We start from the raw sequence: 72,089 nt of genomic DNA on the forward strand, positions 1-72,089 counted from the left end.
TACTATAGCAAGAGCCAGTGGGCCCTGTCAAAAAATAGCCATTTTCCTCTGCTTTACTGTACAAAGAGGAGGAGAAGGAGGAAAATGAGGAGGAGGAGGAGGAGTGGATCAATTATTCAGGTTGAGCTTCCTTCACCTGGTGGAGATTGGAAATTCTGAGAAATCCAGCCTTTATTCATTTTAATAAGCGTCAGCCTGTCAGCGCTGTCAGTCGACAGGCGTGTACGCTTATCGGTGATGATGCCACCAGCTGCACTGAAAACCCGCTCGGACAAGACGCTAGCGGCAGGGCAGGCAAGAACCTCCAAGGCGTACAGCGCCAGTTCGTGCCACATGTCCAGCTTTGAAACCCAGTAGTTGTAGGGAGCTGTGTGATCATTTAGGACGATGGTATGGTCAGCTACGTACTCCCTCACCATCTTTCTGTAAAGATCAGCCCTACTCTGCCGAGACTGGGGACAGGTGACAGTGTCTTGCTGGGGTGACATAAAGCTGGCAAAAGCCTTGTAAAGCGTACCCTTGCCAGTGCTGGACAAGCTGCCTGCTCGCCTACTCTCCCTCGCTACTTGTCCCGCAGAACTACGCACTCTGCCGCTAGCGCTGTCAGAAGGGAAATACTGTTTCAGCTTGTGCACCAGGGCCTGCTGGTATTCATGCATTCTCACACTCCTTTCCTCTCCAGGGATGAGAGTGGGAAGATTTTGCTTGTACCGTGGGTCCAGGAGAGTGAACACCCAGTAATCGGTGCTGGAATAAATTCTTTGAACGCGAGGGTCACGGGATAGGCAGCCTAGCATGAAATCTGCCATATGCGCCAGAGTACCAACGCGTAAGAATTCACTCCCCTCACTGGCCTGACTGTCCATTTCCTCCTCCTCCAACTCCTCCAACTCCTCTTCTTCTGCCCATACACGCTGAACAGTGAAGGACTCAACAATGGTCCCCTCTTGTGTCTCGCCAACATTCTCCTCCTCTTCCTCCTCATCCTCCTCCACCTCCACCTCCTCCGATATGCGCTGAGAAACAGACCTCAGGGTGCTTTGGCTATCAACAAGGGAATATTCTTCCCCCGTCTCTTGTGACGAGCGCAAAGCTTCCGACTTCATGCTGACCAGAGAGTTTTTCAACAGGCCAAGCAGCGGGATGGTGAGGCTGATGATGGCGGCATCGCCACTGACCATCTGTGTTGACTCCTCAAAGTTACTCAGCACCTGACAGATATCAGACATCCACGTCCACTCCTCATTGTAGACTTGAGGAAGCTGACTGACCTGACTACCAGTTCTGGTGGAAGTTGACATCTGGCAGTCTACAATCGCTCTGCGCTGCTGGTAAACTCTGGATAACATGGTCAGTGTTGAATTCCACCTCGTGGGCACGTCGCACAACAGTCGGTGAGCGGGCAGTTGGAGGCGGCGCTGCGCTGCCCTGAGAGTGGCAGCATCTGGGCTGGACTTCCTGAAATGCGCACAGATGCGGCGCACCTTCGTGAGCAAATCAGACAGATTGGGGTATGTCTTGAGGAAACGCTGCACTATCAGATTTAACACATGGGCCAGGCATGGCACATGTGTCAGTCTGCCGAGTTGCAGAGCCGCCACCAGGTTACGGCCGTTGTCACACACAACCATTCCCGGCTTGAGGTTCAGCGGTGCCAGCCACAGATCAGTCTGCGCCGTGATGCCCTGTAATAGCTCTTGGGCGGTGTGCCTTTTGTCGCCTAGGCTCAGCAGTTTGAGCACCGCCTGCTGTCGCTTAGCGACGGCACTGCTGCTGTGCCTAGAGCTACCGACTGATGGCGCCGTGCCCACGGATGGTAGTTCGGAGGAGGAGGTGGAGGAGGGGTGGGAGGAGGAGGAGGCATAGTAGGCCTGAAACACCTGGACCGAGGTAGGCCCCGCAATCCTCGGCGTCGGCAGTATATGAGCAGCCCCAGGGTCAGACTCGGTCCCAGCCTCCACCAAGTTAACCCAATGTGCCGTCAGCGATATATAGTGGCCCTGCCCGGCAGCACTCGTCCACGTGTCCGTGGTCAGGTGGACCTTGTCAGAAACGGCGTTGGTCAGGGCACGGATGATGTTGTCTGACACGTGCTGGTGCAGGGCTGGGACGGCACATCGGGAAAAGTAGTGGCGGCTGGGGACCGAATACCGAGGGGCGGCCGCCGCCATGAGGTTGCGAAAGGCCTCGGTCTCTACTAGCCTATAGGGCAGCATCTCCAGGCTAAGCAATCTGGAGATGTGCACATTAAGGGCTTGGGCGTGCGGGTGGGTTGCACTATATTTGCGTTTCCGCTCCAGCGTCTGGGGTATGGAGAGCTGAACGCTGGTGGATGCTGTGGAGGATCGTGGAGGCGACGATGGGGTTTTTGTGGCAGGGTCCTGGGCAGGGGGCTGACTAGCAGCTGACACAGGGGAAGGAGCAGTGGTGTGCACGGCCGGAGGTGAACGGGCTTGTTGCCACTGAGTGGGGTGCTTAGCATTCATATGCCTGCGCATACTGGTGGTAGTTAAGCTAGTAGTGGTGGAACCCCTGCTGAGCCTGGTTTGGCAAATGTTGCACACCACAGTCCGTCGGTCATCCGGTGTTTCCTTAAAGAACCTCCACACTTCTGAAGATCTAGCCCTCGCCGCAAGAGCCCTCACCACGGGAGCTTCACTAGTTGACAGTGGCGCTGATGCACCAGCTCTGGCCCTGCCTCTCCGTCTGGCCCCACCACTGCCTCTTCCAACCTGTTCAGGTCGAGGACTCTCCTCCGTCTCAGAAGCACTGTGTTCACCCGGCCTCTCAACCCAGCTTGGGTCTGTCACCTCATCATCCTCCGATCCCTCAGTCTGCTCCCCCCTCGGACTTCCTGCCCTGACAACAACTTCCCCACTGTCTGACAACCGTGTCTCCTCATCGTCGGACACCTCTTTACACACTTCCACTACGTCAAGAAGGTCATCATCACCCACAGACTGTGACTGGTGGAAAACCTGGGCATCGGAAAATTGCTCAGCAGCAACCGGACAAGTGGTTTGTGACTGTGGGAAGGGTCCAGAAAACAGTTCCTCAGAGTATGCCGGTTCAAATGCCAAATTTTCCTGGGAGGGGGCAGACTGGGGGGGAGGAGGCTGAGGTGCAGGAGCTGGAGGAGTGGCGATTTCGGTGACATGGGTGGACTGCGTGGAAGACTGACTGGTGGTGGACAAATTGCTCGAAGCATTGTCAGCAATCCACGACATCACCTGTTCGCACTGTTCTGGCCTCAACAGTGCTCTACCACGAGTCCCAGTAACTTCAGACATGAACCTAGGGAGTGTAGCTCTGCGGCGTTCCCCTGCTCCCTCATCAGCAGGTGGTGTCTCACCCCGCCCAGGACCACGGCCTCTGACCCCTGCAGTAGTTGGACGCCCACGTCCCCGCCCTCGTCCTCTACCCCTAGCCCTCGGGTTAAACATTTTTAAAATGAGAGTTATAACTTTATTTTTTTTTTTACTTTTTTTTGTTTTTTTTTGTGTTTTTTTTTTTTTTTTTGTGTTTTTTGTTTTTTTTTGAGTTTTTAAAACCAAACAATGCTATCCTATTGCTATGGCTATTTTCTAGCCAAGTATCAAAGGAAGCACAGTACTATGCCAGATGAGATGACACTGAGTTATTGCCTAATAGAAATCCAACCCCTACTGAATTTTGCCACTTCAGCCTTTGCTATGGATATGTGCGCCACTAAGCGCAGAACACAGCGGTCGCAAGTCCCACTACAAATTGCTCAGAATTGGCAAGTACATGCACTGCAGAAACTACAGTCACCAGCAGATCAACCAGAAATCAAATATATAGAACGCTACTGTAGGCTTCAAGAAGCTGTTTGTATTCTCCTATGGCTATTTTCTAGCCAAGTATCAAAGGAAGCACAGTACTATGCCAGATGAGATGACACTGAGTTATTGCCTAATAGAAATCCAACCCCTACTGAATTTTGCCACTTCGGCCTTTGCTATGGATATGTGCGCCACTAAGCGCAGAACACAGCGGTCGCAAGTCCCACTACAAATTGCTCAGAATTGGCAAGTACATGCACTGCAGAAACTACAGTCACCAGCAGATCAACCAGAAATCAAATATATAGAACGCTACTGTAGGCTTCAAGAAGCTGTTTGTATTCTCCTATGGCTATTTTCTAGCCAAGTATCAAAGGAAGCACAGTACTATGCCAGATGAGATGACACTGAGTTATTGCCTAATAGAAATCCAACCCCTACTGAATTTTGCCACTTCGGCCTTTGCTATGGATATGTGCGCCACTAAGCGCAGAACACAGCGGTCGCAAGTCCCACTACAAATTGCTCAGAATTGGCAAGTACATGCACTGCAGAAACTACAGTCACCAGCAGATCAACCAGAAATCAAATATATAGAACGCTACTGTAGGCTTCAAGAAGCTGTTTGTATTCTCCTATGGCTATTTTCTAGCCAAGTATCAAAGGAAGCACAGTACTATGCCAGATGAGATGACACTGAGTTATTGCCTAATAGAAATCCAACCCCTACTGAATTTTGCCACTTCAGCCTTTGCTATGGATATGTGCGCCACTAAGCGCAGAACACAGCGGTCGCAAGTCCCACTACAAATTGCTCAGAATTGGCAAGTACATGCACTGCAGAAACTACAGTCACCAGCAGATCAACCAGAAATCAAATATATAGAACGCTACTGTAGGCTTCAAGAAGCTGTTTGTATTCTCCTATGGCTATTTTCTAGCCAAGTATCAAAGGAAGCACAGTACTATGCCAGATGAGATGACACTGAGTTATTGCCTAATAGAAATCCAACCCCTACTGAATTTTGCCACTTCAGCCTTTGCTATGGATATGTGCGCCACTAAGCGCAGAACACAGCGGTCGCAAGTCCCACTACAAATTGCTCAGAATTGGCAAGTACATGCACTGCAGAAACTACAGTCACCAGCAGATCAACCAGAAATCAAATATATAGAACGCTACTGTAGGCTTCAAGAAGCTGTTTGTATTCTCCTATGGCTATTTTCTAGCCAAGTATCAAAGGAAGCACAGTACTATGCCAGATGAGATGACACTGAGTTATTGCCTAATAGAAATCCAACCCCTACTGAATTTTCCCACTTCGGTCTTTGCTATGGATATGTGTGCCACTAAGAGCTAAACACAACGGTAGCAAGTCCCCCTGCTAATTCCTCACAAAATGGTAAAAGATGCAAATTAAAATAAAAAAAGTAGAACGTTATTGTAGCCCTAAGAAGGGCTGTTGGGTTCTTTGAGAATCACTCCTGCCTAACAGTAAGCTAATAGAACACCCTAACGCTTTCCCTGAGCAGCAGCAGCTCTCTCCCTAGCGGCATCCAGAGACAGAATGATCCGAGCAGCGCGGCCAGCGGCTAGTCTATCCCAGGGTCACCTGATCTGGCCAGCCAACCACTGCTATCGACGTGTAAGGGTACCACGTCATGCTGGGTGGAGTGCAGAGTCTCCTGGCTTGTGATTGGCTCTGTTTCTGGCCGCCAAAAAGCAAAACGGCGGGAGCTGCCATTTTCTCGAGCGGGCGAAGTATTCGTCCGAGTAACGAGCAGTTTCGAGTACCCTAATGCTCGACCGAGCATCAAGCTCGGACGAGCATGTTCGCTCATCTCTAATTCTTATTTTTGTTAGTGTTGGTTTATTTGAATTCTTATATTATTGTCCAGGCAAATAGATACTTTGTAACTTTTTCCTTGAAAACTTTTAACGTTAGAATCTCCTACACTCTCTGTATAATGGGGCTCATTTACTAAGGGTCCGCGGACCGCACTATCGTTGGATATTCCGACGATTTCCGATGTGCGCCGCATTTTTTGCGCATGCGATCAGATTTTGGCGCATCGGTCCCTGCTTTCATGTGACACAAATGGGGGGGCGAGCCGTCGGACAATCCCACTGATTCGGACAGAGCGTGAGACTTAACATTTAAATTGTGTCAGTCCAAGCGCTTACATGCACCGGGAAGAAGAAGGTGAATTCCGGCAGACCTGCGCAGAGAAGCGACACATGCAGGATATCCGGCGCACGCTGGTAGTGAATCGCGGCAGCTGTGCATTCTCGTCGGGGAACGAACAGGGACGGGTAAGTAAATGTGCCCCAATATGTTATGTGTGTTGGGGATCAACCACTTGCATCATTAATAATAATTAAAGGACCTCATTGTATAACTTGGAGCGTGCTTCTCCAGTGTACTTATATGAGGAGTAACATTGTAATCTTAATTTTTTCGAAGCTCTTATCTTTGCAGTCTGTGTGAATCTGTAATCCTTTCTTTGCTGTAAGATGGACCCCTTATTGCTGTAACTCACTGGGGGACACATATTTTTTTCTGATAGTTTAATTCTCAGATTTTTGCGAAATGATGTTTTTGTGACTTTTCACTAAAACTTTTGCTGTTAATTTCGACCTTGGTCTGTACTTTATGCAGTATTGCCTTATGTATTTATTTTCCAGATGTTCTGTGCATTTTTTAATTATGTGTCACTTTTTTTACTTATTTATGCAACTTTTTAGGCGTAAATCTGCACCTGGTCCAGGACAGGGGCAAATGAAGGATTTTTTCATGGACCCTGTTTTAATATGTAAATTGGAATGATTTCACTCTTTAAATGTTTAAATTGTTCACATAAAGCTGTTGGCCATTGAAAGTTTGGCCTGTTTTTTTTTTTTATTCATCTATTTTGGAATTCACAATTTCTTGATATTTATTGGTTACTTCTAAGGGTGAGGTCACAGGTGGTGTTAACACATGTGTTTTCAAACACATCACAATAGCTGAGAAGAGGAGACCTGCCGAATTACATTGCTGTCAACATGGCGTTTACAAATTGCCTGTGTTAATGCAATGTTAACACAAATGTTAACACCATGTTAACATATGCAGGTGTTAACATGCAGGTGCATAAGCTGTCGGCTCTGATTACTCTTGTGATAATAACGACTTGTGCACCTGGCTGTCCATCACATAAACAGGGACAAATGTCTATCCACTGAAAGTAAACATAGAAACTTTCTACATTATGACAGCAAGCAGAGATCTATAAACCTATAGGGAACTGATGCAAAATGTATATTGGAAAATTGTCATGAAACAAAATATCAATTATTTGCTGAAAGTGAACAACCCCTTTAACTTGTTGCACAGATACTTATGTGGGCACAGTCAGATATTGTTTGATCTATCCCATGTGTCAGCCCAGTTTCACTGTGGACAACTGTCCTTCATTTTATGTGATTTTATTCTTTTTTGATCACAACAAAAGAGTCTTTTGGCATGAATTTTGTTATTCATTGTGCAATTTGGAGATTCAGTCAGGTAAATTGCAGTTACTTGTAGTTGAACTATATTACATATCCTTCTGTTGTACTAATATTGATCTAATATGAAAAAAGGAGAAGTTTTGCTCATTTATAAGGTGTCTGACATAAACTGAATCCATGATTTGATTTAAATTTGATTTTGAAGGGGAAACCTGTTCCACACATGTCATTCACAAAACTGCACCTAAAACCACCTCAAAGCTTGTCACTGGTGCTCCCGCGACCCATATCTCAGGTCGCGGGCTCACCCGTGCCCTGCAGTGTTCATTAGTGAGACGCCCGGGCTTCTTACCTTTTCCCCGCTCCTGCCCCTGGTCATTCGGCCGTGTGTGCGCGTCCCTGTCTCCTAAGGCGCGCGCCAGCTTCAGCAGGTTTCAAGGGCCAGCACATCTTTAATTGGCGCTCGCCATCTCCCAGAATTCTATATAAACCTCTCCCTGTACACCCTGCCGGATCTTTGTGCTTCCATGCCTGAGAGAAAGCTATAATCCAAGCCATTTGCAATTATCCTGATTTTCTGTTGTGACCTCAATATTGTTCCTGACTTCGCACCTGTGCCGCCTGTCCTCACCTACCGCTATGTCCCCGACATCGATCCTATGCATCCTTTCGCAACTTTTTGCCTGTCCCTGACCATGCTTTTTCCTCACGACTTTGTACTACGCCTTGGCCGCCACCGTGGACAAAGTCGCACCTGTAGAGTGACCTGGTGGTTCCACGTCGCAACAAGTCCAACCTGCTTTGTGGCGGTCTCAGGTGAAAATTGGGTGCCACTTAGACTCGGCTTACGCCATAGTCCGTGGTAGTACAGTGGGTCCACTACCCCTGGTGCCTGACAAAGCTGATTGAAATGCAGTTTTAATTGCATTGCGTGACTGTACCCTCAGGGCTTAGAAGCATTACACTAATGTAATGGCCATTTCCATGTTTTTTTACAACTCACTGCTCTTGGATCATCCTTTGAATCACTTTCCTAGTTTGAGATCTCTACATACAACATTTATTATGCCTCATAAATCTCTCACACTTACATTGGCAAAGCATTTACTGACCTAGACACCCAAGGTTAAGAATACATCAAACAAGAGAAATATATCCGGGTGGACACTTCTCATAAACATAAGTATATTTGTTACATTTGTAGCATGATGTAACACTTCAGAAATCGGTCGTCTCAGATCATCTGCATATCCACACCAGCCTCAAGCCGGTGTGCGGAGTTCTGTGCCAGAACAGCAGTTCAACCATAAAAATCAAAAAGATACAGCAACCATGTAAACAAGGGAAATTTGATTAAAACTGCTTAATTCCATTTTGTTAAAAATATAGATGATAGCACTATTTATACACACATCTAAAAATTCTTTGGGGCACATTTACTTACACGTTCGGAGGGGTTCATGAAGTATGAACTGTCCGACAATAATGCACTCTGGCGTGATTCACTAAGATATGTGCCCGATATCCTGCTTGTTTTGCTTCCCCGTTCAGGTCCCCCAGAGCTCACCTTCTTCTTCCCGGTGTATGTAATTGCTTGGTCTTGCGACACAAATTGAAAGTTAAATCACGCGCTCATTCCGAAACAGTTGGATAGTCCAATGGCACCCCCCCCCCCCCCCCGATTTCTGTCACATGAGAGCCACCACTTTGTTAGATAACACAGATTTTCCCTCATTCCAAAATCTCTTGACATGTCACATGACCAATGGGATAAAAGAAAAACAGAAAGCTGAACTATATCAGGTGTAGTGAGAGGGTGTGGTACAGAATGAACCAGGGATTCTCTCTTTGGTGTCCTATGAATCCATGTGTACTTACCTGCCCTTACTAATACTTAATAAATAAAGTGCATTTATATAAACAATCTGCCATCCTCGCCTCATATTTGGACTCCCAACAGATTTGGAAAGCAGGTGGTCCAGAAATTATAAATGTATTAAACATCTAATTTTAAAAATTAGGTCTACATTGGGAGGTACTTTGCACATGATGTCACTTTGCAAACGTGTTGTGGTGTTAAGTGCATGTGTATTGGGGGGATTTGGAAAGAGCAGATAAGGTATACATTTATGCCCCCTCCTTTTGCAGCATTCTTGTCAAGGACTCCTTGTAGGACAGGTGTTAGAAAATGCTGCAGCTTAAGCTGTTTGTGAGGCTGTGTGGGTTGGAGAGAATGACAGGCAGGGGGTATGAATAATGTTGATCATGCAGTTTTGCATCTGTTATCTAACTGCTGTGAAATGATATAATGATGATGAGGATTTAACCTTTTCATATGATTATCTACTTATTAAATATTCCAAAGCTTAAAGACTGTAGAACAGAAGAAGTTAAATGCACAATTTTGGTGGATTTGGCAGCAGGCCTCAGATCCAGATCTTTCACATCAGATGCCATTGGTAAGGCCAACATTTATATTAAAAATACACCAGGCAATACACTCTTCTCTCAGTATACTGCACTACACTTAAAAGGAATCTTCCAAGTACCAACATGTCTAGAGGTAAAATTGATGGCTCTTTATCAACTTAATATGACTATAAATTATATTTATAACTGGCATATTCAGATGGGAGGAGCAAGACCAACCAGAAGTGCCATGGTGGGAGATCCGCCTCTGTGTTTTTCATATGCACTTATAGCCCATGAAAGCGGCAACTTTCGTTTTGTGACATTAGCGAATTATAATGTCGGTGATTTGAATGGCAACCCAGGGACCTCACGTTCTGGGGGCCGATGGCCATCCGAATCCTCTAAAAGAAGTACGAACCTGACAAACACAGATATTAATAGTCAGAGAGCAGCTTAGCACAGGTGTATGTGCACTGTGTATGCTCTTCATAATATGGAGATATAGGGGCACGAGCGCCAGCGTATGATAGCCCCGCCGCTGCATGTTCGCAGCGGGATACATCAAGAGGCTTCCACCACATATGAAAAGGCGCCGGGACAGTGGTATCCAGAGATACTGGACCTCATGGCCTCATACCTGGTGCTCATTTTCAAATAGATAGGCAGTGGAGTTTCTTAAGAAAGAGATACCTAGGATATTTATCCTACAAGTCTAGAATTTTATTTTATATGTGACCCGGGTGCTGTCAGGTTCCATTTAAATTCTTACCCATATGGAATTGATTCAATGCAAACAAAACCAACACTGGTTTATGCCTTACGAAGAGGTTGACATGCTGTCCTACAAAACTTTATGAAGATCAAACCTGACATAGAAGGTAAGTGATATCTTATGTGGCACATTGGCACATTTGCTCCTTTACCCATCATTTCCCCACCTCCAACCTTCTTGGACACAAGCGGGCAGGACTCTCCTGCTTTGACTTGCTAATCTTATAGCGCAGCTGTTGTATGAAAGGTTTTGGGTCTGTCATTGAATTTTTAAATCTCTTGTGGCTATTTTAGAAGTCACTGTCAATTTCCATTCCCTCACCTCTGTACAGCTGAGCTTTTCCCCAGTCTGACACGAAACATTGACAGCAGCCTGTATGTAGTGTCCCAGGCTTTACATTAATTTCCTGTCTATCTATAGATCTATACCTCTGGCTTTTATTCTGATTTATAACTTTCCATGTAATTTTAAGTATTCAAAGTAAAATTAAACATAATAAAAATCAGGGCCGGATTAAAGTTGGTGGGGGCATGTGGGTGAAAAATCTGGTGGAGGCTCCCATTGAATGTAGTCCATACAGGAAACAGCAATCGCTATATACTGCTCAGCTGCAATAACTATATACAGCCTTCCCAGTAATCACTATATATAGTGCCAAGTATTCACTATATACAGCCCCCCAGAAATCACTATATACAGCCCAAAGTAATCACTATATACAGTTCCCCTAGCAACGACTATATACAGCCTCCCCAGTAATCACTATAAACAGCGCCCAGTATTCACTATATACAGCCCCCCATATATCCCAATATACAGTCCCCAAGTAATCACTGTATACAGCTCCCCCAGCAATAACTATATATAGCCCCCAGTAATCACTGTATACAGCCCCCTGTAATAACTGTATACAGCCCCCCCCAGCAATCACTATATACAGCTCCCCCAGCAATCACTATTACTGTCCCCCAGCAATCACTATAAACAGCCCCCAGTAATCACTATATACAACCCCCAGAAAACACTATATATAGCTCCCCCAGTAATCACTTTATACACCCCCCAAACAATCACTATATACAGCCCCCAGTAATCACCATATACAGCTCCAAGTAATGACTATATACAGCCCCGCCGCAACCACTATAAACAGCTCCCAGTAATCACTATATACAGCTTCCCCAGTAATCACTATATACAGCCCCCAGTATTCTCTATATACAGCTCCCACAGTAATCAATGTATACAGACCGCAGTAATAAATATATACAGCCCCCCAAGTAATCACTGTATAGAGTCCCCCAGCAATAACTATATACACCCCCTATAATAACTATATAAACCCCCCTATAACAACTATACAGCCTCCATATGTTAACTATATACAATCCCCCTATAACAATTATATATAGCTTCCTTCTAATATACTCCTATTACAGACTCCTTTTACAACTATATATACCCCTCCATATTAACTACCGTATATACAATTCCCCTATAATAACTATTTACAGTCCTAGGCAAAATAATAAAATTGTACTCACATGTTCCCCCAATGCGTACCGACCTTCTTCCCTTCCATTGTGGTGTTAGGATACTAGTGGATATCGGAGGTGTACCAAGATGGTGGTGCCCTGCTGCAGACTGCACCCTGACGTTGCAGCACTGCAACGTCACACGCTGCACCACCAGTGACAGGTCGCTGCCATCTTTCTTTGCCTCCGATTGTCTATGGCAGAACTCATTGTTCCCTCACTCTGCCATAGACTGAAGTTGGGGAACATTGGCTGAATATCGGCCCGGGTATATATTAAATGCACAATTATAGAGAAATTTATAGTCCCGACAAAAGCCAATAATTAATCAGAATAACAAGTAGATATGAAAACATGAACTTTATTTTAAATAGAAAATTTTATTTAACCCCTTAATGACCTGAGAAGGCTATAATGACTTTTAATGAGTTTTCGCATTTGGCGGTTTAAGGGCCATGACTTCTTTTTTTGTGTTTTTTTTTACTTTTTGGTTTTATTTATGGTTAAAAGTGGAATAAAGGCATTGTTTCATAATTTACAATAAATATATTTCAAAATTTTCAAATGAACTCAAAATGAAAATGATTAATGAGTTCCCTATTTTGATTCTGTCGTTTTGATATTTAATAAGTGCTAGTCTCCGGCAAATTGGGGAACACATAGGCCGCAGCTGCCACCTCCCAGGGGATTCACCACAAGCTGCTAGCAGGTAGCCAGGTAATGTGAAATAAACTATTATACTGAATGATTCAAAATACTTACAAAGGCATTTTTAAAATTAGCATAGCATAATGTCACCAGCTGAAAAAACCCATTCCTTATGATAGCTTCTCTTTAACAAAGGGGTATTCTCGTCTCATTTGGGCATTCACATCCAGATTCATTAATCTGCCATATATAAACATTTCTTCAATTAGATGTCATTAAAAAAAAATTACCTGTGTGAAGATAATTTCTCATAAATATAGTCTTATGGTCCCGTAGAAACAAGACTGTGCCCCTGGTTACGGCCACCACTGCTGGAGTAATTGCACACAGAAAGAAAAAGTTTTGTATATGAAATGTCCGGGAGTTACTGTATGTCCTACAGCCGCCCTGTGGTAATGATTGCTGAAGCCAGGTGGTCAGGTAGGACTTAATAGTGCATGTCTGGCCACCATTGCCTAATTGTGAGGTGGTCGTATCCAAGGAAGCCATCTCGTTTCTAAGGCACAAGATTTATGAGAAATTATCTTCACACAGGAACATTTTTTTAATAACATCCAATTGCAGAAATATTTACTTATGGCAAATGAATTAAATTAAATGTGAATGCCCAGATGGGAATACCCCTTTAATGTTTTAATGCAAAATCATGACAAAACTGCAAAAGAAATATGAAAACAAAGCTGCAGTGTCTCCCAATTGACCAAACTTCTAGACATACAGATTTACACTAACCACATGTATACGTCTAGGATAACAAAAGTCTACGTCAAACCCAATACTGCAGAAGAAGGTTATATGCTTTCAAACTAAAGTCCAAACAGGTGTGAATCAAGTGTAACTTCACTAGAGTACAGGAAACTCTGAGTATCTAGGAGAGATGTTCACTGATCGCAGCCAAGAAGACACTTTGTATAAATGGCTAATAAATAAACAAGCTGTCACCATAAAGATGACATGTCAATAAATCAAAGCAAATCACATTGTACCCAGTAAAAAGTTTCCTGAGAGGAAGATGCATTGCTCTCATAAAAACCAAGTTCATAAACCGCAACAAAGGGCAATGTATAAATAAGAAAGAACTAAATTGTAACAATTATAACAATTAAAACATTGATATCACAAATCTCTATTCCTACAAACACATGTATCAGATGTCCAGTTTCTCAGTTTTTGTAAGCTAAACTTATGGGGGTCATGTCGTTTTGTGCCATGTTACAATGTTGTGGACAATCTAAATTAGTTTTTTCTACATTTTATTAATTTTTGTGCAATAAATTATACTCTATGAATATAGTTACTTCTGTATGGATCTTGAAAACTCTATCTTTTTATCTTTTCTTTTTTATTTTTGTTATTTTATTTTTCATTACTTTATTTGGGAGGAGAGTATACAGAACAACCCAAAACACATAACACCAAGGTTATGGATCATGGGAACCAGGGGGGTGTTTAGAACATTTTGGTAAAACAAGATTTTCCCTTTTTGGTACACTTAAATTCGAAAACATTTTATGGGTTGCATAATGTTAAACGATTATTAACAGCCAAGGGTCATCATTAGAGATGAGTGAGCAGTAAAATGCTCGAGTGCTCGTTATTCGAGACAAACTTCTCCCGATGCTCAAGTGCTCGTCTCGAATAACGAGCCCCATTGAAGTCAATGGGAGACTCGAGCATTTTTCACTGAAGAACACATTGAAAGAAGAACACTGAAGAACACATTGCAGATGTTTGCAGATTTTTTCACTGAAAGAACACAGTGAAGAACACATTGCAGATGTTTGCACACATATGCTAACTTATCCGAAGACACGCGTGCTTTCATTGTATTCTTCACTGTCTTTTCTTAATTAAATGCTCAATCTCGAGAAGGGGAAATACTCGTCCGAACAAAGAGCCGTTCTGAGTATGCTAATACTTGAACGAGCATCAAGCTCGGATGAGTATACTCGCTCATCTCTAGTCATCATTAATAGCACATCCTTATATTAGGACACAGTAATCAATGAGGTGCTGCAGGGTCTGTATCACTCCCCCTTTTTAAAAAAAATGTTTTATTGTTGAACTAAATGGTTAACATAGCAGAATTTCAACATTTGCTACTCTGTAAAGTAATTAACATAGAGGAGGGCGGTCTCTCAAAAGCAATAAACACATAGGAAGATAATCTCTGTACTGTGACAGCACTGTGTGTACAGTACAGTAATATTTATTTACTGGGACATCACTGTGAGTATCCTGCCTGTTCTGTGACATCACTGTGTGCATTACATTTGTACTGTGACGTTGTGTTTTCTGCTTGTACTTTGACATTACTGTGCACCTCCATGCACTGTGGCATCACTGTGTACGTTATCCCTGTACTGTGACTTCATTGTGTGCATTACCTATTACTGTGACATTACTGTGCGTATTATCCATATACTGTGGCATATCTGTGTCTATTATCTCTATACTGAGACTTCACTGTACCATGACATCATCATGAGTTATGCCTATACTGTGGGTTAGCTCTGCACAGTGACATCATTTTGTGTATTATGCTAGCACTGTGACATTATTGTGTGTATTATCCATGTAGTGTGACATCACTGTGTCTGTCTCTGTACTGTGACATCCCTGTACTTTAACATCACCATGAGTTTTGCCTATACTGTGACATCACTGTGTGTATTATCCCTATACTGTGACATCACTGTGTGTATTATCCCTGTACTGTGACATCACTGTGTGTATTATTCCTGTACTGTGACATCGTTGCATGTACTTTCCCTGTACTGTGACATCACTGTGTTTATTGTCTATGCATTGTGATATCACGGTGTCTAGACCTTTTGAAATTTCCTCCTGAAAGTGTTTACATTTTTCTGTACTGTGATATTACTGTTTTTATTTTCTCTGTACTGTTAAATCACTGGGTTCCAGAAGGTTCTGGTTGCCTTTCCTGAAAGGAAAGTATCATTTTGTGTGAGCTAGATTCCTGAGAAGGAATGCTGATACCGAGATTTATTCTGGCTCCTATATTGGAGGTATTTGTTCCTCACTATTGGCTAATTGGCATTGTCATGTAGGTTGGACTTGATGGACCTTTGCCTTTATTCAACCCAATCAACTATGACATTATGTTGTAAAATACACATTAAATGTTAATGTCCCCTCTTGGCTTTATTGATGTCCCCTTGAAGTCTGCATACACTATCTGGGTGTCAGATATGGGACATTAGCTAAGCCACAATGGGTAAGGCCAACATGATTTTCTTTGCCTCCATGACTCCCTATGTCATTGTATGCAGCGTTCTTTGTCTAATACCTAAGTACATAGTGGTGATTTGTCCTACACAACTGGTTGGTGACCTAAATCACATAGCAGGTCCCCAGGTTTGCCTATAATATTTATAAATAAAGTTTGTAGAACTTTTACTTTATGCAATGTTTAGGCTTTATTTCTATAAAATCCATTAAGTGATGCATAAAAGCTCCAAAACAAGGTTCAAAGTGAAACGTACATTTCATATAACATAAGTGTTATAATTACATCTCCTAATAATCACCGTAATTGTAAATGATCAAATCCTATTCTGCAATGTTCCCAAACCTTAAATAGATTTGTATAAAACACTTGAGATTTGAGTGCGATAACCAGAAGTAAAGTCTTTTCAAATATCATCCTCTCTGCATATTCTGTCTTGATCTTTCACAATGGCCTCTTCCAAGTTCTACAGAGATTGCTACTAATTAGGGACCACAGAAAGAAACCCCCCAAATTGTACATTGATTTAAAAGCCACACAGTTGGAACAGAGAAGCAGGACGGACGCTGTCATCTTCAAAATTAAAATGTTATCTGGCATTATTATTTCCTGTATCTGTCTTATTCACACCCGCCTGTGAAAATGTCAAATATGCAATTAAGTTGCTACTTCCATGGACCTCTGAATTTTTTTTCCTCTTTCCACCGCTGTAAAACAAGTAAACAGTCAATTAGAGTGTTACCTGCCTCTGTATGTGCTTGCCGCTAATTATCTATGCTTTGCATGTTGCTTTCCTGGGAGGCAAGGAGCCATGGCGAGGTTATCTGGAGCTAATTAACTAGGTGAATGCCCTGTTGCTAGAAATACCCCAGATTTTGGCAGAAACATTAATAGAAAAACGTTGTCCACTCTCGTGCTGCAAAATGTAATAGAAAAGAAATTATGACTGTTGTAATTACTACTTATCATCAGGCGGTGGGTGGTACACTGTGTAATTTATTTTTTCATATCACCTGACATTAAAAAGGTCTTGAGACGGCTTGTCTTAAAAAAGAGATCAACAATGAAAGTGCAATTTTTTATACTATTGTTTTCTTCTCTACTGTAGTATATTTTTTTGTAATTTTTCTGGAGATCATGGAGTCCAGTGGAACCCAAATCCATGCCTTCTCCTGTGCTCCTGGTCAGAGCCGTGCCCACACAGGCAGGCACTCCCATCTGACTACTTCCTGCTTGCCTGATACAGCATTGAATGTAACAGACAGCGTGGTCCTGGTGGGTATTACAGTTCCCTCTCCCTGGCCGAATATTTAGTTTTCTTTAAAGCCCAGACATCGTAAGTTTTCTTAAATTATATGACATGTTTTACATGTTTGGCGGCAGGGACACAACTATAGATGGTCCTGAGGTTGAGGTTGAACTTGGCACTGAAGGTCTTCTCTGGTATTATAAATGGCACAAATTCTTTGCAGGTCCATGCACCACATTTGTAGCTCTTTACCCCTCTGACTTAAAGGAAACCTACCATTTATTTTTTATGCATTGTGAACCAAACATACCTTGAGAATGCTGTAGCGATACCAATGCAGAAACATATCTTGTTTAACCCCTGAACTGAGTGGTTTTGCTCAAAAAACAAGTATAACATTCAGGACCTTGGAAAAGCTGGGAGCAGCGTTAAGAAGTAGGGCTAAGAACAAAGATATTTACTATAGTTGTGCAGTAGCTAGAAAGGAAATTGTCGATTTCCGATGAAGGCTGTAAGAATCTCATAGGGATCTAGAAGGTGGTGATCGTAGGCAGTATCCTATGTAGGGATCAGTGGTCATACACAACATTGTGAAATATCATTCACGCTGTTGTTTGAAGCTAGCGCAGCACAGCTTTATATGCATACTGTAAATAATCATAACTGCACCCGGTCACTTAAATAAATACAATATTTGCCCACTGTGAAGGTTAACAGTGGATTAGGAAATTGTGAATAAAAATAAATTCAACCAGACTAGATCCCTTCAGCCTACAACGACCACTACTCTGGCTGTGTTTTTGAACGTTGTTTATTATATATAAACTGTTGCATTTTTTGGTGTACCCAATCACACCATTTTAATAATATTGAACAATAAAAGCTATATTTTAATCTTTGATGAATGGGATTTGCTATGCCTGTTGGCATTTTGTTCTTGAAGTCTATATATAAGAAAACCCAGTCAAAAACATAACTATGCCAACCAACAGAATAATTTATTATGGCAGGCGTACATAAACACATTACTTCACGTACACAGGAGCTGCCTGAACTGTCCAGTCAGGACTTATCAACCTGAGCTGGGTCACTCATACACAGCAACTGGGGGATGGTGCAGTGATTGATTACTTCTGCCTGTCAGTGATGACATATTCTCAGGTTATACTAGACGGGACAAGGCTGAAGCAGTGCATAAATAGGGTGAGGAGAAGTACCGAGGCAGCCACAGGAGCAACAGAGCCTCATTATCATAATTGTCTAATTGTGTTTTCTGCAAAACCACTCAGTTCAGGGATTAATCAAAATATGTTTCTGCATCAGTGTAGCTACAGCAAGGTATGTTTGGTTCATAATGCATAAAAGCAAATGGTAGATTTCCTTTAAAGTTTGCTTCCACTAAAAAAATGTGTCTGCTTCATCATGTGCCATATGACAAGTACAAAGCTACTTGGAGTAAGGAACAACTTATGAATTTTGCACAACCCTTTTAATTTAGACACATAAACTCCGAATCAGATTTCCCAGAATTATTTCAGACCGGATTCAAAATAAATTCAAGTTCATAGAAGAGATCACAAAATAATTTTGTGTCTGGTCCAAACCCCTACATTTACTTATTGCTTCTTGTTCTGATGTATCTTCAGCTACATGAGCTGCTGCACTGATAGAATCTGGAGATTAAGAGGGCTCAAACAGGGAGCGAAGAGCAGTGACTTAATGTAAGGTGATCTGTGGTTTTGTTTGGGATGCCAACACAAAGACAAACAGCGGCACTCTTTAATTTGTCCAGTGAAACATAGGTACTCTTTATTCACAGAAACATTTTCTCCTTGTAAAATTTCTTGGGGTTCTGGCAACAGGGACCAACAGCTGTGGGCACCCAGACTTCTTTGATCCATAAGATCCTATTGGGCGAACAAAGGGGACCCATCTCATCCCCCATACTTTGTTTGTAATTCCATCTTTCTGCGGTACTTTCTGCAATATGATGCGAAGGCTGCATTCAAATGACCGTATATGGGATATATATATGGCCACAAGCTTGCCGCCGTATATACATCCATACATATGGTAATAGGCGCACAGAGAGATGTACCACTCCATACACAGGACACATAGAACATGTCCTATCTTTCCCCGTTTGTGCCACCATGTGGTGAGCATTCTTATGATGAGGGGAGGGGCCACCCCGCCTTCTCTCCGGCGTGCCGGACGTATGCCCACCCATACATCCATGTGAATGTAGCATTTCTGTGCTGACCGGTGTGGTACAAGGATAAAGCTGAAGTTGGAGTCTGGTGCCAGATAGAGCCACTGCAACTAGACCCATTCAACAAAGCGGATAGGTTTAACAAGGTGTAGGTCACAGTTGGTGGTGTCTACAGTATACACATCAAGGCTTCTCAGTCACATGTAAGACACAATAAGGACTTCATAAGAAAGCTAAATTCTTCTGGTAATAAGAACGTATTCTGAAGAAAAAGGACACATAGTAAAAGAACATAATGCATCTTCCAGCAGAAGATTCATTTGTTTTGTCCGATGCTTTACACGAACATTATTTATTTTTGGTTTATGGTCTTTGTGTTAATAATAAATATTCCTCTATTGCTTCTTTCCATTTATCTCATCTACGAGAGCAGAATAATTCTTCTAGATAGCGGTCTAATTGTATGAGTAAGGAGCTGGTGCACTGTCTGGGTGAAACAACCCTTCCAGTTTACATGGAGACATTAATCTACTCTGGGCCAACTTTATTCGGAGCTCAGTTTACAAATAGGCTCCATATCTCAGTCCATGGCAGAGGGTCCACTTAAAATGCAATAACTGCAAGAAATGAATAGGTTTGTTTTATTTTAATACATTAATTTATTATTCCTTTTACGTTGTTATTATTTTATTTAATTTAGTCGTATCTGCTGGACCGCATTTCTGTGAAATTTGTTTTCAAAGAATTGTAAGAAGAAACCTAAGATGGCAAAACTTCTCTTATCTTAATATTATAACATTACATGAGTGATTCTATGGGGACAGCATCTACTACTATTCCTACTACTACTCCATAGGGAAACAATAACACATGCTGATCTTAAAGAGAATCTATCTGTTGCTTCGGTAGGAATCTGCTATGTTCCAGGCATTTGAGGAATTATGCCAATGGGGCCAAAACAGGGCTTTATACTATGCAGAGTCCACTTAGGGAGAATCAAGGGCAAGGTTAAAAAGGAGAGATTAAGGAAGGTGGCTTAAAGGGAACCTACCAACATATATCTACCTATAAAGGTAGATCGGGTGGTAGGTACATCTATAGGAGGTGAGGAGAGCCCTTTTAAGGGCTAATCCTCACGTCCCCACAATCTTTTGATAACTTTTATTTGGCTAATATGTAAATTTTCTAAAGCAGCTACTGGGGTGTGGAGTAGCCGAAGCTCTCTACCTCCCTGACTTTATACATCTAACTTCAAAGTTGATTTTCTGGATGATCCCACTAAGCTCGGTCATGAAAGAAACATGATCTAGAAGCTGTTTGACTGTCTGACAACACACTAGTAATGGTTTATTAGGCCATTTCCTGATGACAGGTTCCCTTTAAACAGTTAAGACCCATGGTTGGTGGCAGCAACAACTGCAGGTTTTACTTGTTGGGGTTTCGTATTCATGTTTGGCCCAATTTGGTCGAATACGAATTTTAACCGGTACACTCATTACCATTGGATGCCCTTTAAATGACAATGGGACAAGCAATGGGTCCTAAACTGGCCATAATTTAGGACAAAGTATTGTAGGTAACACCCGCCTATATGCAAAGATGACTAAAACTTCTCGAGACAGTACTTAATGCCTCTAGTACAGTGGTGGCAAACCTATGGCACAGGTTCCACAGGTGGCACTCAGAGCCCTTTCTGTGGGAACCCAGGGCCTCAGCATAGATAGAGTTCATTAGACAGGACCCATGGCCTCCTCCTGCAGTCCCAGGCCACACAGAACATTGTGCAGTCAGTACATCCTTGGCTGCCTAGGACTGCAGAAGGAGTAAGAAGATGTGGACAGAGCTGGATTATAATTTGAGCTCCTGCCATGGGCCCTGCAATTCTTCCTGTACAGGGACCCTAAGCAGTAAGCAATAAGTTATTGCTTAAATTGCCATGTTGGCACTTTGAAATAAATAAGTGGGTTTTTGTTGTAGTTTGGGCACTTGCTCTATAAAAGGTTTGCCACCACTGCTCTAGTACCTGTCTCCAGCATTCTCTTTCATCTGGTATCAGAACACTGTGCTAGACCCAGGAAATTATTTGTTTTCTTCCTATGTAATGATACATGTTTTTATCCCATGTCAGAATGTAAAAAACACAGTAACCTATCTACGGTAGCTATGTCCACATTGCTTCCCATCCTAAAGCCATCACTTTCTGGCCTATTAATTGCCCCTGTGATAGCTCTCGGCTTAGCTGAGACACTGACAGACAGCTACACAAAGCAAAGCGCTCTTGCTGTGGCCGCTACACATCCAAGTGATGAGAGCTGTCATTTAGAGGCAGGCGTGTGGACAGAGCGCACGGACTGGTGTGCAGGTCAATGATCCAGCGAAGAAAGTCACCCCTCCCCCTCACTACCTGTCACCTGCCCAGACATTACAACCTTGTCTTTGACAGATACGTCTCACCCGATTGGACCCCAAATCTCATCTAATCTACATTTCTTTTTGTCTGTTGTTATTTTACTAAAACTCCCAGCTTGTAGCAAAAGGGTTACAAGAGTCTGGAGACTTTGTTCTGCCATTTCTAGACACACCTCCTCTAATCTGTGCATTTATTCATTGCAGCAAGTGACAGGCAATGAATAATACCAGTGAAGCAAATACACATTTATATAGTTAATGCATGCAGCACTGGGCAGAAATTTTATTAGAGAAGTGTTCATGTTCTGAATTGTATTTGGAGCTGTACCTTTATAAATAGATCTGTTCTGTACTGTGTGGAGGGAATGGCTGCGGAAATCTAATTAAAAATCAGAGAAGGCACATGGCCGAACCTGTAGAACAAACCGTCTGATAGAGCGGGCAATATGTCACTGCTACATTTTGATAGTCCCATTAAACATGATAGAATGTTGATCCAGACAGTTACCTTTATGACCGATATGAAAACCATCATGATTTTCCTCCATGAATCAATCTTTGACCTTCTATGGAGGAGCACTTATGAGGATAAAAGGTTTACCTTATATTCAGAGGCATAACATGGCCCCCAGTGAAAAATCTGTAAGATAGCCACTAGAGATGAGCGAACATGCTCGTCCGAGCTTGATGCTCGGTCGAGCATTAGGGTACTCGAAACTGCTCGTTACTCGGACGAATACTTCGCCCGCTCGAGAAAATGGCAGCTCCCGCCGTTTTGCTTTTTGGCGGCCAGAAACAGAGCCAATCACAAGCCAGGAGACTCTGCACTCCACCCAGCATGACGTGGTACCCTTACACGTCGATAGCAGTGGTTGGCTGGCCAGATCAGGTGACCCTGGGATAGACTAGCCGCTGGCCGCGCTGCTCGGATCATTCTGTCTCTGGATGCCGCTAGGGAGAGAGCTGCTGCTGCTCAGGGAAAGCGTTAGGGTGTTCTATTAGCTTACTGTTAGGCAGGAGTGATTCTCAAAGAACCCAACAGCCCTTCTTAGGGCTACAATAACGTTCTACTTTTTTTATTTTAATTTGCATCTTTTACCATTTTGTGAGGAATTAGCAGGGGGACTTGCTACCGTTGTGTTTAGCTCTTAGTGGCACACATATCCATAGCAAAGACCGAAGTGGGAAAATTCAGTAGGGGTTGGATTTCTATTAGGCAATAACTCAGTGTCATCTCATCTGGCATAGTAGTGTGCTTCCTTTGATACTTGGCTAGAAAATAGCCATAGGAGAATACAAACAGCTTCTTGAAGCCTACAGTAGCGTTCTATATATTTGATTTCTGGTTGATCTGCTGGTGGCTGTAGTTTCTGCAGTGCATGTACTTGCCAATTCTGAGCAATTTGTAGTGAGACTTGCGACCGCTGTGTTCTGCGCTTAGTGGCGCACATATCCATAGCAAAGGCTGAAGTGGCAAAATTCAGTAGGGGTTGGATTTCTATTAGGCAATAACTCAGTGTCATCTCATCTGGCATAGTACTGTGCTTCCTTTGATACTTGGCTAGAAAATAGCCATAGGAGAATACAAACAGCTTCTTGAAGCCTACAGTAGCGTTCTATATATTTGATTTCTGGTTGATCTGCTGGTGGCTGTAGTTTCTGCAGTGCATGTACTTGCCAATTCTGAGCAATTTGTAGTGAGACTTGCGACCGCTGTGTTCTGCGCTTAGTGGCGCACATATCCATAGCAAAGGCTGAAGTGGCAAAATTAAGTAGGGGTTGGATTTCTATTAGGCAATAACTCAGTGTCATCTCATCTGGCATAGTACTGTGCTTCCTTTGATACTTGGCTAGAAAATAGCCATAGGAGAATACAAACAGCTTCTTGAAGCCTACAGTAGCGTTCTATATATTTGATTTCTGGTTGATCTGCTGGTGGCTGTAGTTTCTGCAGTGCATGTACTTGCCAATTCTGAGCAATTTGTAGTGAGACTTGCGACCGCTGTGTTCTGCGCTTAGTGGCGCACATATCCATAGCAAAGGCTGAAGTGGCAAAATTCAGTAGGGGTTGGATTTCTATTAGGCAATAACTCAGTGTCATCTCATCTGGCATAGTACTGTGCTTCCTTTGATACTTGGCTAGAAAATAGCCATAGGAGAATACAAACAGCTTCTTGAAGCCTACAGTAGCGTTCTATATATTTGATTTCTGGTTGATCTGCTGGTGGCTGTAGTTTCTGCAGTGCATGTACTTGCCAATTCTGAGCAATTTGTAGTGAGACTTGCGACCGCTGTGTTCTGCGCTTAGTGGCGCACATATCCATAGCAAAGGCTGAAGTGGCAAAATTCAGTAGGGGTTGGATTTCTATTAGGCAATAACTCAGTGTCATCTCATCTGGCATAGTACTGTGCTTCCTTTGATACTTGGCTAGAAAATAGCCATAGGAGAATACAAACAGCTTCTTGAAGCCTACAGTAGCGTTCTATATATTTGATTTCTGGTTGATCTGCTGGTGGCTGTAGTTTCTGCAGTGCATGTACTTGCCAATTCTGAGCAATTTGTAGTGAGACTTGCGACCGCTGTGTTCTGCGCTTAGTGGCGCACATATCCATAGCAAAGGCCGAAGTGGCAAAATTCAGTAGGGGTTGGATTTCTATTAGGCAATAACTCAGTGTCATCTCATCTGGCATAGTACTGTGCTTCCTTTGATACTTGGCTAGAAAATAGCCATAGGAGAATACAAACAGCTTCTTGAAGCCTACAGTAGCGTTCTATATATTTGATTTCTGGTTGATCTGCTGGTGGCTGTAGTTTCTGCAGTGCATGTACTTGCCAATTCTGAGCAATTTGTAGTGGGACTTGCGACCGCTGTGTTCTGCGCTTAGTGGCGCACATATCCATAGCAAAGGCCGAAGTGGCAAAATTCAGTAGGGGTTGGATTTCTATTAGGCAATAACTCAGTGTCATCTCATCCGGCATAGTACTGTGCTTCCTTTGATACTTGGCTAGAAAATAGCCATAGGAGAATACAAACAGCTTCTTGATCTTGAAGCCTACAGTAGCGTTCTATATATTTGATTTCTGGTTGATCTGCTGGTGGCTGTAGTTTCTGCAGTGCATGTACTTGCCAATTCTGAGCAATTTGTAGTGGGACTTGCGACCGCTGTGTTCTGCGCTTAGTGGCGCACATATCCATAGCAAAGGCCGAAGTGGCAAAATTCAGTAGGGGTTGGATTTCTATTAGGCAATAACTCAGTGTCATCTCATCCGGCATAGTACTGTGCTTCCTTTGATACTTGGCTAGAAAATAGCCATAGGAGAATACAAACAGCTTCTTGATCTTGAAGCCTACAGTAGCGTTCTATATATTTGATTTCTGGTTGATCTGCTGGTGGCTGTAGTTTCTGCAGTGCATGTACTTGCCAATTCTGAGCAATTTGTAGTGGGACTTGCGACCGCTGTGTTCTGCGCTTAGTGGCGCACATATCCATAGCAAAGGCCGAAGTGGCAAAATTCAGTAGGGGTTGGATTTCTATTAGGCAATAACTCAGTGTCATCTCATCCGGCATAGTACTGTGCTTCCTTTGATACTTGGCTAGAAAATAGCCATAGGAGAATACAAACAGCTTCTTGATCTTGAAGCCTACAGTAGCGTTCTATATATTTGATTTCTGGTTGATCTGCTGGTGGCTGTAGTTTCTGCAGTGCATGTACTTGCCAATTCTGAGCAATTTGTAGTGGGACTTGCGACCGCTGTGTTCTGCGCTTAGTGGCGCACATATCCATAGCAAAGGCCGAAGTGGCAAAATTCAGTAGGGGTTGGATTTCTATTAGGCAATAACTCAGTGTCATCTCATCTGGCATAGTACTGTGCTTCCTTTGATACTTGGCTAGAAAATAGCCATAGCAATAGGATAGCATTGTTTGGTTTTAAAAACTCAAAAAAAAACAAAAAACACAAAAAAAAAAAAAAAACACAAAAAAAAACAAAAAAAAGTAAAAAAAAAAATAAAGTTATAACTCTCATTTTAAAAATGTTTAACCCGAGGGCTAGGGGTAGAGGACGAGGGCGGGGACGTGGGCGTCCAACTACTGCAGGGGTCAGAGGCCGTGGTCCTGGGCGGGGTGAGACACCACCTGCTGATGAGGGAGCAGGGGAACGCCGCAGAGCTACACTCCCTAGGTTCATGTCTGAAGTTACTGGGACTCGTGGTAGAGCACTGTTGAGGCCAGAACAGTGCGAACAGGTGATGTCGTGGATTGCTGACAATGCTTCGAGCAATTTGTCCACCACCAGTCAGTCTTCCACGCAGTCCACCCATGTCACCGAAATCGCCACTCCTCCAGCTCCTGCACCTCAGCCTCCTCCCCCCCAGTCTGCCCCCTCCCAGGAAAATTTGGCATTTGAACCGGCATACTCTGAGGAACTGTTTTCTGGACCCTTCCCACAGTCACAAACCACTTGTCCGGTTGCTGCTGAGCAATTTTCCGATGCCCAGGTTTTCCACCAGTCACAGTCTGTGGGTGATGATGACCTTCTTGACGTAGTGGAAGTGTGTAAAGAGGTGTCCGACGATGAGGAGACACGGTTGTCAGACAGTGGGGAAGTTGTTGTCAGGGCAGGAAGTCCGAGGGGGGAGCAGACTGAGGGATCGGAGGATGATGAGGTGACAGACCCAAGCTGGGTTGAGAGGCCGGGTGAACACAGTGCTTCTGAGACGGAGGAGAGTCCTCGACCTGAACAGGTTGGAAGAGGCAGTGGTGGGGCCAGACGGAGAGGCAGGGCCAGAGCTGGTGCATCAGCGCCACTGTCAACTAGTGAAGCTCCCGTGGTGAGGGCTCTTGCGGCGAGGGCTAGATCTTCAGAAGTGTGGAGGTTCTTTAAGGAAACACCGGATGACCGACGGACTGTGGTGTGCAACATTTGCCAAACCAGGCTCAGCAGGGGTTCCACCACTACTAGCTTAACTACCACCAGTATGCGCAGGCATATGAATGCTAAGCACCCCACTCAGTGGCAACAAGCCCGTTCACCTCCGGCCGTGCACACCACTGCTCCTTCCCCTGTGTCAGCTGCTAGTCAGCCCCCTGCCCAGGACCCTGCCACAAAAACCCCATCGTCGCCTCCACGATCCTCCACAGCATCCACCAGCGTTCAGCTCTCCATACCCCAGACGCTGGAGCGGAAACGCAAATATAGTGCAACCCACCCGCACGCCCAAGCCCTTAATGTGCACATCTCCAGATTGCTTAGCCTGGAGATGCTGCCCTATAGGCTAGTAGAGACCGAGGCCTTTCGCAACCTCATGGCGGCGGCCGCCCCTCGGTATTCGGTCCCCAGCCGCCACTACTTTTCCCGATGTGCCGTCCCAGCCCTGCACCAGCACGTGTCAGACAACATCATCCGTGCCCTGACCAACGCCGTTTCTGACAAGGTCCACCTGACCACGGACACGTGGACGAGTGCTGCCGGGCAGGGCCACTATATATCGCTGACGGCACATTGGGTTAACTTGGTGGAGGCTGGGACCGAGTCTGACCCTGGGGCTGCTCATATACTGCCGACGCCGAGGATTGCGGGGCCTACCTCGGTCCAGGTGTTTCAGGCCTACTATGCCTCCTCCTCCTCCCACCCCTCCTCCACCTCCTCCTCCGAACTACCATCCGTGGGCACGGCGCCATCAGTCGGTAGCTCTAGGCACAGCAGCAGTGCCGTCGCTAAGCGACAGCAGGCGGTGCTCAAACTGCTGAGCCTAGGCGACAAAAGGCACACCGCCCAAGAGCTATTACAGGGCATCACGGCGCAGACTGATCTGTGGCTGGCACCGCTGAACCTCAAGCCGGGAATGGTTGTGTGTGACAACGGCCGTAACCTGGTGGCGGCTCTGCAACTCGGCAGACTGACACATGTGCCATGCCTGGCCCATGTGTTAAATCTGATAGTGCAGCGTTTCCTCAAGACATACCCCAATCTGTCTGATTTGCTCACGAAGGTGCGCCGCATCTGTGCGCATTTCAGGAAGTCCAGCCCAGATGCTGCCACTCTCAGGGCAGCGCAGCGCCGCCTCCAACTGCCCGCTCACCGACTGTTGTGCGACGTGCCCACGAGGTGGAATTCAACACTGACCATGTTATCCAGAGTTTACCAGCAGCGCAGAGCGATTGTAGACTGCCAGATGTCAACTTCCACCAGAACTGGTAGTCAGGTCAGTCAGCTTCCTCAAGTCTACAATGAGGAGTGGACGTGGATGTCTGATATCTGTCAGGTGCTGAGTAACTTTGAGGAGTCAACACAGATGGTCAGTGGCGATGCCGCCATCATCAGCCTCACCATCCCGCTGCTTGGCCTGTTGAAAAACTCTCTGGTCAGCATGAAGTCGGAAGCTTTGCGCTCGTCACAAGAGACGGGGGAAGAATATTCCCTTGTTGATAGCCAAAGCACCCTGAGGTCTGTTTCTCAGCGCATATCGGAGGAGGTGGAGGTGGAGGAGGATGAGGAGGAAGAGGAGGAGAATGTTGGCGAGACACAAGAGGGGACCATTGTTGAGTCCTTCACTGTTCAGCGTGTATGGGCAGAAGAAGAGGAGTTGGAGGAGTTGGAGGAGGAGGAAATGGACAGTCAGGCCAGTGAGGGGAGTGAATTCTTACGCGTTGGTACTCTGGCGCATATGGCAGATTTCATGCTAGGCTGCCTATCCCGTGACCCTCGCGTTCAAAGAATTTATTCCAGCACCGATTACTGGGTGTTCACTCTCCTGGACCCACGGTACAAGCAAAATCTTCCCACTCTCATCCCTGGAGAGGAAAGGAGTGTGAGAATGCATGAATACCAGCAGGCCCTGGTGCACAAGCTGAAACAGTATTTCCCTTCTGACAGCGCTAGCGGCAGAGTGCGTAGTTCTGCGGGACAAGTAGCGAGGGAGAGTAGGCGAGCAGGCAGCTTGTCCAGCACTGGCAAGGGTACGCTTTACAAGGCTTTTGCCAGCTTTATGTCACCCCAGCAAGACACTGTCACCTGTCCCCAGTCTCGGCAGAGTAGGGCTGATCTTTACAGAAAGATGGTGAGGGAGTACGTAGCTGACCATACCATCGTCCTAAATGATCACACAGCTCCCTACAACTACTGGGTTTCAAAGCTGGACATGTGGCACGAACTGGCGCTGTACGCCTTGGAGGTTCTTGCCTGCCCTGCCGCTAGCGTCTTGTCCGAGCGGGTTTTCAGTGCAGCTGGTGGCATCATCACCGATAAGCGTACACGCCTGTCGACTGACAGCGCTGACAGGCTGACGCTTATTAAAATGAATAAAGGCTGGATTTCTCAGAATTTCCAATCTCCACCAGGTGAAGGAAGCTCAACCTGAATAATTGATCCACTCCTCCTCCTCCTCCTCATTTTCCTCCTTCTCCTCCTCTTTGTACAGTAAAGCAGAGGAAAATGGCTATTTTTTGACAGGGCCCACTGGCTCTTGCTATAGTACTTCATGCATTTAATTTTTCTGGAGGGCCACCTACCCGGTCCTCTGTTTGAAACAATTTTTGTGAGTGCCACATACAGGCACTCAATCTATTCCATTTTTCTGGAGGGCCACCTACCTGCTCCTCTGGTTTGAAACATTTTTGGGACTGCCACATACAGGCACTCAATCTATTCCATTTTACTGCAGGGCCACCTACCTGCTCCTCTGGTTTGAACAATTTTTGGGACTGCCACATACAGGCACTCAATCTATTCCATTTTACTGCAGGGCCACCTACCTGCTCCTCTGGTTTGAACAATTTTTGGGACTGCCACATACAGGCACTCAATCTATTCCATTTTACTGGAGGGCCACCTACCTGCTCCTCTGGTTTGAAACATTTTTGGGACTGCCACATACAGGCACTCAATCTATCCCATTTTACTGGAGGGCCACCTACCTGCTCCTCTGGTTTGAAAAATGTTTGGGACTGCCACATACAGGCACTATCCAAATTAAATTGTCTCCATAGCAGCCTCCACACGTTGTCTCCATTGCTACCTCCAAAAGTCGTCCATATAGCTGCCTCCATACATCGTCCCTTTATCAAACGAGGTGTGTCAGGCAGAAATTTGGGTTGTTTTCATGGATTCCACATCAAAGTTGTTAACTTTGTCGCCACCCTGCTGTGTTATCCACAAAATATACTGGCAAACTTTTACCATTTAGGGATATTATTTCAGCGCTTCTTGCGCATCTGTTTACATTCCCCTCACCCGGCATATCCTAAACTTATAAGAACGCTACTACACTTGATCTTATACAAAAGGTTCTTAGAAGTGCTGTTTGGGGAGTAGCCTAGAGACAGGGGCTTGGATTGGCGAAAGCTCGCCTGGCAGCGGAACGCCAGCTCCATGCGCATCATGCGCTTCTTGCGCATCTGTTTACATTCCCCTCACCCGCCATATCCCAAACTTATAAGAACGCTACTACACTTAACTTGGTGCAGGCTGGGACCGAGTCTGACCCTGGGGCTGGTCATATACTGCCGACGCAGAGAATTGCGGGGCCTACCTCGGTCCAGGTCTCAAAGGCCTACTATACCTCCTCCCACCCCTCCTCCACCTCCTCCTCCTCCGAATTACCATCCGTGGGCATGGCGCCATCAGTCGGTAGCTCTAGGCACAGCAGCAGTGCCGTCGCTAAGCGACAGCAGGCGGTGCTGAAACTGCTGAGCCTAGGCGATAAAAGGCACACCGCCCAGGAGCTATTACAGGGCATTCCACATCAAAGTTGTTAACTTTGTCGCCACCCTGCTGTGTAATCCCCAAAATATACTTGCAAACTTTTACCATTTAGGGATATTATTTCAGCGCTTCTTGCGCATCTGTTTACATTCCCCTCACCCGCCATATCCTAAACTTATAAGAACGCTACTACACTTGATCTTATACAAAAGGTTCTTAGAAGTGCTGTTTGGGGAGTAGCCTATAGACAGGGGCTTGGATTGGCGAAAGCTCGCCTGGCAGCGGAGCGCCAGCTCCATGCCAAGATCCAACTAACATAGTTTTAACTGCAGCACCTTTAATCTACTACTAGTTCACTGCCTCCATACATGGTCCCCTTATCAAACGAGCTGTGTCAGGCAGAATTTTGGGTTGTTTTCATGGCTTCCATGTTAACTTTGTCGCCACCCTGCTGTGTAATCCACAAAATATACTGGCAAACTTTTATCATGTACCGATATTATTTGAGCGCTTCTTGCTCACCTCCTTTGGTTCCTCTCTGCCACCCATTGGTTTGAAGCCTGAGTCCATTTAGGGTATGTCGCCATGACACTCTCTAGCCTGCTGCCGCTGCCTCTGCATGCCGTCCCCTATAGTGTCAGGGTCAATTATTGGATGTTTTAGATGCTATCTAGCTTCATTCTGTCACTCTGTCATGGCCATGCTGTTGCCCATAATTTTGGCATAATGGTGCGATTATGCAGCCTCAGAGGCATCCATGCATGCTGCCCCTGCTGTTTCCTGTCCATTTCCGTGGTGTTTCCATCCTTTTCTGAGGTTCCCAGGTGTTTGGCCAAGCTTCCCTGTGCAGAGCCTTGGTCCCCTTGAAAAATGCTCGAGTCTCCCATTGACTTCAATGGGGTTCGTTATTCGAGACGAGCACTCGAGCATCGGGAAAAGTTCGTCTCGAATAACGAGTACCCGAGCATTTTAGTGTTCGCTCATCTCTAATAGCCACCTATCTCCCATGCATCATTTTATTATATTGGTGCCTTGTCATGTACAAGTCCGGTACTGGGCTTGGTACCTTTCTTTCTAACAGAACAGCGACACACATGAATATGGTTTATAATGGCTTAGCCGTACAGAAATGAATTAAGAATAGGTGTAATACCACTACTACCCATGGCTAAGTATGGAGCTGTTTTTGGATGAAAGCAGCCAATAGTGAGTCACTGCTCCACTAAATGCAGCATTGCTTATGGACCCCGGTAATCTCACCTCTGTACCTGCAGAAAAGCAATCTACAAGCCTGACAGCACCACAGGCATAGGACTAGGTTTTGTCATAGCATTGCCTGTGGTAGTCAAAGTACTCAATGTGGCCAGGCCAGAGTGCAGAGGTTCTGGATTTGGAAGACGACTCCCAAAAAACTGGATGATGTATATGTTTAAGATTTTGAAATTTGAACAGGAATATTTTACACAACTGGATAAAATTAAGATATTTTAATAGGGATGGCTTCTATGAATTAATTCCTTACAGCAAACCATCATTTGAGGTCAATTTTAATATTATGTGGGGGGATGCTTTGAATGATCTTCTAATATACAGGTGGTCCCATATTTAAGGACACCTGACTTACAGACGTCCCCTAGTTACAGACGGACCCCTGTGACGTCTGGTGAAGCTCTTTGGATGCTTTACTTTAGTCCTGGGCTGCAATGATCAGCTGTAATGTGTCTGTAATGAAGCTTTATTGATAACCCTTGTTCCCATTACAGCAAAATATTTTAAAAATTCAATTGTCACTAGGACAAAAAAATGTTGGAGTTACAATTATAATATACACATGTTCCGATTTACATACAAATTCAACTTAAGAGCAAACCTAAAGAATCTATCTTGTACCTAACCCGGGACTTTCTGTACTACATTAACAAATTCTGCTCCCTCCCATAGAGATGCATATTCCAGCCTGTGTAATGAGTGTCTATGGAAGCTATATTAGCTCACATCTAACCTCCCTGTGTTTGGTTACACAGCTCTGGCAGTGAGGATTAACCCGTTTACTTACAGCTTGATGTTTAAATATAGTGCATAGTGTATAGAGCATACTACAGCCAGGGAGAGAGCAGTTATGATTAACACTTGACGCAGCTGTGTAAACAACAGGAAAGAGAGACCCGTCTTCAAACATGGAGACATAGTAACATAGTAACAGGCAATAAGTCTGTTTCTTTACAAACTAAGGCTGCATTTACATGAACGTATGTCCTCCAGGCCGTAGCTGGGCGGTCATACGCCTGGCTCCATGGAGAGGAGGAGGGTTGACCTCTCCCCTCTCCATAGAGATAGAGATACATGGCGCTATAACACGGGGCAAGATAGGGCATGTCCTATCTTTTCCCCATGTACGAAGCAGTACGTGCGGTACCATACCTATCCGTGTACCCATTGCCGGCCTATGGGGGATGTTTATAAATGTGATCATAGTCTCAAAAAGATGCTCGTTTATGTTTACCTTCTCTGGTACATAGAGGCATGAAGAAAACACACCACTGCTTGATCTATAAGTAACATCATATGGCTCAAGCTGTGCTCTCAACATACATTAATCCAGACACGACAAACTGTGTATATACAGTATATATACGCAAACAATGTGCAGATTTGGGATGGCAGGTAAATCTCACAGTTCTCAAAATCCTTTACTTTTATTTCCCCCTTGACATTTCACTGTCTCTTTCCAACAACAGGGCCACAATTAGCTGAATTTTATTTTGAACACATCCTTTTATTAATAGATCTCTGATGACCCTGGCGTGATTGATCGTCCTGGCAATGTTATTCTCCTTGTGGCAATTTTCTAGTACCTCATTACTTTTGTTAATTATATCATATTATAAGCATATATTATGCAGTTACCTAGACTGAGCAATAGCACATAGAGCGGAATAATTTATCAAATATCCAGTAACACAAGGAGAAAAATGGAAGGGAATGGAGTTGGAAGGGGATGAAAAGTGTAAGCATTCAAAAATATCTAAAAATTACATGTAAATAGAAAAGAATCATGAATTGCGTAGAGACATATCTAACAATAAAAACTTGTATCATAATTAATGTTATTATTTTAACCCGTTAACTTGAAAATTGCAAATGTGGTAAAATTGGAGAAAAACCGCATTTGCGCCATTTTATTGTAGGCTCTTTATTTAAAGGACATCTACTATCAGTCTACAGGTGGTAGATGTGTCCTAATAAGAAGTTCCTGAGGGACTTTTTTATTATAACTCTATTGGCCGCTGTTGCGGAAATATGGAGTTATAAAAGTTATGGCAATTATCATGGGGTGCTCTGGCTATGTTACCCGAGTACCTCAGGGAACCTACATTTTCATTTATGCACTCCCTTAGTAGTGCAAGCGGGGTCACCTATCTTTGCGCTGTGGAGGAGCAGAAGAGGGAGGAGCGCTAGTGCTACTGAGGGAGTGCAAAAATTAAAATATGAATTTCCCTGAGGCGTTCGGGTGACATAGCCTGAACGCCCCAGGGTAATTTGGAATTACCTATATTTCCGCAATCGCCGGATATACAGTTACTGTATAATAAAAGTCCGGAGGAACTTCTTATTAAAACACATCTACTATAAGTAAACTGATGGTACATGTCCTTTAAGCCTTTTAGTTTTTTCTTTTTTGTATTCCTTGGATCAATACGACCACAAGGATACCAAATTTATAGGGATATTAATATGTTTTAATAGGACACTACAACAAATAGGCGGGTGACATTTTACTGTCACTTTGTATACTGTACAACCAATTTTTATAAAAATTTCTATGAGGAGCAAAATTGCAAAAAAAAAATGGTGGTTCAGATATTTGGGCGCTATGTTCTATTGCTGGGTTTACTGCTGGGAATAACGGTTTTTAGATTTTGATTAAAATTTTGGAACACGGGGATAACTAACATATTTGTGTGTATTTATTGTTATATCAGTTCTATGGAAAGGTGGGGTTGATTTAACAGTTTTTATTTATTTTTAACTATTTTTTAGATCCTGAGGGTAACACTTGGGGTCTGATCACTTCTACCATATACTGCAATACTGGCAGATGCCTAGAGATCAGGCTGAATTACAAGTCTGGAGTTTAGCATGGACTCCCACCTGTCATAGTAACCAATCATCACCCCTCGATGACCTCATATGGAAGGCAGGGGCGACAATTGAATCTAAGATGGCAACACGCAAACTTTGCTGAATATAGTTAACACCTGGAAACAATTCTGCCACTGACCACAGGTGTTACCGGTGGGTGTTTGATGCAATATGCCCAGTCTGTGAGCCCTCTCCATAGTGCGCTGTAATGGTATGGCATGTTTCGGGAAGAGGTTAATATCAATTTGGGAGTTTCACTATATCAATATAGGATGACATTCAGTGAATGAAAATATAAAAATACAACTTCAATAAACATAGGGACAAACACAACCTAGGCCCTGATCATTATATGCATTAGGGCCATATACAAGATTAGGCTATGTCTAAGTTGTTTGATGTTTGTATGGAAGTTGTCCTGAATTTCTTTGATAATTTGCTACTAGCAGGTTCATTCTGCCCGAGTATATATTTTCTGTTATGGGATATGGGATAAGTGGACGAAAGGTAGCTCTTCCAGCATTTTTTGATGCTTGGTCCCACAAGATACAGATAGATGAGTGGGGGTAGGGCATTCTGGTAGATTGGCAATACCTGCTGCAAGCTGTTACTAAGGGAATTTGGAGAAATACTCAACTCAATTCTGTATCTTTCACATATATGCATTTAATTTACTGCCATCTCCACCCAGACCTGAGTGGAAGACTAGATCTTCTGAATATTGCACTGTCAACATGTTCAGACCCAATGGTTTGAGATCCCCAAATCCTCAATGACTTACTGTACTTATTTTACTGTTACTTATCTATAATACCATCTGTACAGTCAACATGTTAAGGGATAGTTTACCCTCACAACAGTACATAGGGGACTAGTTGAAACAACGTTTGAATCTAAAGAATGAAAGGGAAAGGGTGTCAGGTCCCAGAAGTTGTTTAAAAAAATGAGGAATGTGAGCAGTCCACTTTCTCACAAAGGCAGATATTAAGTAATTGATGGGACCTTTTTATGTTAACACAATGGTTATTGCTGTGGTACATTGGGACCCCTTTGCACTTTGCATCCTATAAGCCATATTGTTTGGGTTTCTGCTTTGATATGAGAATGTTCTTGTATTGGAGGCATTTTGACTGCCCCTAACACCTGAGGTTTATACTCCGCTGTTCCTTAAAGGAAGCTGTGATCAGGAAGGTCATTTTTACATGACAGGTTCCAATAGCCTCTGGCATGTTGACTTAAAAATGCCTTTGTCATTCATCTGAATAATTCCGATGCATTTTAATTGTTTCCTTAACATTACCTGGCTCCCTGCCAGCAGTGTGTGGTGAGTCCCGAAGAGGAGGGGGGGGGTTCAAATGAATTGCTTGTGGCAGTGAGCTGACATCAGTAAAGGGGAGGAAGATGGGAGAGGCGGGAGGACAATGCGTGAAGTTGGGGGAAGGAGCAATTGAGCAGAATGACATGACATGTGCCATATGAAGTGTGTGGTGAGTCCTCCCCTTCCAAGGACCCACTACACACTGCTTGGAGGGAGCCAGGTAATATTAAAGGGAACTTTTCATAAGAAATTTGCCTTATGAACTATTACAAGTATGTTATTTAGCAGCTTTACACCTTCCAAATCATGTTTCTTTCATGGCTCAGCATGGTTCTATCGTCCAGAAAATCAACTTTCAAGTGAAATGTAATAAAATCAATGTTAAACACTCTCTGTTCATCTCTGAATGCCTCCTCCTGGGCTTGACATAGTGCACTGGATTCTGGAGCTCTGCTTAGTGGTGTCAATGGATGCAAGATCATCAATTACAAAGAAGGGACACTACTAAACAGAGAGAGCTTGAAATCAGTGACTTTATGCAACCAATTCACATCTTACTTGAAAGTTTTCTGGATTATGCCACCACACTGGAACATGGAAGAAACATCATCTAGAATGTGTTCAGCTGCTTCTAACATACTGGTAGTAGCTAATTAGGTTAATTTCTGCTGACAGGTTCCCTTTAAAAATCCAAATAACCAATAAAAAAGCACTGGAATAATTCAGATGAACAACAAAAGGCTTATTTTAAATCAGCAAGCCTGAGGTCAGGGTCGGACTGGCCCACCGGTGGACCAGTGAATCCTGTCACCATATTTTGGGACCCTGCTGGCAATCATAATAGAACCCAGCTGGCCGCTTGCGCCCTAATATGGCTGCTAACAATAGCATTGTTAGCTGCCGTCTTTGAGTGAGACGTGGCCGGGAGAAATCCCTTTCGCACTTTGACCCTGGATGCGCGGCCGTGCGGTGACATCACGCTACTGCACTTCCATTGCCAGGGCTGGCAGCTGCAGCAGCAACAAGAAGGTAGGAGAGAAGAAGTGCCAGTAAATTACAGGTGAGTAAATTGCAGGGTTTTTTTTAGGGGGCAGAATAGAAAATGCAAAGTGTGAGGGGGCCCAGTAAGGAAAGTACAGATCGGAGGGGGCCAGGGGAGGGTCTAGCATGTAAAATATAAGTGGCCCGGGGGGAGGGTAGTTTAAAAAAAATGTGGGGACTTTGAGGTGACCAGTATAGAAAATGCAGGATGGAAGATGCAAGGGGTGGGGGGAATGCTTAACATACAGGGAAACAGGAAGTGGATTATTCCAGTAAGGTAATACAGGTGGGAAGACATACGGTGGGGGACTCAGTATAGAAAATGCAAGGGAGGCAGGATTGAAAATGCTAAGTAAGGGGCAGTAAGGAAAATACAAGTGGAAAGTGGGAAAATACAGTATGGAAAATACATGGGGGGCAGTATGGAAAATATGGAGACCGGGGGATGAGGCAGTAAGCAAGGCACAGGGGGGCCACCCAGGGGGGGTTAAGTATAAAAAATACAAAGGGAAGAGAGGACCAGTACTGAAAATACAGTAGGAAAGGGATTCCCAGGATTAAAAATACTGTAAGGAAGGGGGCACAGTATAGAAATTGCAACGAGATGGGACAATAAATAAAATGTAAAGTGTAGTATATGTAAATAAAACAATTGGAGTGAATAAACCCCTTCGTGTCACCGCGTTTTTCCATTCATTTTTTTCTCTCCATATTTTCTACATAACAAATTTTTCTTCTCAGTGACGTTATTTATTTTTCCATGCCGCATACTGGGAAGCTGGAAAAAAATCCAACTGTAGTGAAATTGGCAAAAAAATACATTTGCATCACATTCTTGCGGGCTCAGTTTTTACAACTTTCAATGTGCGTTCCAAATAACACCTTTGCATTTTTTAATTGCTTCAGTGCGATCACAGTGATACCAAATTTATACAGGTTTTATTGTGCTTTAATAAATTTTCAAAAATTAAAACATTGGGGCAGATTTATCAAGCTGTCTGAAAGTCAGAATATTTCTAATTGCCCATGGCAACCAATCACAGATCCCCTTTAAATATTCATGAGCACTGGTAAAATAAAAGCTAAGCTGTGATTGGTTGCCATGGGCAACTAGAAATATTCTGACTTTCAAACAGCTTGATAAATCTGCCCCACAATGTACGAAAAAAAAAAAAAATGTTCTACCACCTTATGACACTAATAACCTTTTCATACTTTGGTGTATGGAGCTGTTTAAGATGTCATTTTTTGTGATATGAGCTGATGTTTTCAGTGCTACCATTTTAAAAGACTGTGCAACCTTTTGATCAGTTTTTATTACATTTTTATGTTATGTAAAATGGAGTTGCGTTTGAGGCATTTGGACGCTTTTTTCCGGGGTGATTTGAATTTTTCAATTTTTAATTATTTTATTTTTTTAACCTTTTTTCAACTTTTTTTTCAACTATTTTTTAGACCTTCGAGGGTACTTTATGACGTTTTTGCATTGGATTCAGCAATTAAGGAGTTAATGTTGGATTTGTGGAGAATTTAGCTAGCCGCTTCCCTGACCTTGTCATGCCCTAGGTTAAATGTTCAGTTTTTCAAATAAAAGCAGATACAAGGAAATCGGATCACATGCTGCACAACATAATAGTACTGGTTTACTGGGGTAATCGTGTCAAGATACCTTCCATAATTAATTATATTAATAAAATCAAATAATTTAACGAAATTATGTATATATTAATAAGTAGGAGATGTGTTGTATAAATTTAAGGGGACATGTGAAGGGGATTATATGTATAGAAATTTATTTGGACATTTTGTATAATATAATTGATAAGGTAGCAGTGGGTAAAAAAAAAGAATAAAAAGGGCATTATAAAAAAAACAATTATTTAGTAGGGACATTGTATAAAAATAACTAGAGGGGACATTATATAGGTAATGAATTCATTAAAGGAGCCATACATAAAATAGTTCATGGTGAAACCAAATATTATGTAATTAGTTGGAGGGCACCACATATAATTTTTAGGGGTACAGTATCATTTACTCAAGAGCTATAGATTAATATCTATATTAATATTAATATACACTCACCGGCCACTTTATTAGGTACACCTGTCCAACTGCTCGTTAACACTTAATTTCTAATCAGCCAATCACCTGGCGGCAACTCAGTGCATTTAGGCATGTAGACATGGTCAAGACAATCTCCTGCAGTTCAAACCGAGCATCAGTATGGGGAAGAAAGGTGATTTCAGTGCCTTTGAACGTGGCATGGTTGTTGGTGCCAGAAGGGCTGGTCTGAGTATTTCAGAAACTGCTGATCTACTGCGATTTTCACGCACAACCATCTCTAGGGTTTACAGAGAATGGTCCAAAAAAGAAAAAACATCCAGTGAGCGGCAGTTCTGTGGGCGGAAATGCCTTGTGGATGCCAGAGGTCAGAGGAGAATGGGCAGACTGGTTCGAGCTGATAGAAAGGCAACAGTGACTCAAAGAAGAGCATCTCTGAACGCACAGTACGTCGAACTTTGAGGCAGATGGGCTACAGCAGCAGAAGACCACACCAGGTGCCACTCCTTTCAGCTAAGAACAGGAAACTGAGGCTACAATTTGCACAAGCTCATCGAAATTGGACAGTAGAAGATTGGAAAAACGTTGCCTGGTCTGATGAGTCTCGATTTCTGCTGCAACATTCGGATGGTAGGGTCAGAATTTGGCGTCAACAACATGAAAGCATGGATCCATCCTGCCTTGTATCAACGGTTCAGGCTGGTGGTGGCATGGTGTGGGGAATATTTTCTTGGCACTCTTTGGGCCCCTTGGTACCAATTGAGCATCGTTGCAACACCACAGCCTACCTGAGTATTGTTGCTGAACATGTCCATCCCTTTATGACCACAATGTACCCAACATCTGATGGCTACTTTCAGCAGGAAAATGTGCCATGTCATAAAGCTGGAATCATCTCAGACTGGTTTCTTGAACATGACAATGAGTTCACTGTACTCAAATGGCCTCCACAGTCACCAGATCTCAATCCAATAGAGCATCCCAGGGAGCTCCCAGGGAGCCCTTCACCTCCTGACCACTTTACCACCCCGTTTGTATGCTGCTATCTTACTGGCTTATTGCCAGGTTATTTGTCTTTTGCAGTAGGGTTTGCCTCCATTACCTGTATTGAATGTATACCATGATTGCACTGTAGGCATTAATTTACCTAGCATTTACTCTAATGGCAGCTTGATATATGCATTTGCACTTTATACCTGTTTTCTCATTACTTAGGGGTGGCTTGGGTGCATATTGCCCATTCAGGAGGTGTCTTGTTTCTGCACCGACCGCAGTGCACAACATGGTAGACAATTGTATGTACTTTGGTACAATTTTAATTGATTTTAGATATGTGTTTGTGTTCAGTGTTTGATACAAATAAAACGTGTTATGTTTTTCTGAACCCATTATGTCAGTGACACACTGCTTTTTCTGGTTTTTTGACATTATTGACGTAGTGGAAGAAGTGTGTAAAGAGGTGTCGGACGATGAGGAGACACGGTTGTCAGACAGTGGTGAAGTTGTTGTCAGGGCAGGAAGTCCGAGGGGGGAGCAGACTGAGGGATCGGAGGATGATGAGGTGACAGACCCAAGCTGGGTTGATAGGCCGGGTGAACACAGTGCTTCTGAGACGGAGGCGAGTCCTATAGCAGAACAGGTTGGAAGAGGCAGTGGTGGGGCCAGACGGAGAGGCAGGGCCAGAGCTGGTGCATCAGCGCCAAATGTTTCACGTAGTAAAGCTCTCGTGGCGAGGGCTAGATTTTCAGAAGTCTGGAGGTTCTTTAAAGAAACACCGGATGACCGACGGACTGTGGTGTGCAACCTGTGCCAAACCAGGATCAGCAGGGGTTCCACCACTACCAGCTTAACTACCACCAGTATGCGCAGGCATATGAATGCTAAACACCCCACTCAATGGCACCAAGCCCGTTCACCTCCGGCCGGGCACACCACTGCTCCTTCCCCTGTGTCATCTGCTAGTCAGCCCCCTGCCCAGGACCCCGGCCCAAACACCTCTCGTGCGAAAACCCCATCTTCGCCTCCACGATCCTCCACAGCATCCACCAGCGTTCAGCTCTCCAAACCCCAGGCGCTGGAGCGCAAAAGGAAGTATAGTGCAACCCACCACACGCCCAAGCCCTCAACGTCCACATCTCCAAACTGCTTAGCCTGGAGATGCTGCCCTATAGGCTGGTAGAGACCTAGGCCTTTCAAAACCTCATGGCGGCGGCTGCCCCTCGGTATTCGGTCCCCAGCCGCCACTACTTTTCCCGATGTGCCGTCCCAGCCCTGCACCAGCACGTGTCAGACAACATCATCCGTGCCCTGACCAACGCCGTTTCTGACAAGGTCCACCTGACCACGGACACGTGGACGAGTGCTGCCACAATATATTGCTGACGGCACATTGGGTTAACTTGGTGGAGGCTGGGACCGAGTCTGACCCTGGGGCTGGTCATATACTGCCGACGCCGAGGATTGCGGGGCCTACCTCGGTCAAGGTCTCAAAGGCCTACTATGCCTCCTCCTCCTCCCACCCCTCCTCCACCTCCTCCTCTGAATTACCATCCGTGGGCATGGCGCCATCAGTCGGTAGCTCTAGGCACAGCAGCAGTGCCATCGCTAAGCGACAGCAGGCGGTGCTCAAACTGCTGAGCCTAGGCGATAAAAGGCACACCGCCCAAGAGCTATTACAGGGCATCACGGCGCAGACTGATCTGTGGCTGGCACTGCTGAACCTGAAGCCAGGCATGGTTGTGTGTGACAACGGCCGTAACCTGGTGGCGGCTCTGCAACTCGGGAGACTGACACGTGTGCCATGCCTGGCCCATGTTTTAAATCTCATAGTTCAGCGTTTCCTCAAGACATACCCCAATCTGTCTGATTTGCTCACGAAGGTGCGCCGCATCTGTGCGCATTTCAGGAAGTCCAGCACAGATGCTGCCACTCTCAGGGCAGCGCAGCGCCGCCTCCAACTGCCCGCTCACCGACTGTTGTGCGACGTGCCCACGAGGTGGAATTCAACATTAACCATGTTATCCAGAGTTTACCAGAAGCGCAGAGTGATTGTAGACTGCCAGATGTCAACTTCCACCAGAACTGGTAGTCAGGTCAGTCAGCTTCCTCAAGTCTACAATGAGGAGTTGACGTGGATGTCTGATATCTGTCAGGTGCTGAGTAACTTTGAGGAGTCAACACAGATGGTCAGTGGCGATGCCGCCATCATCAGCCTCACCATCCCGCTGCTTGGCCTGTTGAAAAACTCTCTGGTCGGCATGATGTCGAAAGCTTTGCGCTCGTCACAAGAGACGGGGGAAGAAGATTCCCTTGTTGATATCCAAAGCACCCTCAGGTCTGTTTCTCAGCGCATATCAGAGAAGGTGGAGGAGGATGAGGAGGAAGAGGAGGAGAATGTTGGCGAGACAGAAGAGGGGACCATTGTTTAGTCCTTCACTGTTCAGCGTGTATGGGCAGAAGAAGAGGAGTTGGAGGAGGAGGAAATGGAGAGTCAGGCCAGTGAGGGGAGTGAATTCTTGCGCGTTGGTACTCTGGCGCATATGGCAGATTTCATGCTAGGCTGCCTATCCCTTGACCCTCTCGTTCAAATAATTTATTCCAGCACCGATTACTGGGTATTCACTCTCCTGGACCCACGGTACAAGCAAAATCTTTCCACTCTCATCCCTGGAGAGGAAAGGAGTGTGAGAATGCATGAATACCAGCAGGCCCTGGTGCACAAGCTGAAACAGTATTTCCCTTCTGACAGCGCTAGCGGCAGAGGGTGTACTTCTGCGGGACAAGTAGCGAGGGAGAGTAGGCGAGCAGGCAGCTTGTCCAGCACTGGCAGGGGTACGCTTTACAAGGCTTTTGCCAGTTTTATGTCACCCTAGACACTGTCACCTGTCCACAGTCTCGGCAGAGTAGGGCTGATCTTTACAGAAAGATGGTGAGGGAGTACGTAGCTGACCATACCATCGTCCTAAATGATCACACAGCTCCCTACAACTACTGGGTTTCAAAGCTGGACATGTGGCACGAACTGGCGCTCTACGCCTTGGAGGTTCCTGCCTAGCCTGCCGCTAGCGTGTTGTCCGAGCGGATTTTCAGTGCAGCTGGTGGCATCATCACCGATAAGCGTACACGCCTGTCGACTGACAGCGCTGACAGGCTGACGCTTATCAAGATGAATAAAGCCTGGATTTCTCAGGATTTCCATTCTCCACCAGGTGAAAGAAGTTCAACCTGAATAATGTATGCACTCCTCCTCCTCATTGTCCTCCTTCTCCTCCTCTTTGTACACTAAAGCAGAGGAAACTGGCTATTTTTTTTCCAGGGCCAACTGGCTATAGCTATGGTACTCTATGTATTTAATTTTTCTGGAGGGCCACCTACCCGGTCCTCTGTTTTAAACAATTTTTGGGAGTGCCACATACAGGCACTCAATCTATTTAATTTTTATGGAGGACCACCTACCTGCTCCTCTGGTTTGAAAACTTTTTTGGACTGCCACATACAGGCACTCCATCTATTAAATTTTTCTGGAGGACCACCTACCTGCTCCTCTGGTTTGAAAACTTTTTTGGACTGCCACATACAGGCACTTTTTAGCTGCCTCCACACGTTGTCTCCATTGCTACCTCCACACGTCATCGCCATAGCTGCCTCCAAAAGTCGTCCATATAGCTGCCTCCATACATGGTCCCTTTATCAAACGAGCTGTGTCAGGCAGAATTTTGGGTTGTTTTCATGGCTTCCACATCAAACTTGTTAACTTTGTCGCCACCCTGCTGTGTAATCCACAAAATATACTGGCAAACTTTTATCATTTACCAATATTATTTCAGTGCTTCTTGCGCATCTGTTTACATTCCCCTCACCCGCCATAACCCAAACTTATAAAAACACTACTACACTTGATCTTATACAAAAGGTTCTTAGAGGTGCTGTTTGGGGAGGAGCCGAGAGAAAGAGGCTTGGATTGGCGAAAGCTCGCCTGGCAGCGGAGCGCCAGCTCCATCCCAAGATCCAACTAACATAGTTTTAACTGCAGCACCTGTAATCTACTACTAGTTCACTGCCTCCATACATGGTCCCCTTATCAAACGAGCTGTGTCAGGCAGAATTGTGGGTTGTTTTCATGGCTTCCACATCAAACTTGTTAACTTTGTCGCCATCCTGCTGTGTAATCCACAAAATATACTGGCAAACTTTTATAATTTACCGATATTATTTCAGCGCTTCTTGCGCATCTGTTTACATTCCCCTCACCCGCCATAACCCAAACTTATAAGAACACTACTACACTTGATCTTATGCAAAAGGTTCTTAAAAGTGCTGTTTGGGGAGTAGCCGAGAGACAGGGGCTTGGATAGGCGAAAGCTCGCTTGGCAGCGGAGCGCCAGCTCCATCCCAGGATCCAACTAACATAGTTTTAACTGCAGCACCTTTAATCTACTACTAGTTTACTGCCTCCATACATTGTCCCCTTATCAAACGAGCTGTGTCAGGCAGAATTTTCAGGTGTTTCACCAGATACATTTTGCCTCCACGATCCTCCACAGCGTCCACCAATGTCTCCATGCGCAACTTTCAACTCTCTATACCCCAGGCGCTGGAGCATGAGAGCATATGCAGCACATCATCCCCTTATCAAACGAGCTGTGTCAGGCAGAATTTTCAGGTGTTTCACCAGATACATAGTGGAACTCGGCCCATCTGTCGCCGTCATGCTGGAGACCTGAAGTTGCTATCATAGCAGCGCAATATGAATGCCCCATACTGTCGCTCTTAAATTTTTCGGGTGTTTCACCAGATACGTTATGGAACTTGGTCACTATGTCGCCACCATGCTGTGTTATCGACTAAATATACCGTCAACCTTTTGTTCACATAGGAAATCATTTCAGCGCTTCTTGCTCACCTCCTTTGGTGAAGCCTGAGTCCATTTAGGGTATGTCGCCATGACATTCTCTAGCCTGCCACTGCTGCCGCTGCCTCTCCATGCCATCCCCTATAGTGTCAGGGTCAATTATTGCATGTTTTGGATGCTATCTAGCCTCATTCGGTCACTCCATGTCATGGCCATGTTGTTGCCCATAATTTTGGCATAATGGTGCGATTAAGCAGCCTCAGAGGCATCCATGCATGCTGCCCCTGTTGTTTCCTGTCCATTTCCATGGTGTTTCCATCCTTTTCTGAGGTTCCCAGGTGTTTGGCCAAGCTTCCCTGTGCAGAGCCTTGGTCCCCTTGAAAAATGCTCGAGTCTCCCATTGACTTCAATGGGGCTCGTTATTCGAGACGAGCACTCGAGCATCGGGAAAAGTTCGTCTCGAATAACGAGTACCCGAGCATTTTAGTGGCAACTGTGTGATGCCATCATGACAATATGGACCAAAATCTCTGAGGAATGCTTCTAGCATCTTGTTGAATCTATGCCACGAAGAATTGAGGCAGTTCTGAAGGCAAAAGGGGGTCCAACCCATTACTAGCATGGTGTACCTAAGAAAGTGGCCGGTGAGTGTATATTTTATATATTTAGGGTCGCAATGTAATTTTTGATATATGCAGGAGTCACAGAGTGGTTTTATTATGGTGGTATATTCGATAATGGAGTGGGGCAGTGTGGTCAATTTGATTATGGGGATAAATATTATTTATGAGCACAGTGTGGGACATTTCTGTTATCCAGGTTACATTATATGTAAGTGACTGTGGTATTTTTTGTTGCACAGTGTGGAGATGTACTGCCAGGAGCTCAAAATATTTGTTGGAAAATTCTGCAGTGATAAGTCATGGCACTTCTGGACACAAGGTAGAAGTCCTGTATTTTGTCAGGTAAGAGATCACACTTTTGCCTGTGTCTGACTACTGTCACTGACTAGCCTTCTAGTGTGAGAAAGCTTTTATCTAGCGGAGAGGTATGGAGAGAGCAGAACTTTATGTTATATTCTGCTACTTCACCCTCCAATGCACATTCCCGGACACACTCAATATAGGTCGTATTTCTCTGTAGTAGTAAAATTACCTTTCTGAAGACTAGTTCCCTTTAAATTCATTTCATTGTACAATGTTTGTATTCTTTACTTCTTCTTAACCTGTGTTTAATAAAATAAATTCTGGTTTCACATATCACATATATTTTGCAGCTCAAAACAATGGGGCAGATTTATTTACCCGGCCCATTTGCGTTCCAGCGGCGCGTTCTCTGCGGTGGATTCGGGTCCGGCCGGGATTCATTATGGTAGTTCCTCCGACGTCCACCAGGTGGCGCTGCTGCGCTGAAGAGCATCGGAACGCACTGGAGTACACCGAGCCGGGCTGAGTGAAGGTAACAGCGTGCCGAGCGACAAATTTTTTTTTAAATGCAGCTGTTTTTCCGAATCTGTCGGGTTTTTGTTCAGCCAAGCCCGCCGATTTCCGTTGCGTGCATGCCAGCGCCGATGCGCCAAAATCCGATCACGTGCACCAAAATCCCGGGGCAATTCAGGGGAAATCGACGCAAATCGGAAATATTCGGGTAACACGTCGGGAAACCGCGAATCGGCCCTTAGTAAATGACCCCCATTGTGTCCAGATATTGCAGGTTATTCAACAACAAACATTGAAATATTTATATATTTTTTATCATGGTGTCTTTTTTTCTTCTTTGGAAGCTCACTCTGGGTCTCTCTTTTTAAGGTGTTTTACTATTTTATCAAAATCTAAAGATATTAGTCTTTTCATAATGCTGTTCAGGGCTGTGAATACAAAATACTTCTAAAAAGACTTCTTAGGTAAAGCGATTGAAGCCTTACATACACATTGCAAATTGCACAGTATTGAGGTACTTCTTTTTGCTTTGAAGCCAGGTCCCTCCTTGTCTGATATCTTCCTATTTCTGCATTCTGTTTGTACTCCACCTGCCGCAGAAATCTTCTAAAACCAATCCTGAGTACAGTGCTACAGTGCCACCAGAGGGAGCCTTACAAACAACTGGTCACAGCCTGGATATTTGAGGATGTCCAATCTTTGCACCGCTTATAATACTAAAACATTCATATAGTATAATGTAAACTTGCCATTAACTCTTTAATACACTATAAAACTAAATTCATATGCTGTGTCACAAACTTGCCGAATACTGATTATTCTAAAATGTTATAAGATTGGTATTACTGATGATAATGTTTACTTAGATACTCAAGTAAACCAGCTGTAGATTATACTAACTCTATGCAGAGGATCCTAAGGCCAGGGTCACACAATTTCTGGAGGTTAGTAGTTTAGGGTAGCAACACTGTGCACATGCTGTGATAAATATTTTGCACTGTACATCAGCAAATCAATTACTGCTGTGGGTTCTGGTCACACGGGAAATGTGGCCCAAAATCCCGGAAGAAACCAGTCATTTTCACCTTGGTGTGCTATCCTTCTTAGCAGGTTTTGATTCACCCTGTCTAGTCACTCTCTGTTGTATGATAGCAAAGATGTCAGAGTCTAAACTTCAGTCATTTACAATAGCAGCATAGTGGATGGGCATCAATGACATGTCAATTTCTCCTTCTCTTTCCACTTACGGAATTTTCCCTGCAGGAAAAGATTTATCTGTTTTGTGGCGTAAAAGCACTTACAGTGTGCAAGAAATTGGGATTATTACACCACCTCCATGCCATGTAGATGCAGAAGGGGTGCAGCCATGTTGCTGCCCTGTGTCTGCGTGCATTTTACAAATACGCGAATATTCACCGCTGAATGTTTTATGTCAGACCTGACATGGTTTTGTCTAAGCCTCATGATGTATCCGCCGTGATGCATTTCCAACAGTTTTTTTGTCATTTTTTCTTGACGCTCCTTGTATGCCATATTTATGGTATGTCAGCACCACAATATTAGTCAATTTCTGGCCCTCACACCTTTTTAATTTATGGTCCCAGCTTGGGAATCCGAACACTTTTTTTTTAATGCACAATAAGATGAGCTAAAAGCTGGTCTATCAAGTTCTAGTTCATCTTCATGAATGTGGAGTCAGTTCAGATACTTTTCGGCCATGCTCTAATTCATTAAAGGGGTATTCTCATCCTGGGTATTCACAATCAGTTTGACAAATCTGCCATATATAAACATTTCTTCCATTAGATGTTATTAAAAAAATGTTCCCGTGTGAAGATAATTTCTCATAAATATAGTCATGTTGTCCCTTAGAAACGAGAAAGCTTCCCCGGATACGGCCACATCTGCTGGATGGATTTCACAAATAAATAAAAAGTTTTTGTATATGAAATGTCTGGGAGTTATTGTATGTCCCACAGCCGTCCTGTAGTAATGATTGCTGAATCCTGGTGGTCCAGCAGGACTCTATAGCACATGTCTGGCCACCGCTGCCAGAGTGTGACGTGGTCGTAACCGAGGAAGATATCTCGTTTCTAAGGGACAACATGGCTACATTTATGAGAAATTTTTATACCCCTTTAAACCCCTACGTTAAAATGTTTTTGCATTGTTTAAATGTAAGACAGTGGGTGTTGGCTGCCGTTTTACCTAGCCCTTTTTCTATGTGACATTATACTTTAAGTGACTGTTGTTTTTAGGTGCACAATTTTGAGATGTGCTGCATGGAGCTGAAGGTGTCTGGTAGTGAATCCTATACAGAATCCTATAAGCCAGGGCTGGAGAAGTTATCAAAGTTCTGTAACTGATGGAGAAGAATTGTCATTTGTGAGGAGTCACCAAATTGAAGACCTTGACAGATCAGATGTAGAAGGTTCATGAGTATGACTGATTTATCATAGTATCATAGTATGTAAGGCCGGAAAAAGACGCAAGTCCATCAAGTCCAACTTATAAGAATTAAATAAATGTTTTAACCCCATAACCCCTGATATTTTTTTCTCTCCAGAAAGGCATTCAGGCCTCTCTTGAACATGTACATAGAGTCCGCCATAACAACCTCCTGCGGCAGAGAGTTCCATAGTCTCACTGCTCTTACAGTAAAGAACCTTTGTCTATGGTGATGGTAGAATCGCCTCTCCTCCAGGCAGAGGATGCCCCCTTGTCCTGGTCACAGGCCTAGGTATAAAAAGATCTTTGGAGAGATCCTTCTACTGTCCGTTCAGGCATTTGTACATTGTAATGAGGTCTCCCCTCAGTTGTCTTTTCTGACTAATCCCAAATTTTGTAATCTGTCATTGTATTCTATTCCCCCCATTCCCCTAATAATCTTGGTTGCTCTCCTCTGCACCCGTTCCAGCTTTACTATGCCCTTTTTATACATTGGTGCCCAAAACTGTACACAATGGGGGTCATTTAGTAAGGGCCCGAATCACGTTTTTCTGTCGGGTTACCCGAACATTACCGTTTTGCGCCGATTTTCCATGAATTGCCCTGGGTTTTTGGCGCACGCGATCGGATTGCAGTGCATCGGCAGGCACGCAACAGAAATCGGGGGGTGTGGCCGTCAGAAAATGCGACGGATTCGGAAAAAACGCAGTATTGTTTTTAAACAAAGTGTCGCTTGACACTCCTGACTTCAGCGCAGCAGCAACACCTGGTGAACATCGTCGCACTACCTTAGTGAATCCCGGCCGGACCCGAATCCTCCACAGAGAACGCACCCCTGGATTGCAACAGGACCGGGTAACTTAATCTGCCCTTTTTTTTTTTAAAACCATCTTTATTGAAGTCAAAAAGCATACAAACATCAATATTGTGTAAATCTGCCCCATTATTCCATGTGTGGTCTGACCAGGGATTTGTATAAGGGCAAAAATATGTCTTTATCATGAGAATCAAATCCTCTCTTGATACATCCCATGATTTTATTTGCTTTAGCAGCAGCCGCCTGGCTCTGGGCACTGAAATTAAGTTTACCATCCACCAATACCCCCAAGTCCTTTTGAGATCCAGTTTTACAAAGTAATTGACTGTTTAGAACAGAATTATACTTTTTGTTTCCATGGCCCAAGTGCATAACTTTACATTTATGTACATTAAACCTCATCAACCATTTCTCTGCCCACTCCTCAAGCTTCCACAAATCCCTCACGGAACTCACGGCAGGCAGCAGCTGGCACAGGACCCAGACGGGTAAGAACGGAGAGGTCCTTGGAGGAGAGTTGGTGGCTTGGAGGCGTCTGGGAACGCTGGAACACAGGAGCCACCAGGAGCGTATGGGAACGCTGGAGACCGGAAACACAGAGGCGTCTAGAAAGGCTGGAGGACAGGAAAGTGTTTGGAAACGCTAACGGGCTTTCTTCTTCAGCAGGAACCACTGTGGGAAGGGAGGTGTGGAAACCTTGGAAGTTCCATGAAGAATGCTGAAGATCCGGCGAGGAAGGAAGGGAGGTGCCGGATTGTAAGGGCTGAGGTGGATTAGCCAGCGCCAATCAGGAGGAAGCTGGCCCTTTAAGGCTGGGAGAGAGAGTGTGCGAGCTCTAGCAGCGGGAGCGCGCAGCTTGGCAGCTGGACTGAGGATTCGGCCTAGTTGGAAAGCAGACCCGTGGAGAGATCTGGGGAGCGCAGCGCCAAGCTGGGGGCACAGGTTGCGGGTGCATCCATGACACTTTATTGTTAATCCTGGTTTTTATTCATGGTGACACCAAAAAAATCATAGACACCAAAAAAATAATTTGGCTGATGTTACAATTATAAAATATACAGTTCCGACTTACATACAAATTCAACTTAAGAACTTATCTTGTACGTAACCTGGGGACTGCCTGTTGTTTCCATTCCTTCTTAACCTCTTGCTGGATTTAGCTTCATAAAAATTTAAAAAATTGCATAATAATCTGGGACTTAAAAAAAGCAAAAAAACTCTATAAGCTTTAAGGTCCTTGTTAAGTCCAAAGCCCTTTCTACCTTTTGGCAAGTTTATAGCAGAAGTTTACAGAAATTGTCTGTGTCTTTCCAATTAGGATCCCGATAACACGGCGGAAACCTCTGCTGACTTCTTCTACATCAGCTGAGAAAGCCCATGATTTTAATTGTTTATTTTGACAGTCTTTGTATGTCAAGAAGTAACACGTAACAGCGCCCAGCTGTGAACCCTGCCGAGAATCGTTTCCAATTTGTTTTATTTATAAGCATAGCTAACATGTGCATAGTTAAATGTGGCTATGTATATGCATTCACTCCCTGCACCAATACATTGTCATCAGGTTCAACAATGATTGAACTACTACTGTTTGCTGTGACATGTTTATCAGTGGATCCTAAGAAGCCTATAATGGTGCAACTCCTGTAGTGGAACTACTGTTTCCAGATGACAAGGAATATCGGTCCACAAATCCATTTGAACCAAAGTTCCTTCCACGCTCTTGTTATAACATCATAATTAGTGTTGATTAGAGCCGAACGATAGAGCCGAACGATAGAGTTTGGGTCCCCCAAATTAGAATTTTATTAGAAGTCATCAGAGCCACCAGAGTCCAGTGCAAAAAGATTATTAACACTTCCTATTAGTTAAGTGGAATCTGTATTTATTTCTGTGAACTAAGCTCCACAAGTTCAATGTATCAATGTATATTTACCAATTTTCTGGTATAAATAAAGTGCAACAATTGGTGTTCAAAATTGACCACATAATAAGACATCTGGTTAAGGTAGAGTTTGAGACCTTTGATTTAAAAATCTTTAACTTAATAAAAACATTGTGGGGAAGGGTGCATCACCTCCATTTATGCCACTGCTGCAAGTAACAGGTCAAAGGTCCAAATACACACTTTTATTTCTGAAGTATGCAAATACCTTTTTGCATGGAGTAATGCCTCTTTTTGCTCCCTTGAAAGGCAGCCCCCTTCCCATCATGACTTTCAAGAAGCCTAATGACATGATGTGGGATATCTGAATACCTCAGTGAGTAATGGGTGATGGGCCTGTCTTTTAGACTATCTCTGGTACATGACCACCAATTGAAATGTGGTCATGTAGCATATCAAAAGGAACAGAATGGCTCCAAAAATGTATCAACACAGGAGGTAGATGAAAAAAAATATTCTCTATTTTTCTAAATTAGAGAACTGTCAGCACCTGTCCAGCAAATGCGCAACCACAAGCAGGCTTGGCGCTAGCTGTCAGACTACGTAAGTGGTGGCGAACTCACCCTGTGACGTCCCTGCGGGCTATGGTCCTGCCTGCAGCAGATAAACCACTCTGATAAGGGCAAACCCACTATCAGGAACCTAACTGAAGCCCCTTCTACACTGGCGTTTTTCACGCGCGAGTTCTGCGCGTGCATTTGACGCGCAGAACTTGCATTGCACTCTGTCCCATTGTATTCAATGGCTCTTTCTCCATTAGCGTTGTTTTTGACGCGCGTGCTTGCGTTCGTTTGCACGCGCGTCAAAATCGCAGCATGCTCTATTTTTGCGAGTCACGCGCAATTTTCACGCCCCATTCAAGTCTATGGAGATGCATCAAGAACGCATTGCACTCGCAATCATTGCAAGTGCAATGCGAGTGCAATGCGTTTTAAACGTAAGGGTTGCTAGGTGACCAGAATAACAGTATTTCCCCTGCTCGCGAACGATCATTTAATAAAAAAAACACAGTGAAGAACAGTGAAGAATAGAATAAAACCAGTGAACACAGTGAAAACAGTGACCACAGGATCATTTAAGAGAAAAACACAGTGCAGAACACAGTGCAGAATTTAAACATCTGCAATTTGTTCTTCACACACATATATATTGTTCTTCACATGCTATTTTGGCCGCAACGTTCCGCGCGTATCTCCCGACAAGTAAGCAGATGTGCCGAACATCTGTAATCTATTCTGCACTGTGTTCTGCACTGTGTTTTTCTCTTAAATGATCCTGTGGTCACTGTTTTCACTGTGTTCACTGGTTTTATTCTATTCTTCACTGTTCTTCACATCTGCTAACTTGTCGGGAGATAATATACACGGGGAACAGTGAAGAATAGATCGCAGATGTTTGCAACTTATCAGAAGACATTATTTTTTAATTAAATAACCCATTTTAATCCCAAACCATGGTCCCTTTGAAAAATGCTCGATTCTCCCATTGACTCGCACGTGAAAAATGCACCGAAAACGCAAAAAAAACGCTAACAACACACGCGTGAAAAACGCAAAAACGCTAATTACTCCAAGGGAAAATGGAACAAAAACGCAGCCAAAAACGTCAGTTTTTCACGCATTGCACCCTGACGTGAAACGCAACACTAGTGTGGAAGAGGCCCGACGCTCCCTGAGTGACCCTACAACAGGACAGGGGACACTTACTTCGTCTGGCAGCTGCTGGATGGTGGAGCGGACAGGTAACGGAAATACAGGTATAGACCAGTGTTCACACTGGCGCACAGAAACCAACACAAGACTGAACAGGTAACCAGAATACAGGAATAGACCAGTGTTCACACTGGTGCACAGAATACAAACACAGGACTGAGACAGGGACAAAACAACAGATAGACAGGTCCTCAGGCAGATAATCACAGGTCAGATCCAGATACAGGTACAGGCGGGATATACACAGGTCAGGTCAGGTCAAGATCAAGCAGATATATACAGGTCCCCTGACGAAGCCACAGTGAGGTGGCGATACGCGTGGGGCAGTCAGCCTCTTCCCCCCGACCTGATCACACTAGGTAAAGTTATATGGCTAAACCATTTATGTATTGAATGTTACCTTCTGTCACGCTTTTTCATTACCTGTGGGTCATCCAGATTGTGTGTATTGGGACTAAAAAGGGGGGATAGAGTACACCAGCCAGCCTACATTTGAGGCACCTGGTCGTTCCCATCTGATTGATGGGCACTAGCTATGTTTTAATTGTTTTTAATGCATATCAATAAAGATAGAATTTTATATCAAATACAGCATCATATTTCAGGCTCTATAACACCAGGACCTAGTTGGGTTTTTGTGTGATAAGATCAAGCAGATATATACAGGTCAGGTAGAGATACAGGCAGACAAACAGAGACAGGTAAGACAAGACTTAAATAACCAGCAAGGTCTGATGGGAGTAGGCAGGTATATAAAGCCGATCCCGGACACGCCTCCAGCAGCACACTGGGGGAACTGTCCATCAGGCTAGTAACCCTTGCTGGGCAGGACAGAAATGCAAGGAGCAGGGTGTGGCTCAGTTAATCCAAACACAAGAATTAAGCCACAGTTCACACACAAATAAACGCCTCTATTCCGCCAACTGGGGATAGAGCCACATTCAGGCACAGACGTTACAAGAACAAAGTATAATTGGTCAACATTTTTGAATGGGGTGCACTGTGCCACTAGAACCGTGTTTTTTAAACATTACTTCAGTATATACCTTTTTTGTAAAAGAAAACATGATGATCATGATTAGAGAACAGCACAGAGAAAGATTACAATTAGATTTTCTGAAGGTTACAACTGCCACCAATCAGTAGGATGTGCACAGGCCTTTGCTTTGAATGACTTCAGTACATCTGCGGCAGTATTCTCTCGCACTGCTCTGGTGTGATTTTGTTCCACTCTTCTTATAATCTCTTCCACAGTTCTGTGACTGTTGTGGGTTTCTTGGCCATAACTTTGTCACCAAAGATTTTTTAGAGCTTTTCTATTGTGTTTAGATCAGGACTCTGGGCTGGCTATTTCAGTGTTTCAATGGGGCAGATTTACTTACCCGGTCCTGTCGCGATCCAGCGGCGTGTTCTCTGTGGAGGATTCGGGTCTTCCATCGATTCACTAAGGTCATGCGCCCGATGTCCACTATGTGTCGCTGCTGCACTGAATTCCGTCGGAGTTCACTGAAGTTCACCGTCCTACCCTGGGTGCAGGTAAGCGCGTGTCAGGCGACGCTTTTTTTTTTTTAAATACAGCATTTTTCCAAATCCATCGGATTTTATTATGGCCGTGCCCCCCCCCCTTTCTGTCGCGTGCATGCCGGCGCTGATGCGCCACAATCCGATTGCATGCACCAAAATCCCGGGGAAAATTGGGGCAAATCGGAAATATTTGGGCAACGAGACAGAAAAACACAATTCGGGCCCTTAGTAAATGACCCCCAATGTTTTATGTTTCAAGGAACTGCTTTACTTGTTTGTTATGCAATAGGGGGCATTGTCGAGCAAGAAAATTTTTGGCAAAATTAGTGCAGAATGCAAGGAAGGAGCAATGTGCTGTTGAAGAAAGTTCTTATACACATTTGCATTCACTCTGTAACTGCGTGAAAGTTCCAATTCTAGCTGCAGAAAACATTCCCCAAACCATGACACTTTCTCCACCACCTTCACTTCTTTAGACACTTTGGGTTCAGTCTTTCCCCAGTTTGTCGGCAAACATAGTGTTTCCCATCAGACACAAATAAATTAAACTGTAGAGTAACTGAATGATAAGACAGATCCTTACCTTGTTTAGTGCTGAACTGGTGAGCATGTTCAGCTGCAGTGTTTAAATGATTACCTATGGAGATTCTCCACATTATCCTGTCCTCTGTTTCATTTGTCTTTTGAGGGCGACGGGCCTTCTTGGGGGATCTGAATGAGTCTTTGATGTTGTAAAGATGCAATGTTCTAGAAATCACAGATTTAGAACAACCAACTTCTCTTGCTATGCCTGATACAGTCACCTCTTTAGCCTCCATCGGGACACCTGCTGCCAGAGGGTTTCTGCAAATTCATAAATTTAGGTTTTCAGGCTGTGCTTTGAAATAAACAGGGAATAAAAAATGGTTGTGAAGGTGGAATGTCTTGCGAAATAGATATCAGATGAAAAAACTAAATATAGATGTGTCAAATATTTTTCAAAAATCTATCCAATCACACCAACTCGATCCATGGGAGTGGGGGCGGGGGGAACTTTAAAATCTAAAATGGAAATCTCCGTTTTGTATTACAGATTTAAATTACCCAGTAAAAATTACATTGATTTGACCTAGATCTATTTAAATTTGGGTGACAGATGACTCTGTATTTGCCAAAAATTTAAATGTGTGCAAAACAAGGATGTCTTGATAAACACAAGATTCAAAAGTTAAAAATAGACGTATGAAAATTTTTTCTAAAAGCTATCCAGTGTTACCAAATTTGAGCACTATATAGTATTCAGTATTAAAAACTTTGTAGGCAACAACAAAAATCCCCATCTTCAGAAGGGAGGAGACTTCAGTTAATCAAGTTCTCCGAAGTGTGAAGGCAGGGACTCACATTATGCCAGCCACTGAAGAGAACAGAAAACTTTGTGCATGTTGTTGTTCCTGGGTTACACTGAATGTAGATCGTACATAAAAAATAAGATTTCCCCCACCTCATCCCCGTTGGGTAAAAATACAACACCAGCTTTAGTATCATTGGAAAGATTTTTGAGAATTATTTGACACATTTTTTATGGTTTTTGTTCCTATATGTATTTCTCCTTTTGATTTTCGAGGGGGCTCACCCCTGCCCCTCCTTGCCAGCCAGCGTAACGCCTGCACTTCTCACCTGTCCTCTTTCCTGTGTCCGGTCCGTTGGCCGTGCGCACATGTCCCTGGGTCCTCGGGTGTGTGTCTGCCGGCTTCAGCAGATTTAAAGAGTCAGGGCGGCGTTAATAGGCGGTGCCATTTCCCAGAATGCTATTTAAACTGACCTCTTCCTGCAGCCCTGCTGGATCTTTGTGCCTCACAGCCTGAGAAAAAGGTTGTTTGCCATCAACCGCAGACAAAGTCGCACCTGTGGAAGACCTGGTGGTACCACGCCGCAGCAAGTCCAACCCGCTTTGCAGGAGTTCTGGTGAAAACCGGGTGCCACTTACATTCCGGTCCCAGGTGTTGGCTTACGTCATTGTCCACTACCCCTGGAGCCTGACAAGACTGAAACAATCTAATTTTTCAAGTTTTGCATTTAAGATTTTAAAGTTGTCCCACCCCCAGTAAAAGGTAGAGTTTGGTATCATAGGAAAAATGTTTGAAAAATATTCGACACATATTTTTAGTTTTTCTATCTGTCTTGACCTTTTTGTTACACCAAATTTCTTACTTGATAAGCTACATAACCATCTTGATCACATATTGCAACTCTTTAGATGGCTGCCTTGTTACATACAAATCCTAAAACATACTCCTACTCTTCTATTATGATGGGGTCTTCAGATATGTCATTTCCCCTTTCATTCCTGAATAATGGGTGTCCTGGGACTTGTATACATCTTCCTATTGAAATTACACTCAAGATTACAAGAATTGGGGTCATCAACTGACGTACCCCTGCAAATCACAAGCATTGATAGCACAAAGAAAAGCCTGTATTGCTGTGTCAGTATCAATCACTATATGTTCAGCACATACTTTATGGCTTTACTTCTGTTCGGAGAAAGCAGAAAAACAAGAGAAGTGAAGAATATAATCATCTAAAGCTGTATTATAATGCAACTCATTCTGCATGATAAATAGCAGCGATGAAAAGAAATAACGAAATGTCACAATCCTTGATAATGCGTGTCACATCCATTAAAATGCTGCTACAGTGATTTTATCACCATGACATGCGCTGTGTTTGATATATTATGAAAGTGTTTGCTTCTGTTTTACATATAGCCCATCACTGGGTGAGCACACCCTCCGGCTATTCGCTTGGTTACTGCCTTTCTTATAATGAAAGATAATAAAAATCAGAACCACGGACAGCTCAGACATTGACTGGCAACCATTCAACCGGACTTTGTTTCAACATTTTCCAGTGAGCAGGCATTTTTTGATAATGAAGGGGAAATAACCATTCAGGCTACACTATACAAGACATTTAATGGAGAAACATAAATTTCATAGTTTACCTTTAATGTGACATACACCTCTGATTTATGAACTACTGTTTATGTTATAATTTCCTAAAAGTCTGCAAAGAAACCTGGTAAACAGATATTGGGGGAATTTATTATTAGGGTTTTTTTTCTATGTTTGGCGTTTTTTTGGTGAAGTTGTGGTACAAATGAACATAGGACAGTGTAAAGTCACTTTGACATAGACCCTGCTCACAACAAATTTATTATTTGCATAGACTGGTTTTCACAAAACTGAACTAAATTCATGATTTGGAAGGGGGCTCTCTGCTGGACATTTTATTAATGGGGAGACTCTGCTGGACATTTTATTAATGGGGGCACTCTGCTGGACATTTTATTAATGGGACACTCTGTTGGACATTTTATTAAATGGAGGGGCTGCTGTGGACATTTCATTCATGAGGGGAGACTACTGGACATTTTATTAGAGGGTAGTGTCTGTACAGTATTTCCCAACCATGGCTTATACCTGAGTCAATACATTTCCCAGTTTTAGTGGCAAAAGTAGGTATCTTGGCTTATACACAGGTCGGCTTCTACTCGAGTATACACTCACCGTCCACTTTATTATGTACACCTGTCCAACTGCTCGTTAACACTTAATTTCTAATCAGCCAATCACATGGCGGCAGCTCAGTACATTTAGGCATGTAGACATGGTCAAAACAATCTCCTGCAGTTCAAACCGAGCATCAGTATGGGGAAGAAAAGTGATTTGAGTGCCTTTGAACGTGGCATGGTTGTTGGTGCCAGAAGGGCTGGTCTGAGTATTTCAGAAACTGCTGATCTACTGGGATTTTCACGCACAACAATCTCTAGGGTTTACAGAGAATGGTCCGAAAAAGAAAAAACATCCAGTGAGCGGCAGTTCTGTGGGTGGAAATGCCTTGTTGATGCCAGAGGTCAGAGGAGAATGGGCAGACTGGTTCGAGCTGATAGAAAGGCAACAGTGACTCAAATCGCCACCCATTACAACCAAGGTAGGCAGAAGAACATCTCTGAACGCACAGTACGTCGAACTTTGAGGCAGATGGGCTACAGCAGCAGAAGACCACACCGGGTGCCACTGCCTGGTCTGATGAGTCTCGATTTCTGCTGCGACATTCGGATGGTAGGGTCATTATTTGGATCAACAACATGAAAGCATGGATCCATGCCTTGTATCAACGGTTCAGGCTGGTGGTGGTGGTGTCATGGTGTGGGGAATATTTTCTTGGCACTCTTTGGGCCCCTTGGTACCAATTGAGCATCGTTGCAACGCCACAGCCTACCTGAGTATTGTTGCTGACCATGTCCATCCCTTTATGACCACAATGTACCCAACATCTGATGGCTACTTTCAGCAGGATAATGCTCCATGTCATAAAGCTGGAATCATCTCAGACTGGTTTCTTGAACATGACAATGAGTTCACTGTACTCAAATGGCCTCCACAGTCACCAGATCTCAATCCAATAGAGCATCTTTGGGATGTGGTGGAACGGGAGATTCGCATCATGGATGTGCAGCCGACAAATCTGCGGCAACTGTGTGACGCCATCATGTCAATATGGACCAAAATCTCTGAGGAATGCTTCCAGCACCTTGTTGAATCTATGCCACGAAGAATTGAGGCAGTTCTGAAGGCAAAAGGGGGTCCAACCCGTTACTAGCATGGTGTACCTAATAAAGTGGCCAGTGAGTATATAAGGTATGTTAGTGAGTCTGATAGATGGCTGTCCTTCCATTGGGAAGGAAATAGGAGAAGGATTTGTGCATCCTCTAAAAGGAAAGCTAATTACTAACCAATCAAACAAGTAGATATTCTTTTATCTGTTGGTATCATAGAATGGTGTAGTTAAATATCAGTCAATGAAAATTAAATGAAGACAAAATTCAAATAGTTTGAGATGCTTTCAGGAGGGAACTGACTTTGTGTACATTCTCTGGCCATGTCTGAAGTTTAAGTAATATTGGAACACGACTTATAGAATTATAGATGAATTCTTGTTGTTGACCCTACTCAGATCGGTTCAGATGGCTATTTGGGGTATAGTAGAGGTTAGGAATTCAGAAATTCCAAGATTGATTTTTTCTTGATCAAAAATAAAAAATATATGAAAAAAGTTGCCTATGGTGGCTCAGATTCTAAAAGGAAACGGAGGATGATTCGGTAACAGGACCATTAAAGTTTCTATAGTTATGATGCTAGTATGTGTCTTAATCTCTTCTTTTTTTTTTTTTTGAATATTTGTGTAATATTAAAGATTAATTAAAAAAAAAGAACAGTAAATAAGTCTTGAAGGTTCTGCAACACAAGCAATAATCACTGCTATATATATGCTTAGGACCAGAGATCAGGAGTCCTCCTCAGGGGTGGGATGAAGTAGATTCTCCAAGACCAGTTGTTATAAAAAGAAACTGCCTGTTCAGGAACCTAAATAAGGTTCAAATGATGTTAAGACAGTTCAAAGCTATGGAAGGGCATGGGGCTAAAAATTCTGAATGCTAAATTTGTCTCTTAATGCTGTGGAAGAAACCTACTTTAATTTTCATAGAAATTAAATTTTACTAAATGGGAGGATACAGCATTGTAACATTTGAGTAAAAACTCTAGACAGTAATTAAATCAGAGTAACACAGGTTCTAGATGTAATATGCCCCTTCTTCATTTCCATATTCAAAAGATCACGAAGATGGCCTTTCCTATTTTGCGCTTATTCATAATCTATAAAATACTAAAAGGATAGCGAATTCCTAGAATGTTTGCAGCTGTATGGCTGCTGATTACTCAGTCTGACAAGAGCCACAACACAATGCGTTACAGTTGGCTTCAGGTTTCTCAAAGACCCCTCTGGCAGTGAAAGGATTAAGATGCAGTCAGAGAATTGGCAGTGTCTGATTGACACCTGGCTGCAGGGTAAAATTATGGGTGGCAAGTTTGCTTGGGGAAGCCTCTCAGCACTGTTTAAATAAGTAGTCTACTTGTTTTGGGGGTATTCTATAATAAATCACATCTTTGCAGGGTTGTCTAAACAGTAGTTTAACCATTACATTATTTTCTTATGTATTCTGCTACATACTGGAACTGCATTTAAAGGCTGCTATCTTAAGAACTTGCCTTTCATTGGCAATGTGGTCTACAAATGAGGATATTCGATTTAGCCCTTAGTTAAAAGCCTACCTTTTATAGTTCCACAGCAACCTACAGTAGGCTCTTTTCACGTTACATGTGTGATCTGTCAATGTTTGATTAAAGGCTTAAATGTAATGTGAACAGAGCTTTAAAAAAATATATTTGCTTACTAATTATATTAGATGAATGAAGACAGTGGAAGGTATCAATTTGGAAAATTGGGGCACACTTACTGTCCGACTTTGCACATTCTTTGTAATGCAAACTGCTTGCACGGGTATTTAAGAAGTGCCTGCACCAACAAAGGTATCGTACACGACCGATTTTCTGGCGCAGCTGCACTAAGCATCATGCGACACAAATAAGGGGGCGTTCCAGCGCTCAGTTGGACCGTGCACCAGATTTAATATGCAAGTCCGACAGAAATGTGTCGTAAGACCTATGTTAAAGATAGACCAGAAAAAAAGTGGTGCACTCTGTTAGGGCAGTGCAGGGAGCACCAGATTCATGAAGAACGTGCGCCAGACATAATGAATCTGGTGCACCCTGCATTACACACAGACAAGCCACACTTGTGCAGTTTGTACCATACTTTGTAAATGTGCCCCAATGCCTGTAATGCATGTAGCAAGCCCCATATCTGACAGTTTTGTAACAATTGAGCCTAGGCTCATTGGGGCACATTTACTATGGCGTTTCCACCAGTTTTGTGGCGCTCTCACCACATTTTCTGCTCTGACCTATATATTACCCGGCGGCGACAGAAAAAATGACTTTTTCCGCCTGGTCCAACTCTTCTCCGAAAAGGGGCATGGCTTTGGTGGAGTGGAAACTCAGACACAATTTATACACTCACCAGCCACTTTATTAGGTACACCATGCTAGTAACGGGTTGGACCCCCTTTTGCCTTCAGAACTGCCTCAATTCTTCGTGGCATAGATTCAACAAGGTGCTGGAAGCATTCCTCAGAGATTTGGTCCATATTGACATGATGGCATCACACAGTTGCCGCAGATTTGTCGGCTGCACATCCATGATGTGAATCTCCCGTTCCACCACATCCCAAAGATGCTCTATTGGATTGAGATCTGGTGACTGTGGAGGCCATTTGAGTACAGTGAACTCATTGTCATGTTCAAGAAACCAGTCTGCGATGATTCCAGCTTTATGACATGGCCCATTATCCTGCTGAAAGTAGCCATCAGATGTTGGGTACATTGTGGTCATAAAGGGATGGACATGGTCAGCAACAATACTCAGGTAGGCTGTGGCGTTGCAACGATGCTCAATTGGTACCAAGGGGCCCAAAGAGTGCCAAGAAAATATTCCCCACACCATGACACCACCACCACCAGCCTGAACCGTTGATACAAGGCAGGATGGATCCATGCTTTCATGTTGTTTACGCCAAACTCTGACCCTACCATCCAAATGTCGCAGCAGAAATCAAGACTCATCAGACCAGGCAACGTTTTTCCAATCTTCTACTGTCCAATTTCAATGAGCTTGTGCAAATTGTAGCCTCAGTTTCCTGTTCATAGCTGAAAGGAGTGGCACCCAGTGTGGTCTACTGCTGCTGTAGCCCATCTGCCTCAAAGTTCGACGTACTGTACGTTCAGAGATGCTCTTCTGCCTACCTTGGTTGTAACGGGTGGCGATTTAAGTCACTGTTGCCTTTCTATTAGCTCGAACCAGTCTGCCCATTCTCCTCTGACCTCTGGCATCAACAAGCCATTTCCGCCCACAAAACTGCCGCTCACTGGATGTTTTTTCTTTTTCGGACCATTCTCTGTAAACCCTAGAGATGGTTGTGCATGAAAATCCCAGTAGATCAGCAGTTTCTGAAATACTCAGACCAGCCCTTCTGGCACCAACAACCATGCCATGTTCAAAGGCACTCAAATCACCTTTCTTCCCCATACTGATGCTCGGTTTGAACTGCAGGAGATTGTCTTGACCATGTCTACATGCCTAAATGCACTGAGTTGCCGCCATGTGATTAGCTGATTAGAAATTAAGTGTTAACGAGCAGTTGGACAGGTGTACCCAATAAAGTGGCCGGTGAGTGTATGTGTCGCAGCCATTTTTGGCTGAAAGTAGACCAAAAGAAATTTGGTCTAGCAGAGACACAAAACCGTGCTATTGCACTCACATGGGAATGTTTGCTGCCTCGGGACAGATTTTCATCCCATGGACAGAAAATGGTCTCGGCACTAGAAATGTATGTGCACAGCTTCACAATATTAAATATTAAATTAAATTATCTTCTTTTCGAGAGCAGGTCAGTAACACAGCCAATGCAGACACCGACACTTTATGTAAATGTCCCCCATTGTATTTAATATAGTCTATGCCTAGATGCCTGGCAGAGACTCTGGCTCAAATCTCCAACCCGGTGTAACCTGGAAGAGAGGGGTCGAGCATTTTAGTATATCCAGACTGTAGACAGGAGAGGAATTGAGACTGGCATTCAATATGCCAGTCCTAATAAATTTCCCCAATTATTTCTGATCTTCCAACTGAAAGTTTGTAAGCTGCTCTGTATACTACAGATCACAGGAAAAAACACAATGCAGCTACAGGAACGGTTGATATCACTTCCTGCTCTGCAGCTATTGGTACTTCCTGTTATGACTGCCCGGCACGAACACTGAACATACTGCTAGGAGTAGTCTAACTCTACCAATTTTTTATTACAAAGGAAATGTTTTTACCAGTATTTTGAAAAGTACATGTGTTGGACCTGCAGTAATTTTATATATTATTTAAGTATCATTTTAAACAAGCATATTTATATATTGTTAGGTTACATTCACACAAACGTATGGGAGACGTATATACTGCGTATATACGTCCCCCATAGCCGGCGATGTATGGCACACAATGCCGTATTCCGGGGAAAGATAGGACATGTCCTATCTTTCTACGGAATACGGCACCGTGCGCCATACATCGCTATGGAGAGGGGCAGGGGTGAGCGACACTCACCCCCTCCTTCTCTCCCGGGCGCTGAAGTGTGCCTGCCATACTACGGTAAGGCGGACACATGTCAGTGTGAATGTAGCCTTACTTAGTATTATCCCCTTCATCAGCTAGAACAAGCATGCTTGACATATTTTACACCACGGTAACATAGGGTATGTGTGGGTATGGGGACAAATGTCCTTGCTGAACCCCCTCCCTTTTGAACTTTCTATATTCCATTCTGATTTTACATATGGCGTTTTTTAATATGTTGTAGTGGATTATATAAAAATAGTTATAGACCTATTGGACAGAGTAGTTGAGAAAACATGGAACACCATTGCACGTAACTGTTCCGTCCAAATAAAATGTTATCATCAGAAAAGAACATTTTTAATCTAAAGACTAAGCCTATCACTAATGATGATATTCACTCGTGAAGTACTTTGTGCTGTTCACTTTTATAAAGGAAACTTGTAGTCTCTTTGATATGAACATCTCTCAAGTGCAGCAAGTATATTGGAAGATGAATAAACTGATCTTGTCTTGTCCAGTCTTATAGCCTTGTTCTGATTTGTACATTATAAAACTGCCGGATCCTATAATGTTTTATGTGCGTGCGTTCCCTCTGACATTAAATAAATCAAAACTGTTCAAGTGATTTGGATTAAGCAAACACTCAGCATTAAACATGATGTGCCGTGTAAATGGCATGTAAGCCGCAAGTAATGAAAGCCCCAGAACACGCTGACAAGTTACTTCCTCTAGGAATGAATCAATGCTCTTACATGGGGCTCTGCAATGTTAAATGGCTATTTGTCCCCATACAGTAAGTATTGCAAGCTTCTATAACAAATCCTATTATTATTGCAGATTTTAACTTACGGTACTTTAAATGTTCATGTAATGTCCAGTCCTCCTGAAGCCTCCTCCCCAACTTGATATTTACTCTCCTGACAGGTCTGAATAATAACCTATTTAGTGAGCCCTCCCTGTGCCCCTTCTCCCCCTGGAGCCTTCAGTCCTCATCTTTATTCATGAATACGCTTCCACTATGACCTCTGTGGTCCTCTGAGTCACGGCTATTTCCCAGGGGGTAGTAAAGGACTTTTAAAAATGGGAACTGCTACTCCTTGCGAAAAATTGATTGGATAAAATCTAATATAAATGCCCCATTTTGTGCACAGATTAGATGTCACGACTTTGTAAAGTAACCCATTACTTTCTTCAGAGACTTCATTTAATTTCTTAAGACTCCACAGGAAAAATAGAAAATAGAAAACAATGTGGGTCTAAGAAATAACATCACACATAAAATATTTTAATAAAGTGCAGTATTTGCATTTTATTCAACACCTCGGGCCGTGTAGTAACTCTGTGACCAAAATGTGACAACCTCAATATTGTTCCCAAAGATGCTGTCACTCCATGTTGTCAACAGAGTATTCAATGGGGAGGAAAGCTTCTATTAAAGTGAATGACCAGCGAGATGACATAATACTAATATAACTCTTAACCTTTTTGTGGTACAAAAAGTTTGCTTTTTTAATGCAAAAAAATAATCATCTATAAATGTTTTCCATACTAAAATATGTGGCTATAGCATACTTGTGATGGGACACCCTCTTTCTAATAATAATTAATAATAATTCACAATTTACAGGCAGTCCCCGAGTTACATACAAGATAGGGTCTGTAGGTTTGTTCTTAAGTTGAATTTGTATGTCCGAACTGTATACTTTATAATTGTATCTCCATCCAGATTTTTTTGGGTTTCTGTCACAATTGTATTTTAAAAATGTTGTGTTGTCATAAGAACCAGGATTAACACCAAATCTTCATTGCAGACACCATTTAAAACTGTTATAGCTGTTTATTGTAGCCTAGGACTAAAGTACAGTAAATTACCAAAATCCAGAGGTCCATTTGTAACTAGGGGTCGTCTGTAAGTCAGGTGTTCTTAAGAAGGGGGCCGCCTGTATTTGTATAGCACCCACAGATTATGCAGCGGTGCACAAAACTTGCCAAATCTGTCCCTGTCCCGATGGGGTTCACAATCTAAACAACCTACCAGTATGTTTTTGGAGTGTGGGAGGAAACCAGAGGATCTGGAGGAAACCCACGCAAACATGGAGAGAACATACAAACTCTTTGCAGATGTTTAACCCCCCCTGTCCACCTATTTCTACAAGGCTGTTTGCTTCGGGAACATGCAGAGAACTCTACAAGATAATCTTCTGCATACTAATAGATTGCTTGGTATAGTAGTAGTAGAGTAGTAATTCCTCTGCATACACATAACCAGAAGCAGGAAACATGTCTCATGATTTAGATTCAGGTTGGTTTTTATGTTTAGACATGCGTATATGTGGGCTGAGAGGTCCTTCCATCTGTCATGTTCATGTCATTTTCTGCCACCGGAATAATGGTAAGAAAGTGTGATACAATTTATTTCTGTTATCGGACGGACAAGATAACAGATTTCACAATCCTCCTGCCTCAGTACTATGAGCATCATTCAGACAGGACCATTTTTTACTTGTCTGCATCTTTTCCTTCTGACCATTGATTTTTTCATTTAGACAGATGAACGATAACCATGATCCTCCAGGAGATGAATAGTTACAGATAAAACACATTAGGGCTCACTGTATTTAACCCCTTAACGCTCTGCGCCGTAGCTCTACGGCGCAGAGGTATAAGGGCTGTATGAAGAGGGCTCACGGGCTGAGTCCTCTTCATACAGAGGTGGGGGTTTTTGCATATTGCACAAAACCCCCACCGCTAATAACCGCGGTCGGTGCTTGCACCGATCGCGGCTATTAACCCTCTAAACGCCGCCCGCAAAGTCGCGGGCGGCGTTTAAAAGACGGCGGCGCGTGGGCGCCGCCATCTTTTTTTCGATCGCCACGCCCCCGAACGTCATCGGGGGGCGGCGATCGGTTGCTATGGTAGCCTCGTGTCTTCTTTTGACACGAGGCTATCTGGCAGCTGCAGATTCGTTACAATGAGCCAGTGGCTCATTGTAATGAATGTGCTGCAAAAATGCCATATATTGCAATACAGAAGTATTGCAGTATATGGTAGGAGCGATCTGACTATCTAGGGTTAATGTACCCTAGATGGTCTAAAAGATAGTGAAAAAAAAAATAAAAAAAAAAGTTTAAAAAATAAAAAAAATTAATAAAATATTAAAAGTTCAAATCACCCCCCTTTCCCTAGAATGGATATAAAACATAATAAACAGTAAAAATCACAAACATATTAGGTATCTCCGCGTCCCAAAATGCCCGATCTATCAAAATATAAAAACGGTTACGGCCGGCGGTGACCTCCGAGGCGGGAAATGGCGCCCAAATGTCCGAAATGCGACTTTTACACCTTTTTACATAACATAAAAAATGAAATAAAAAATGATCAAAATGTCGCACAGACCTCAAAATGGTAGCAATGAAAACGTCGCCTCATTTCGCAAAAAATGACCCCTCCCCCAGCTCCGTGCGCCAAAGTATGAAAAAGTTATTAGCGTCAGAAGATGGCAAAAAAATTTTTTTCTTTTTTGTACACATTCGTTTAATTTTTTAAAATGTATTAAAACACAATAAAACCTATATAAATTTGGTATCACCGCGATCGCACCGAACCAAAGAATAAAGTAGGCGTATTATTTGGAGCGAAGAGTGAAAGTCGTAAAAACTGAGCCCACAAGAACGTGACGCACGTGCGGTTTTTTTTCAATTTTTCCACATTTGGAATTTTTTTTCAGCTTCGCAGTACACGGCATGTTAAAATAAATAACATTACGGGAAAGTAAAATTTGTTACGCACAAAATAAGCCCTCACACAGGTCTGTACACGGAAAAATGAAAAAGTTATGGATTTTTGAAGTTGGAGAGCGAGAAATGAGCCGGAAAACCCTCCGTCCTTAAGGGGTTAAAAAAAAATGTGCCTGGCAAAATATTGACACAAATTCCAGATGATACGAGTCAGTATCCAGCTCCTGGAGCCCGCTGCAGGCTCTGCATATGGCCGCTTTCCGCAATACACAGTCATCTCCAGGACTGTTATCTCATAATTAATATTCCTGAGGTCACAACATGTACATAACATTTCCTATCCAATAATTTTCTGTGAAAGACTGTTCAGTGATTGCTGGCTGTGTCCAATGTAGTTAGTCTTCCGGTATCTGGTGTGCCATATTTTAAAATTAAATCCTGTGGTCAATGCTGTGACCACAGGATTTACAAAAAACAATATTTGTTTTACCCAGTAACATTAACATCCTCTTCGTGTATGTATCCGATCACATGAAATCACAGCATGCCTCCATGGAGACATGGGTAGTAGTAAAAGTCTGTGGGGGCATGCTGGGATTTCATGTCATGAGATATATAAATGGGATAGACTTTGCAAATGTTACAGGGTAAAGAACCTTAGTTGACATAACCTTGGTTATGTCAAATTCAACTTAATGATGTAGAGGCATGGGGCGGAGAAGATGGGAGGGGCCAGCCAACCCAGACACACTCCCACCAATGCCAGGTAGGATAACATAAAGTTGATTTTATGAGGATGTGACGAAAACAATGTTTAGTAAAAGGAAGGGTGGCATTTAGTTAATAGGACTCTATGGAAACCTGGCACTAGCTGTATATGTGAAAAATGTGGCGACTGGTTCCTTTTTAAATGGATTAGCATGTATGGTCAAATTATACATTGTAGCTGTATGAGGCTTATTTTTTGCGGTATGATGCATTTTAATGCCACCATTTTGGTGGATATTAAACTATTGATTAAATTTATTAAGTTCACAATACCATTCAGATTTCCATTTGTAGCTTCCGCTTAAAAAAGTAAAAAACGGAAATTGAATAGATTCATAATAGTAATAGTTCCTTTATTCATATAGTGCACACAGATTATATAGCGCTGCACAGAGCTTGCCAAATTGGTCCCTGTCCCCAATGGGGCTATTCAACCTACCAGTATGTTTTTGAGTGTGCGAGGAAACCGGAGGAAACCCACGCAAATACAGAGAGAACATACAAACTCTTTGCAGATGTTGAATAGGAATAAAACTTCACTTTTATTGTAAATTAGATAAGTAAGCACAACTTATGTAAGCGGGTGGTAGATTGAAGTTTATATACTGTTTTTGCCTGAATAGGGCACAGTCTGATGCCTCTACTAAGCCTAAAATTTGATCTCAGCTTTTAGTAAACATTTGTCCATGATAAATACATTATGGGACATTTGGTCACTAAAGCCATTGGCTATAGACAATGAAAGATAGCAGAATGATGGATTTTTTTTTTCAAATTTAGAAGTAGAATGGGGAAACAAGCTATTTTTAAAGATATCCAGAAAACATATTCATACTTGCATCTCTGTATAAAGAGAGACTAGTTACCACATACATTCATATTGAAAACAAAATTCGGACTGGCACAACATGAAGAAAGCTCACGGATGTACTTTTGCCAAAACAATGCTGTCTTTATTGAATAAAAATGCTTGAACAAACACGAGGAGGCCAGCTGGTTAACGCGTTTCAACCACAGACGTCTTACTCATAACCTACATTCACTTGCAATGCGTTCACCTTATAACTAGTTCAGTTCAATGGTTGTCATTTTGTGAAACACATTTACACATCTGTATGGAAGTTTAATGAGTGTACTTTTAGATATTTATGAAGGGATTATTTAATATGAAGGGGCCCATACAACCCATATTTAAAATGAGTCAGACAAATAACAATAATAATACAAATAATTTAACTTCATTATAGAAGTATAGCCCTAAATCCCAGAAATCTGTAAGAAAGTCAGTGAGGCATGTGGCTTTGCTTACAGTGTAAAATAATCTTAACTTTTATAGTACAATGCTAGGCCCTTGAGCTTTCTCCTATACTTCCCTCAATGGCCCACAAGGTATAATTTTGTATTTGATGGTCTATCGGGGAATATCACGTACCAGTAAATCACATTTAATATTTGTGTACATTCTCTAAGGATCTCATTTCTATCACAGCTACTGTTACCGGGTAGGGACATGTGCCACACTCTTCTTGCTGCTTTCAGGAATATTAAAGGCTGTAGACGGTGTTATACTTATATAAAATTAACCTCTGCCTCTACGTTCTCCTGTTATCGCTACAGATGATAGAATAAAATAAGCATGTTACAATGCGTGTCTTTTATACATAAATTATACATCAGTATATACAAATATGTTATGTATATGATGTATAATTTATGTATAACAGACACGCATTGTAACACACCGGTAAGACCCGGAAGAAGCCATCTTAGGCGAAACTCGGAGTCGGGTATGCATTACCGAGCATGTATTTGTACTTAAGGCCTTTTTATATTTCAACGTTTGTGAGTATTTTTTATTAAAAATCTTTTTAACAACTGTGAACTTGCTGCACCATCGTGTATCCTTTTCTCATTAGAGTAACGAACAGGAGGGAAGACAGGGCAGGTGGAACGACTGTGAAAGAGACAGAGTTCCCCGGTGGGAGGAATTTGCAGCAGCACAGGAACTACCGCTTACCTTGGAGACGCTGGGAAGACAGCTCGCGTTGAATTGAAAATACCAAGGGAAGACGTACATACCTCTCTGTTTCTGTGCGGGTCTCGAGCCACTGACCTGATAGGACAACCTTCAGACTTGTGAGTACCAGGACTCCCCTATTGGAAAAAGACACTGCAGTGCGGTATGCTCATTTTATTCTATCATCTGTAGCGATAACAGGAGAACGTAGAGGCGGAGGTTAATTTTATATTTGCTCTGTTGGAAACGAAGGGGTCAGCTTTGGATCTTCTCTGACTTTTTCCTCCTTGCGCCGTTCTTTTCCTGTCAACTATCACTTGCAGGTAGAGGGTATCATATTGTTTATTTTATATGGTATTATACTTATGTTCTTTAAAAGTTCTGAAATCTTAGTAACTTACATGAGTTGATATCCTTGTTTACTGAGGACCATTGTATATGTCACTCTACCATCACACTGATATCTGCCATAACATTAGAGTTTTGGTTAATAAGGTAAGTATCTAAAATATGACAAAAAATAAAATTATGACCTAGAGCAAACAGAAGTAAAAGCGTTGAATTTCTAATAACGTGAGTCAACTTCAGACAATGCAGTATTGGCAGAAGGTTCTTTAAAAAATAATCTTTTTAATTAATTTTACTTTGCTTATTTATCAAGGAATTGAAAATGAAGATTCCCTTAATATTTTTTCTTGCCATAAAATACAATTTACATTTATTGAAAAATTTAAAAAATATAACAAATTTTATTTTCCGAAAAATTCCACTTTTTGCTCCGTTACTTGTGCCCATATAAGATATACAAATAGAATGGAAAAGTTACAGTGTTATCTCATAATCTTCTATTACAAACAACATGGGTGATGGTAAAAGAGGCGTTAGAAGATGTGTTGTATGTGATAAGTGGGTCTGTTCCTGACCACTCCCGGGAGACCTCATCTTCTCGCATTTTCATGTGACACTATCCCAGCATGCATTGTGGGCAGACTTCCACCTGCCAGTGTTTTATGGAGCTGTCCTGACTAATCACCTCACCAGAGCACAGTCTGGAGACCTCGCTCGGCTTCCAGTACTCCCTGGTAACAGATTTATCCTGCTGCTTAAGTCAGGAAGAGCTCATTTTTTCTTTTCCTATAAAAATGAAATACCTCACTGAGACTCTGCAGCCAGGAGCTCATGTTCCTCATATAAAGCAAATCTGCTTTTCTTTTATCTGAATCAAATCTTGACAATTTTACATCCCACTATTCTTTTATCTTTTGCTCTTAGTGCCCTTCGATATTCATCATGTTTTCGTTTTGATGACCTTCAATCCTAATTCATCTCAGATTATACAGAATGTAGATCATAGTGATCTCAGTTGTAGGATCTGATTGATCATTGCCTTTTTGACGACTTTCTGGTTTATATTACATAGAATATCCCACCACCACTGCTTGAAATGAGAGACTTTGGCACAATGGGGCACATTAACTTAACCTGTCCTGCGCATTCCCCGATCCGGAGTGTCCGACGATCCTGCACTCTGCCGCAATTCACTTACATCGTGTGCCCGATATCCTGCATGTGCTACTTCCCCGCTCAGGTCCGTGGGAGTTCATCTTCT

The sequence above is a fragment of the Engystomops pustulosus genome, chromosome 2, assembly GCF_040894005.1.
Source record: "Engystomops pustulosus chromosome 2, aEngPut4.maternal, whole genome shotgun sequence".
Classification (NCBI taxonomy): domain Eukaryota; kingdom Metazoa; phylum Chordata; class Amphibia; order Anura; family Leptodactylidae; genus Engystomops; species Engystomops pustulosus.